Source organism: Bos indicus x Bos taurus, chromosome 4 (genome assembly GCF_003369695.1).
Source record: "Bos indicus x Bos taurus breed Angus x Brahman F1 hybrid chromosome 4, Bos_hybrid_MaternalHap_v2.0, whole genome shotgun sequence".
Lineage (NCBI taxonomy): Eukaryota > Metazoa > Chordata > Mammalia > Artiodactyla > Bovidae > Bos > Bos indicus x Bos taurus.
Genome location: NC_040079.1, coordinates 21,616,046 through 21,688,134, shown reverse-complemented (window position 1 = coordinate 21,688,134; position 72,089 = coordinate 21,616,046). Strand labels below are relative to the sequence as shown.

The 72,089-nt window shown below is 45.2% G+C and overlaps 1 protein-coding gene and 1 long non-coding RNA gene across 3 annotated transcripts; one reads left to right on the top strand and one right to left on the bottom strand.

Moving 5' to 3' along the window:
- Nucleotides 1-18,496: 18,496 nt before the first annotated feature.
- On the bottom strand, nt 18,497-35,351 carry LOC113891189 (aldose reductase). 2 transcript variants are annotated; one of them, XM_027538957.1, is made up of 10 exons: nt 35,209-35,351; nt 26,865-27,032; nt 26,080-26,196; nt 24,889-24,966; nt 24,455-24,577; nt 23,874-23,980; nt 23,470-23,551; nt 22,858-22,941; nt 20,937-21,019; nt 18,497-18,917 (listed from the first exon to the last, which is right to left on the bottom strand). In XM_027538957.1, the coding sequence occupies exons 1-10, from the start codon at nt 35,272-35,274 to the stop codon at nt 18,875-18,877; spliced, it is 951 nt and encodes a 316-aa protein (XP_027394758.1). In that variant the 5' UTR covers nt 35,275-35,351; the 3' UTR covers nt 18,497-18,874. The 2 variants fall into 2 exon arrangements, with proteins under 2 accessions (XP_027394758.1, XP_027394759.1); XM_027538958.1 differs by lacking the exon at nt 35,209-35,351 and adding an exon at nt 34,649-34,731.
- LOC113891190 lies at nt 34,778-45,331 on the top strand. Its single transcript, XR_003510686.1, has 2 exons — nt 34,778-34,979; nt 44,482-45,331. It is a non-coding gene; the product is annotated as an uncharacterized LOC113891190 (long non-coding RNA).
- Nucleotides 45,332-72,089: the final 26,758 nt, after the last annotated feature.

The window sequence follows — 72,089 nt, the reverse complement described above, 5'->3', positions numbered from 1 at the left end:
AATAGCTCAACTGGAATTCCATCACCTCCACTAGCTTTGTTTGTAGTGATGTTTTCTAAGGCCCACTTGACTTCACATTCCAGGATGTCTGGCTCTAGGTGAGTGATCACACCATCACTATTATCTGGGTCGTGAAGATCTTTTTTGTACAGTTCCTCTGTGTAATCTTGCCACCTGTTCTTACTATCTTCTGCTTCTGTTAGGTCACTACCATTTCTGTCCTTTATTGAGCCCATGAAATATTCCATTTGGATCATGTGGCTCAGATCATGAACTCCTTATTGCCAAATTCAGACTGAAATTGAAGAAAGTGGAGAAAACCACTAGACCATTCAGATATGACCTAAATCAAATCCCTTATGACTATACAGTGGAAGTGAGAAATAGATTTAAGGGACTAGGTCTGATAGACAGAGTGCCTGATGAACTATGGATGGAGGTTTGTGACATTGTACAGGAGACAGGAATCAAGACCATCCCCAAGAAAAAGAAATGCAAAAAAGCAAAATGGCTGTCTGAGCAGGCCTTACAAATAGCAGTGAAAAGAAGAGAAGCAAAAAGCAAAGGAGAAAAGGAAAGATATACCCATTTGAATGCAGAGTTCCAAAGAATAGCAAGGAGAGATAAGAAAGCCTTCCTCAGCAATCAATGCAAAGAAATAGAGGAAAACAACAGAATGGGAAAGACTAGAGATCTTTTCAAGAAAATTAGAGATACCAAGGGAATATTTCATGCAAAGATGGGCTCATCCAAGGGGTAGCATGAGTTAAATATCCAATTCCATGGAGGCATCATTAGGTGATAGTAGAAGTTCTGAGAATAATTGGATGTAGCTAAGGATTGTAAATAGAATGGAAACAGTGGGCTGAAGGAACAGAAAAGTGGTTAAAGATATGACAGAGAAATCAGAGAGAGGCTGGAATGCCTAGAAGTATGGGTTATAGGCTGATGATGTTGAACAGTGCAACTCAGTGTTGCAAAAGCAAGGGAGGATGGTCATTCGATCTGACCATCAGGAGATCAAGATGACATTTCAGAGGCCAAGATGAGAGTAGTGATGGGAAAGAAAGGTAAATCACTGGTGTTAAGGAGTGATGAAATGAAAATAGCCGAGTCAGTGTTTCCTTTGAGGGAAACACTTCCTTTGTTAATGGGGTAGGCAAGTAAGAATACATCAGATGGCAATATGAGAGGATAGCGTGAATGGGAGGGAGTAAGAGGACCTGGGTGTGACTATAGGTAGAAAGAGGATACAGTCAATGCAAGAGGATTAAAGATGCTAGAAGAAAAAAACGAGGACACTGGAGTGATGGCTGAGCAGGACATTGTGTGGAGAAGATGAGAAAGGTGATCAGGAAAACAAGATGGAGAGATTGACGAGGTTAAAGAAGCAGGGACCTCTCTCTCCAGGAAGACAAGTGAAGACACAGGTGTTCTCAGATGGAGACGAGGGTTTATTAATACATGAGACATGTCCCCATCTCCATCTCCCTTTACTAACTAAAAAGCAAGGTCATCTGTAGATGAGGCCATCCAACTGGGGAGACATCAGTGACAAAGAAATGGGGGGGACAAGATGCATGGGAAATGCACCTGCCCGCCGGGTGCTTGGGCTTTGGCTTTGGTCCACTTCTCAAGAGGAGGGGCAATGCTGATGAACTGGGTTAAGCTTCTGACAACTGCCAGTGAGAACAGTGGGATCTGAGAAATGGAGGAGCCAAAGGAAGTAGGGGCTTTCCTGAGAAGAATTTCCGAAGCTTTGTCAGCTTCACTCCTTGTTCACATAATTTTTATTAATCATTTTTACTCATTACCCAAATCATATTGCCAAAACAATCACAGGATTTCTCTTAAAGCAGGATTTCATTTTTCCATGTTTCCTCCTAGTCTTTAATCCTAATGGTTTTGTGACTTTTATGTGGTTCTAACCAGATCATAGATTTCAGCAGATTGTATTTTCTGAAGAACAGCCACAGCAGCATTTTGAGTCTTGCATGCTTGTTTGGAAACTGGTCCCTCTCCCATGACAAGGTAGTCTCTTTTCCTTCTCCTTTGAAACCACCAGATGGGACTTTGTGACTGTCTCCATGAATGGAGAAGGAGTTAATGCTGCATCATTACCAAAGCCAGGGCATGTAAGGTGAGTTGACTTCTGCCAGGCTCCCTCTCTGGGGACTGTTCACCCTGGGAGCCCAGATATCATGTTCTGAAAGAGCTCAGGCCACCCGTAGGTATTTCAGCCAAGAGATCCAGCTGAGGCCTCAGCTGATGGCCAGTGTCCATCGCCAGTCATGTGATCGAATGAGCCATCCAGATGTGTCCTGTTTGAATTCCTAATCCATAATAAATGGTTGTTTCATGCCACTAGGTTTCAGGGTAATTTTTTATGCAGTCATAGTAACGGGAACTTTGATAACTTCTGCATTTGTTAGCATGAGCATCTACTCAGGTTGCTTCATAATCATAATTACCATTTTATTGGCTGAAAAATATTTTGCATTGATGCAGAATAGCTAATGTAAATACGGTGCTATTCTTGGCTATTTAGACTGCTTCTCATTTTTTTACTACTTAGGTACTGATATAAAAAGTTGTTGCGTAGAGATTTTTCTTTTTCTTTGAGCTGCTTCACTGGGACAAATTCCCAGAAGTGAAATTACTTTTGGGTACAAACATTTTTATGACTCCACAAATGTACCACCAAATTGCTTCTCAAAACTGCAGCGATAGATTCTACACTCCATTGTATTTGCCAGTTTCAGTACATAAAACCACCTCAAATTCATTTTGAATTAAAGTGGGGTATAAATAACTGCATTAAAGAAAACCCTTTACTCTAACGCCATTAATTTAATCAGTGAAATTGTGTTTTATCACTGCTTTATAATTTGTATATCTTGGGTGAGTACTGAGGCTGAGATTTTGCTCAATTTAAAAATGGTTTTGCCGTATTTTAAAAATTGCAAAGAATTATTTTATACATAAAAAATCTTTGTATATTCTTTACCCAATAATGTATTTATAAGAGCACTTGAGATCACTGTTTCTTCAGCTGCAAGTCACAATTCATTAGTAGATTATGAAACTGATTAAGTGGCTTGTGACCAGCATTAAGGGCTTCCCAGCTGCTATTGGTGAAGAATCTGCCAGCCAATGCAGGAGACACAGGAAACACAGGTTCCATCCCTGGAGTAGGAAATGGCATCCCATTCCAGTATTCTTGCCTAGAAAGTTCTATGGGCAGAGGAGCCTGGCAGCTATAGTCTGGCATGCTGCAGTCCATGGGGTCACAAAGAGTCAGACACAACTTAGCAACTGAACAACAACAAAAAGAATAGAACAGAATAAAAATACAAGAAAATTACATAAAAATAAAAATGCCACTCCACACATGATGAGTTTCCTGTGTGTGAAAATTTTTGTTTTAATGTCCATAGTGGGTTATGATGTAAAATGTTTTTTCTTAGCAGAGGAGGCGACCAAAGTGTTTTTAAAAATCGGCCTTATAAAACCATATTTATTAATCTCTTTTCACATTGACATGAACATTTCCAAAGCTATATCTTCTCTTTTTATTTTGAATTTTCTTCCTTTTTTACCACTTCAATTTTTTACGCACTCAGGCCCAGCAGTCTTCCGTCATTTCTTATTTCAGTTGAAAGCAGAAATTCATCTTGTTTCCACGAAGGTGATAAATGATCCATCCCATTTTTTTTGTCAACTCAATTTATACTGAAGCATTCTCCAGACACCTCCGAACTTAAAAAAATTCATGTCGGCTCAGCAAAACCCGAATGAAATGCTTGGACACAAATGCTATTACGGAGTGGGCAAATCGAGAAGATGTGATAAACTTGAGAACGTGTAGCCCTGGTCTCACTTCCAGCTGTCAGAGTTTTCACTGCATCAGCAACATAAGTTCTGGCACAAATGCTACATTAGCACACGTGCTCACAATCACCCAAAGATAGCTACAGAATGGTGGAAGAAAGATGAAGAGGAAGCAGAGCAGAAGATTCCAGAACACTCAGAAACACTCTGAATAATAGAGAGAGATGAGTTTGGGAACAGAATGGCTAGAGACTAATAAAATGATAATCATAATAATTGCTAGCCTGTATTACATACTGAGAGGCGCTGCTGCTGCTGCTAAGTCGCTTCAGTCGTGTCCGACTCTGTGCGACCCCATAGACGGCAGCCCACCAGGCTCCGCCATCCATGGGATTTTCCAGGCAAGAGCACTGGAATGGGTTGCCATTGCCTTCTCCGCTGAGTGGCGCTAGTGGTAAACAACTCGCTTGCCAATGCAGGAGAGTTAAGAGACTCGAGTTCAATACCTGGGCTTGGAAGATCCCCTGGAGAAGGGGATGGGAACCCACTCCAGTATTCTTGCCTGGAGAATTCCATGGACAGAAAAACCTGGTGGGCTTCATGTCCATAGGGTCTCAAATAGTTGGATACAAGTGAAGTGACTTAGCACACATGAACATCACATATTGACCAGGCTCACTGATTCCTCACCACCACCTATGAGGTTTATCATTATTTCCATTCTTCAGATGAGAAAAGTACAGTCCAGAAAGCTACATAACTTAGCCAGGGCTACGTGACTTAGCCAGGGCTACGTGACTTACCCAAGGCTACTTGGTTTGGTAATCAGTGCCCAAAATTTCAACTTCAAGCCCATGTTCTTGATCCTTGCCTCTCCTACAGGAGCCCTCTGTTGCAATCAAAGGAAAATGGTGAATGCCTGGGGAGAGATCCTTATAATTTAGGAGTCTTAAAGGAGCACGTCTACTGCTCACTATCCAGATTCCTCCTTCTCTGGAGAATGTCTTTCAAATAACTGGATCTTGTCACCTAGAAAAAAGGCTGCTTCTACCTTACACTGCGCTGGAGATAAACAAGACTAATCTGCCATGTTCCATCTGTTATTTTGCCGGTTTCCTTTCAGATAGTGAGATTTCCTAATGTTACAAAGTCTCAAAGTGAAGAACAAGGCTTGGAGCACAGACACAGCAGTCAGTGTACGTGTGGATTTGTGACTCAGCCCCACTTCCTTCTCTCTGTGTGATGCTGGCCAAGTTTTCCTCGTTTATAAGTGAGGATAATAATACCAATTGTTGTTGTTTAGTCATTCAGTCTTGTCCGATTCTTTGCAACCCCATGGTCTGCAGCATGTCAACCTTCCCTGTCCTTCACTATCTCCTAGAATTTGTTCACACTCATGTCTATTGAGTCGGTGATGCCATCCAACCATCTAATCCTCTTGCCATTTCAACCCCTTCTCCTCCTGCCCTCAGTCTTTCTCAACATCAGGGTCAGTCCCTACCAATTAGGACAGACAGTGCTTGGTCCACAGTAAGGGGTACATTTGTATAATTTGTAATATATTTATATATTGTAATTATTTATTTTGAATTCAGTATACTTTATATTCCCTAGAGGAGGAAATGGCAACCCACTCCAGTATTCTTGCCTGGAGAATCCCATGGACAGGGGAGCCTGGTGGGCTATAACCCATAGGGTAACAAAGAGTCAGACATGACTGAGCAAAGGAGCTTGCATGCACGCATACTTTATATTAGTTATATTTTATGTTCTGGTTGGATTTTAGGAGATAATTTAACTTTATCAGCAGCATATTTATAGATAGGGTGAGTTTTTATGTTGATGTAAGTTACATTTAATCACATGGCATTTTCTTATCTAATTCCTTGGTTTCCAGAATGCATGCTATTTGGGTGGGGTGACCTTACATCTCAGTTTGCACTTGTCCGGACATAATTATTAATAGTGCCACCTTTCAACTCAAAAGTTGAAAGTGTCCTGGTTTACAAAATAAGTCACGTGGTCATCCTATTTGGAGAACTGCAGTTGTTCCTATATCTCTGGTCACTGCTATGTTATATGATCTGGGTCAGAAGCCCCAAAGCCTGGCATAAAATCAAGGGCAGCAATCCTAATCATTTTTCATGCCAGGACCCCTTGGCATCCTGCAGAAGCCTTTAGACCCCTGTCTAAGAATTCTTTAATACATAACATTAAATGTACAGGATTACCAAGAAATTCCATAATTTTGAAAGAATGCTAATCAAAATATTGAAAAAACAAATTTGTGATATAGTAACAAATATGTTTTAAAATTAATGATTAAGTAATATCAATAACCTCAGATATACAGATGACACCACCCTTGTGGTAGAAAGCAAAGAGGAACTAAAGAGTCTCTTGATGAAAGTGAAAGAGGAAAATGAAAAAGCCAGCTTAAAACTCAACATTCAAAAAACTAAGATCATGGCATCTGGTCCCACCACTTCATGGAAAATAGATAGGGAAACAATGGAAACATTGAGAGACTTTATTTTCTTGGGCTCCAAAATCATTGTAGATAGTGACTGCAGCCATGAAATTAAAAGACACTTCCTCCTTGGCAGAAAAGCTATGACAAACCTAGACAGCATATTAAAAAGCAGAAATGTTACTTTAACTGACAAAAGTCCGTCTAGTCAAAGCTATGGTTTTTCCAGTAGTCATGAATGGATGTGAGGGTTGAACCATATAGAAAGCTAAAAATCGATGCTTTTGAACTGTGGTGTTGGAGAAGGCTCTTGAGAGTCCTTTGGACTGCAAGGAGATCAAACCAGTCAATCCTAAAGGAAATCAATCCTGAACATTCACTGGAAGGACTGATGCTGAAGCTGAAGCTCCAAATACTTTGGCCACCTGATGGGAAGAACTGACTCATTGAAAAAGACCCTGATGCTGGGAAAGGTTGAAGGCAGGAGGAGAAGGGGACGACAGAGGATGAGATGGTTGGATGGCATCACTGACTTGATGGACATGAGTTTGAGCAAACTCCATGAGATGATGATGGACAGGGAAGCCTGGCATGCTGCAGTCCATGGGGTCCCAAAGAGTTGGACATGACTGAGCAACTGAACTGAACTGAACTAAGTAATAGGATTAATGACAGGTGTAGTAAATATTATAATTTTATTTTGAGACATCTGTAACAATAGTGACATGATATAGAAATGCCTGTGATTTCTGTTGGCAACAAAATCATAGCTACCATTTCTGTTTGTTTTCTATATTCACAGTAGAGTGTAATTTTTTCCCCCATCCAAGTTCACAGACCTCTTGGATTCTATCCAGAGCTCCGTGGGCCCCACCTTAAGAACTCCTGGACTCAGGTGGATGTTTATGGCCAGCAGGAGGGATATAAATTGCACAAAGATCAGGAAGGAAAGAAGAGACTGTAAAAGTTGTGGGTGTGGTGATGGGGCAGAAAGCTGTGTGGGAGGTTGTCAGGATGTGGACAGATGGAATAAAAAGGAATGTGGGTCTATGGCTTGTCATTTTTGACAGAATATGGGAAAGGTGAGCCTATTCAAGATATAGCCTGCTGGAAACAAGAATTTGCAGAATGGCTTGGAATGTGGACTTTGAAGTCTGACACCACTGGCTCTGAATCCAAACCCTGCCATTTAACAGCATGCATTTTGCTTGAGCTATTTATTTGTCCTGTGACTCAGTTTCTCCTCTGTTTAGGAATATTAATATTACTACAATTGATGCTTTTGAACTGTGGTGTTGGAGAAGACTCTTGAGAGTCCCTTGGACTGCAAGGAGATCCAACCAGTCCATTCTAAAGGAGATCAGTCCTGGGTGTTCATTGGAAGGACTGATGCTGAAGCTGAAACTCCAATATTTTGGCCACCTCATGCGAAGAGTTGACTCATTGGAAAAGACCCTGATGCTGGGAGGGATTGGGGGCAGGAGGAGAAGGGGACGACAGAGGATGAGATGGCTGGATGGCATCACTGACTCGATAGACGTGAGTTTGAGTGAACTCCGGGAGTTGGTGATGGACAGAGAGGCCTGGTGTGCTGCGATTCATGGGGTCGCAAAGAGTCAGACACGACTGAGCGACTGAACTGACTGACTGACTGACCTACCTCTCAGAATCACTTTGAGGATTAAATCAGATGATGTATGTAAAAAGCTTAGTATAGTGCCTGATACTCTTTTATAAGTTCCCCACTGACAGTATCGGCCAGAGTACTATGGCTATTGGGCATCCCAGGTGGCGCAGTGGTAAAGAATCTGCCTGCCAATGCAGGAGATGCAAGAAACACAAGTTTGACCCCTGGGTCGGGAAGATCTGCGGGAGGAGGAAATGGCAACCCACCCCAGTATTCTTGCAATTGTTCCTATGAAGGTCTACCGGCCAGCAGTAAACACGGGCTCCCCAGTCACCAGGGGTTATTAATACTAAAACATGTCTTGACTCATGTGTGGCCGTAGGGGGCAGCAAGCATCACACAACAGCCTAAGCTTAGGAAGAAAAGAAAATGCAGTGGGGAGTATGGATGGAGCCTTACCTCTGCTCACAGGCAATGAACTAGAGGAACTAGTTTCCTTCCGAACCACCCACCCAGCTCCGTTTGGCCCACAGTGCCTAGAGGAGTGTCCAATCCTTGTTTTAGGATCAAGCCCACCCAGACCACTGAAGTACTGTCAGGAATGTTCTGGGGGAGGCTGCAGGCCAGCGATTGGGCTGAGAGCAGAGGTTTAGATGTGCCCCCATGCTATCCAAGCAGCATTTTAATATAACTGAGGGACATGGGTGCTGGGTCTGGGGAATTCTGGGTACAACATCAATTCACTCTCACATGAAAGTTGTTCAGTCGACTCCTTGCAACTCCAGGGACTATACAGTCCATGGAATTCTCCAGGCCAGAATACTGGAGCAGGTAGCCTTTCCCTTTGCCAGGCGATCTTCCCAACCCAGGGATCAAACCCAGGTCTCCCACACTGCAGGCGGATTCTTTACCAGCTGAGCCACAAAACTTCCACCTGTCCTCCAGGTAGTCCCAGGGGCATCAACAGGGCTACACAGGCTGTGCCCAACTTAGAACATCCTTCCTTATTTCTCTGTGAGGAAGTTATTGCCTTATGTTACCCTGTACAGGAAATTGCCTGGAAACTTGTGAAATAGAGCTCCCATGCACACATAGAAAAAAGTCATCCCTACTATAGCAGCAGAAAGTTGGCAAGTTGTAGGCGCCAAGGTCTTATCTCTTTACCCTTTGCAACCTTTCTCCAGGATAGCCAAGAAAAGGGATGCAACTAAACAGGATGATGGTAGGAACATGGTATGTGAAATAGGCAAGCTGAAGTATCATTTGAAAATGCTTCCTCAGACTTTGTGGCTCAGTGGTAAAGAACCCGCCTGCCAGTGCAGGTGATTCAAGTTCAGTCCCTGGGTCGGGAAGATCCCCTGGAGAAGGAAATGGCAACCCACTCCAGTATTCTTGCCTGGGAAATCCCACGGACAGAGGAGCCTGGCAGGCAACAGTCCATGGGGGTCACAAAGCACAACTGAGCAACTGAACAAAAACAAAGCATAGAAAACAAACTTATGGTTATCAAAGGGGAAAGGGTGGGGGATAAATTAGGAAATTGGGATTAACAGATACACACTACTATGTACGATGTATATAGGCTTTCCCAGCCTGTAGGCTGCAGTCTATGGGGTCGCGAAGAGTCAGACACTGAGTGACTTCACTTTCACTTTTCACTTTCATGCACTGGAGAAGGAAATGGCAACGCACTCTAGTGTTCTTGCCTGGAGAATCCCAGGGATGGGGGAGCCTGGTGGGCTGCCGTCTATGGGGTCGCACGGAGTCGGACACGACTGAAGCGACTTAGCAGCAGCAGCAGCATACATACAGTAACAGTCCATGGGGTCGCAAAGAGTTGGACGCAACTGAACACCCATGCACTGCACTACTATATATAAAATGAACAAAAAGGACCAACTGTATAGCACAGGGAACTATATTTCAAACTCTAGTAATAACCTACAATGGAAAAGAATCTGAAAAAGAATATATATAACTGAATCACTTTGCTGTACACCTGAAACATTGTAAATCAACTTATACTTCAATAAAAATAGTAATTTTTAAAAAAAGGCTTCCCTCCTCCAAGTGACAGAAATCCGTTGTGGATCTATGCCTTGAGGATGGAGTGATCTCCCTCTCTGTGCCCCTTAGCACGTGCCACAGAGCTGAACATGAAATGAGGAATCTAAGAATTCCTACTGAAAGGTACTAAAATTGGGGAATGAGCAGAGAGACCCCAAGAGATACAATCTGGTTTTCCACAGAATGATTTTTAATCTTTGTGATCTTTTTTCCTAAGGTTCAGAACCCTTCTCCGCACATGAAATCTTACAATTCCAACAAACAAAACAGATAAAAAGGAATTTGCTCCAGTTGAGGCGAGAAGGAGAGAGGAGACCTAGACACCCCTTCCCAACCCTCAGCCCAGGTGCACAAATCCAAACTTCCTCCAAATTCAGTTTGGACCCCTTGGCTTTGCACCCCACTTGGCTTTGCAGTCAGTCTAGCCTCTAGTCCAAATGAGGCCACAGATTGAGAGTTGGGGGTTTCCAAAATGATGTTTTCTGGCTAAGAGAACACCAGTGTAGGTGAGCTAGGGAAAAAAGAACACTGGATGAACAACCAAAGACATGAGTTCTAATCCTGACTGTCCCACCCATTGGCTGGCTTGTCTTGATGGAGTCATTTGGTCCGTTCTGGACAAAGAAGGCTGTGACCATGTGACCTCTGAAAGCCCTAGCAGAGCGGACATGCTTGTCCAAACCTGCTGACTCATGGTGACTGAGAGGGAAGGCCACATAATTCTCCTCGGGTCCCAGGTCCAAGCTGGGGGCCTCTGCTGCCAACCCAGGAGAAGCCCTGCAGCAGGCGTTAAGTCCTCTGCTGTTCCCCCTCCTTGTCCTGCGCTGGGTCTCTGTGCTCTCCCTGCCGTACTGAGCTGGGGGGCCTGCCCCTGTGGTTTGTGTTCCTGTCTCTGCTCCTCCATGACCCTCGGCTCCAATCCACAGAAGCATGTCGACTTCTGTCTTGGGGCCTCAGGCTGACTTGCCCTCCAGGGTCCCAGCTTTAATCCATATACCCTGAGAATTCTCTTCCAAAATCTACTGTCTCTTGCCTGACCGTACCTCACTTTTCAGTACCACTGCAACGATTCCTGAACTGCAACTCTTGCATAGTTTGCTTATCACTAGTGAATGGCTGTGTTATCTACACAGCACAGAAAATCACAAACACGATAGGAGAGAACAGAAATTTCTAAAGGGTAATTCTATTAAAAGAATCTGATATCTTTTGCTCAATAACTGCAGTTTGGTACTCTAGGTTTTCGTGTGTAGAGTTAAGACAGCAACAGAAACAGTCATAAAAATTAGTTTCAGTGAAATTCAGTGGAAAGATCACAGAATGAGAAGGAGGAAACATTGACTAGATATTTGGCACATCAATGAATTTTTTTTGATTTAAGTTCATCTGCAAAATGAGAATTGTGGTGCATGTCTAACAGGTTTGTTGTAAGGATCACATGAGATCATGTGTTGATTCAGCAAACATTTACTTTTATTTGAAGTGCATATCCAAAAAAGTATATAAAATCTGTGTATATCACTTAAAGAAGCAAAATAAGCAAATATGTTCTAGAACCCATGTTAAGAAATCAGTGGTACATTAGAAGCCCTTGGTCTGTTCCTCCCTGATTGCAAAATTCACCCCAAATCCCACCCTTTATTTGGCCATAATTTTAGTTTTCATTTTTCCCCGAGACTGTCTTTTCCCCCCAGCTCTACTGAGATATCATTAATGTATAACTTGGGTTAAGTTTAAGGTGTACAATGTGATGATTCAATGTATGTATACATTGAGAAATACCTACCACAATAAGGTTAGCTAACACATCCTTCGCCTCATGTAATTACCATTTTGTTGTTGTTATGGTGAGAACATTAAAGCTCTATTTTCTCTTTCAAGTATACAATACAGAATCATTAACTAGAGTCACCGTACTGTACATTATGTCCCCAGAACTAAAGGAAGTTTGTACCCTTCGACCAGTGTCTTCCCATCTCCCTCACCCCCGGTAACCACCACTCTACTCTCTGTGTCTACGAGTTCATTGTTTCCTGATTCCACATTAAGCAGACCATCTTCCTTTGTCTGACTTACTTCACTTGGCCTAATGCCCTCGAGGTCCATCCATGTTGTTCTAAATGTCAGGGTTTCCTTCTTTCTCATAGCTGAATAGTATTCCATTAATGTATATTAATCTGGAGGAGGAAATGGCAATCCACTCCAGTATTCTTGCCTGGAAAATTCCATGGACAGAGGAGCCTGATGGGCTGCATGGGATTGCAAAGAGTTGGACATGACTTAGCAACTGAGCCCAATGAACAGTGTATATTAACATATTGTTGAATCTGCCAGCCAATGCAGGAGATGTGGGTTCGATCCCTATATGGGAAGATCCCCTGGAGAAGGAAAATGGCAATCCACTCCAGTATTCTTGCCTAGAAAATCCCACGGACAGAGGAGCCTGGCAGATTACTATCCATGGGGTCGCAAAGAGTCAGACATGACTTAGTGACTAAATAACAACAATAATTGATACATGAATATATTTAAATAATATATCAATAATCAATATCAATAAATATATTACTTTTTCCATTCAACCATTGGCTTTCCCTGGTGGCTCAGATGGTAAAGCGTCTGCCTACAATGCAGGAGACCCAGGTTTGATCCCTGGGTCAGAAAGATCCTCTGGAGAAGGAAATGGCAACCCACTCCTACAATGCAGGAGACCCAGGTTTGATCCCTGGAGAAGGAAATGGCAACCCACTCTTGCCTGGAAAATCCCATGGATGGAAGAGCCTGGTAGGCTACAGTCCATGCGGTCATGAAGATTCGGACACAACCGAGCGACTCTACTTCTTCAACCATTGGTAGACACTTAGGCTGTTTCCATGTCTTGGCCATTAGGAATAAAGCTACAATGGACTTGAGTTAGCAGATATCTTTTTGAAATAGTGATTTCATTTCCTTCAGGAAGTATACCAGAAACTAATAAAACATTATAAATCAACTGTATTTCAATAAATTTTTTAAAACTTGCATTGTGAGCTTTGACTGGTCTCTTCACCTCTCTGATCCTCAGAGATTTTTGTTGTTGTAAAACCAAAAGTTTGCTTGGCTGGAAATGCCAATCTGATCATATATTCTTTTGAAATATGTGCATGTTTGTTGTTACTTCTGAGGGCTTCCCTGGTTCTACACAAGATGCAGTTCTAGGTTTGTAACTTGTGGGAGCCAGCCTCCATGGTGTCATTGGGGTTGACTTTTGGTGGAAATGATGGTGTCTGACTTCTGAGTTTAGATAGTGAAGACCTGTGGCTTCCCCTTTGTGCCCTCTTGGGTCACTCACATCAGGGAGAGTCAGCCACCATGTCATGAACGCAGATTTATGGAAAGGGGCATGTGGGGAGAAACTAAGGCCTCCTGCCAATAGCCAGTACTGACTTGCCAGTGGTTGAGTGCACCATCTTGGAACTAGACCCTCCAGCCTCAAGCCTTAGCATGATGAGTCACAGCTGTTGTATTCACTGAGTGATTCCTCCATCCAAAACCACCCAGCTAAGCCCCTCTGAAATTCCTGGACTCTAGCAACTAACTGTGTGAAATAAATGTTAAACGTGAGGTTGCTCAGTTGTGTCCAACTCTTTGAGACCACATGGACTGTAGCCTACCACACTCCTCCGTACATGGGATTTTCCAGGCAAGAGTATTTGAGTGGGTTGCCATTTCCTTCTCCAGAGGGTCTTCCCGACCCAGGGATAGAACCCAGTTCTCCCTCATTGTAGGCAGAGGCTTTACCGTCTGAGCCACCAGGGAAGTCAAGTGAAAGTTGTTCCATCTTGTCTGACTCTTTGCGACCCCATGGACTGTATAGTTCAATGGAATTCTCCAGGCCAGAATACTGGAGTGGGTAGCCTTTCCCTTCTCCAGGGGATCTATCTTCCCAACCCAGGGATCGAACCCAGGTCTCCCGCATTGCAGGCGGATTCTTTACCGGCTGAGCCACAGGGAAGCCCAAGAATACTGGAGTGGGTAGCCTATCCCTTCTCCAGAGGATCTTCCCGATCCAGGAATCAAACCAGGGTCTCCTGCATTGTAGGCGGATTCTTTACCGACGGAGCTAGAAATAAATATAGTTTGTTGTTTAAAACACACATACACAGAGTTGAATCCCAAGGCTTAGAAACTGTGTTCCAGGGCCCTCACGGCTGGGGCTGTGTGTAGGGGGGTAATAACTGATTTGGTTCCCAGACTCCTCCCTCATTTAAACCACAGCAGCTCTCTTCTTATCTAGTGTATATATTGAGGATAGAGAGAGGGTTTATTTTAGAGAAAGGAGCCTACTGCCAAAAACAGGTTGGAAAACCCTGGGTTATTTGATCTCCAATGCTCTGTGATTCCATCAGTACAGGGAAAAAAAAAAACTTCTTAAAACACATGGGCAGCGTTTTCTTCAGGGCTCACTCTTCTTGCCAGGAAGCACAGTCCTTGAGGCTGGAAGCAGAAGTTCACAGTGTGCTGCTCACAGATAAAGGTACTAGGAGTGGCCCTTTCTGTACCTGAAGCTGGACTGAGTCCAGGCAGTGGAGAAAGAACTAGTCGTGCAGAGCAAACAGCCTCACTCTGGACACAGCTCCAACCCCTGGGGCACCATCCACAAACTGGGGAGGTGGGGTGCCGGGGGCTTGCTTCTGTTGCAAAATATAGTTACAGTAATAATAATGATATTAACAACATCATGTTAACATTAATTAACATGCTAAAGCTGAAACTCCAACATTTTGGCCACCTGATTAGAACTGACTCCTTGGAAAAGACCCTGATGCTGGGAAAGATTGAAGGTAGGAGGAGAAGTGGGCAACAGAGGATGAGATGGTTGGATGGCATCACCGACTCGATGGACATGAGTTTGAGCAAGCTCCAGGAGTTGGTGATGGACAGGGAAGCCTGGCGTGCTGCAGTCCATGGGGTCCCAAAGAGTTGGACATGACTGAGCGACTGAACTGAACAACATCAACGATGATGACTAGCATGTATCAAGGGCTGTGTGCAAAGCCTGGGAGGTAAATTTCACATTCACAGTCTTAATCCTCCTGACTGCTAGGAGGGCAGCACTTGTATGAATAGAGGTGAGTCACGGATTAGGAAGGACAGAGCTGCAGTGAAGTCTCGGCACATCCAGGACTTCCTTGGTGGTCTGGTGGTAAAGAATCTGCCTGCCAATGCAGGGGACACAGGCTCCATCCCTGGTCTGGGAAGATCCCACGAGCTGCGGGGGAACTAAGCCCATGCACCACAACTCCTGAGCCTGCGCTCTAAGGCCTGTGAGCTGCAACTGGAGAACAGCCCCTGCCTGCCACAACTAGCGAAAACCCACGTGCAGCGACAAAGACTCAATGCAACCAAAAATGATAAAATAAATTTTAAAAATAATAAAGCCAACCTTATTTAAAAAATACAAAGACACTGTCTATATTTATACAACTCTGCTACCTCTCATGTGTTTTGGGCCACTAGTCAGAACTAAGCAGCCCCTCTTTGGTCTAAAATACACTGATTTCACTCTAGGTTTTCACTGCTAGTTGTTATAAGCTCTTCATGTGTTAACTCACTTGCACACACAGCTGCCGTCACCAAGTGCCCACTCTGTGCCCAGGCACGGTTCTAGGCACTGCGGACAGGAGGGCAAGGGAAACCAACACTGGTGCTCCCTTGGGCTTAGCTGGGAGTTGGGCTGGAGGACCTGAGAAGCCAAACTCTGGGGAGGAAAAGAAAAGAGGCTCCCCTTGGGGATCCTGAGGCCCACGTCTTCCTTGCAGCACAGCTGGAAAATGCCATCAAGGGTCAGAAAGACTAAGCGTGACCCAGAGCTGGACCCTAGGAGCCATGAACCCCCAGAGACAGCCCCTCGCCAAAGCCTTGCCGGGCTGAGCCCAACTTATTTCTCCTGGAGGGGGAACCCCCAGGACTCTGCCAGACGCTGCACTGAAACAGCTCATTTGGGAAGGATGTTGTGTTGAGAAACGTGAAATCCTAGACCTTCAACTATGCGGTCTGCATTCAACCTGCGCCACTATTGTTCAGGGCAGGTTTTCAAGCACGTCTTAATCACCCATGCGATTCAAATTCTGTTCCATCTTTCAGCTGGCCTCATTATCTGAACAATACTACTCTTTGCCTGGAACTTTGTTTTGGTCCAACTCTAAACCTGTGAATATATTTCAGGGCCCCAACAGAGCTCCACAAAGCAAAGACCTGCACCATTGTTCTGTAACTGCCACTAACTTGGCCTCTGAAGTGTCACTGCATTTGGGACCAGGGGTTTACCTGAGTCCTGAGGCTGGGCTGCAACCCGCCTGGGGATGGGTGAGAGGAGGGAGGTGGGGCGAGAAGCAGCATCTCTATCCATAGAGACCCTCTGGTGTCTCTCAGCTTGGGTCTTATGCTGCAAATACTCTATTTCATCTTCAACATGCAGACCCAGCTGTTCATGATAGGTTTTGATCCCCCTCATCTGATCCCCCTCCTCAACCTCCACACCAGCCAAGTGAGAGTTCTTAGATACAATTGGAAAAGAAAAAAAAAAAAGTGAAGTTGCTCACTCCTGTCCAACTCTTTGCGACCCCATGGACTGTAGCCTGCCAGGCTCCTCCACCCGTGGAATTTTCCAGGCTAGAGTACTGGAGTGGGTTGCCATTTCCTTCTCTTGGGGATCTTCCCAGCCCAGGGATCGAACCCAGGTCTCCCACATTGCTGGCAGACTCTTTACCATCCGAGCCACCAGGGAAACCAGATACAAGTCAAGGTAGGTTAGAAAGTGGGAGGGGGACCAGCAGAGGGAATTTTATCTGGTTTGTGCTCCTGGCTGGCTTCTAAATGGTCTTGTTTTGAACGTGTTTTTAAGCAGGGACCTAGAAGGCAGGCATCTGATTTTAAATCTTACTAGCGATGACCCCAAAGCTTTCCCAGAGAGCACTTAAGCCAGCTCTTGCTACCTGGAGAAACAGGGTTTGCGAACTAGTTCTCAGAGGACTTGCCATAACCGTTTATAAAATGATAGTCTGCTCTTGGTGGCTGGGAAGATCCCTTGGAGGGCATGCGCACCCGCTTCAGTATTCTTGCCCAGAAAATTCCATGGACAAAGGAGCCTGGTGGGCTACAGTCCATGGGGTCACAAGAGTTGGACATGGCTGAGCGACACACACACAGTTCTTGGTGATTGGAGGGTGACGCAAGAGGTTTGCAGTTCAACTTGGGATAAGGTGGGACCTGCCTACCAAGCAGAGGGAACACAGTGACGGGTAGGTTTCAGTAAGTGAGGGATCCAGGCGCAGGGCTGCCAGCTGGTGAGCTGGTGGGCCCCCCACCTGGATCCACCCCAGCCACTCAGGGACCGGACTGTTCTCCTGCATCCCTGAGTGAGACCCAGCAACGAACGCTGCTGAACTAAATACTATCCATCTGACACATGGATCATCTGCAAAGCAGCTCTCACCGAATGAAAGTGGCTAGTCATCCAATTAACAGAGCCAGGAGCAAAGCAAAGCAACTTGTCTTTTTAAACTTGAAGTCAACACTTGTCTATCCAATCTCCTTCCTGGCCTTTGTTATTTTGATCAGTTAAGTTAGTGTTAGTCGCTCAGCCGGGTCTCCCCCTTTGTGACCCCCTGGATTGCAGCACTCCAGGCTTCCCTGTCCTTCGCTATCTCCTGCAGTTTGCTCAAATTCATGTCCATTTAGTCAATGATGCCATCCAACCATCTCATCCTCTGTTGTCCCCTTCTCCTCCTGCCTTAAATCTTTCCCAGCATCAGGGTCTTTTCCAATGAGTTGGCTCTCCTGAAAGCTTTCTTTCATTTCTATCACGGGAAGATATAGTGAGAAGGTAGCCATCTACTTGCCATAGAGGGCCCTCATAAGAACTCAACCACGCTGGCACCCTGATTTCTGACTTCAGACCTCTAGAACTGTGAGAAATACATTAAACCACCCAGTCTCTGGTTTTTTGTTATAGTGGCCCCAGCTACCAATTATTGCTGCTTTTCTTCCCTCTGCCCCAGACAAGGAGCTTCCTGAGAGCAGTCTCTCATGAATGGTGCTGTTTAGTAACCACAGGACTTTGGCCTTCACAAGTAGGAGAAAAAACCAAGTAAATCTGTGAAATTACAAACGGGTTTGTGTCCTGGTGTGGTCCTAGAGCTTTGGCTCTCAGCTTGGCTGCACAAGGGTCACCTTGGGGTCCTGCAAACTCCTGATGTCCTGGCTACACCTGCACCAATCAGATAAGTTTCCAGGGATGAGGACCAGCATGCTCGCGTTCAAAGCCCCCCGGGTGTCTGATGTGCAGTCAGATGTCCAGCCCCCTAAAGCCAAGTGGATGTGGTACTGAGGTCCTAAGTGCTAAGATGCCAAGTCTTTCCTCCTGTTGTGGAGCTGAGCTGTATGGTATCTGGGGAGGAAGGTCGAGGGGCACAGAAGGCAGTGTACTGTTTCAACAAACGGAAACAAAACAGACAACATCAAACTCATAAGAGCACTTTTTATTTGAGGCAAAGAAAAGCCTAGCTGAAAGGATTACAGTTCCAAGCAATCAAAACCCCACTGTTAGAGGCACTATTCTGATTTTGTGAATTCAATTTAGAAAAGAGTATTTGGGTTGCATGTTCCCCAGATCCCCAGACTAGAAGGGCAAAGGAAAACTGAAGAGACTTCTACTAATCTACTGATTCTGCTCTTTGGACCCGACACCAAGCTGGCCGAGCCCTCGCGGGTTTGTCTAGAAGTTGCTGACCCACCACTGAGGGACACGGGCCAAATTACGCTACACACAAGAAGAGTGAGGTGGGAGACGGCGGGTCACCTGGGCAAGGGCAGGCGCCCGCAGCTTCAGAACGCCTTCAGAACTCCTCGTGGAAGGGGTAATCCCTGTGGGAGGCACAGCTGTCAGGAGGAAACAGGAACACATTAGCCTTTCCTGGCTGAGACTGCTACCGTAACCAATTTCAAATAGAAATGATGTCTTGAGTGTTGTACATTAATGCGTATACATGGAATCTAGAAAAACGGAACTGATGAACCTGGTAGAACATGGATTTGTGGGTACAGCGGAGGAAAGTGAGGGTGGAACGAACGGAGAAAGTAGCACTGACATATATATATATACTATCATGTGTATAACAAAAAGTCAGTAGGAAGTTGCTAAATAATACAGGGAGCCCAGCCTGGCGCTCTGTGATGACCTGGAGAGGTGGGGTTGGGGGAGGGCAGGGAGCCTCGAGGGAAGGGATATATATATACACACAAAACTATGACTGATTCTTACTGGTGTACTGCACAAACCAACACAAAATTGTAAAACGATTTTCCACCAATTAAAAAACAAAGCAGACTCACAGATACACAGAACACACATAACACAGCAAGTGCTTGGAACACAGGGGGCAAGAGGCCACTGTCATCTCCAGAAGTCTCCCAGGGCCAGTGGGAGCTGAAGAGAACAACTAAAGATTTGCTATAGGAAACACAGGGAGAGGGGACAGGCTGGACGTTGAGCTGGGGGTGGAAAGATACAAGAGTTGTTTGCCAAGGTTCACAGTCTTATGGCCTGTGTTGGAGGTATATAGTGTTGGAAAGCCTGGCTGGGAGGAGTGTGAAAGGCCTCAGGGTGAACCCTGCTTGGGGAAAACAGCTCTTTCCTAATCCATTACACATCAGTGGCCTCCAGCAGCTGCCCTGCCACATGCTGTGTCAGCAGCTGGAAGGAGAAAGGAAACTGAATGATGAGCGGTTCTCAAAGGAGAACAAGGATGGAACCTGGTGACTGATTCACTTCTCTTGTCTCTCTCCTTTGCCCACTAGATCAAACAAGACTTTAATGTCTAAAGGGTCAGTGCCATTAACACATACAGGGACCTCAGAGAGGGCCAGTGGTAAACTCGCCTGTGGCCACAGCGTGGCAGGCGCACGCTCACAGGCGAGAGTTGTTAATCAAGAAGCAAACCTGGGGACACCTGCCGGAGGAGTAGGGGGACCACCAGGGGTGCCAGCTAGGAGCTGGAGGGAGAGAAAGGGCTGGAAAGACAGCTAGCACCCGGGCTGGCCTGAGGGAACGCTCAAACTCTGCTTAGGATGGTAACTACCAGAGGGGACAGAGAAGAACGGTGAGGTCGGACAATACAAACAGGGACAGGGCAAGTTCCTAGTCTCCATGTAAAATGGGGAGAGTCTCCTTGAAAGCAGGAAATGTGTTTTAAACTTTCCTGAGTTAATGTAGTGGAACGAAAAGGAAAAAGAAAATAAAACCAAACCCTACTTCCTTGTCATCTCCTTCCAAACTACAAATCAGAGGGAATACAAGGAACCAGCTCATGTCTACTGGAGGCGTCTAGTGGCTCCAGTGTCAGAGCTGGGGTGCTGGTGGGCCCTGAGCACACAGTCTTCCGACCAAAACCCTCTCATGAGTCCTTATGGATAAAGAGTCACGGGGAAATTCTTCCAGGAAGGTGGGGCAGGAGCCACCTGGAATCATCTGGTTTCATATGAGCCACTTAATTTTGAAAAGGAAAAGTTAATATATCTAGATGGGTGGGACAGGGTAGGAGGGAGGGGATCTATATAGACATAGCTGATTTACTTCCTTGTACAGCAGAAACTAATGTAATATTATGAAGCAACTATACCCCAGCTTAAAAAAAAAAAAAAAGGAGCTGTTTGGCCCCCAGGTTACTGCAGGTTAGGCCAACAGTGCACAGGGTGAGGAGAGACTAGGGCAGGGCGCCGGGCATTTCCCCGGAGCTGAGTGCAGCTCAGCTGACATGCTGTAAATGCTCCCTGCTGCACACGGAGAAGGCCAGGTAACATGAACAAGCCAAAGCTGCTGCATGAGCAGGACCTGGGTGGTAAGGCCTCTGGCAGTTATTCTTTCGTCTGCATCCCTCCAGGGGCTCTCCCGGCACTCACCTCACCAAGGCACAGGCCCTCCAGTCCCTGTTGTAGCTCAGCAAGGTGTTCATATCCTCCTTGTCCAGTTCAAAGTCAAAGACCTAAAAAGAAAACAAAACAGAAACCACAATCCGGTAAAGCTCTGTAAATAGCTATCCAACACAGGTAAGGGCTTCCCTGGTGACTCAGTGGCAAAGAATCTGCCTGCCCATGCAGGAGACTCAGGTTCGATCCCTGGGTCGGAAAGATCCCCGGGAGAAGGAAATGGCAACCCACTCCAGTATTCTTGCTTGGAGAATCCCATGGACAAAGGAGCCTGGGGGGCTACAGACCATGGGGTCGCAAAACAGTCAGACATGACTTAGCATCAACAAAATCCAACACAGAATATGAAAGCATATGATCAGCTCCAGGCAGGACCACTGGTGAGATGTTGCCTGCTATGCAGAGGAGCAGGAAGGTAGACTAAACTCAGAGAAAGTTTATTACATGGCCACTCAGAATGCACATGTTTTGTCTGGGTATGATACGAACGATGAAAACAGACCTTTACCTTCCAGATCCTCCAGGCAAAATGATACTTCTTTTTTTTCCTATTTAGTTCACTTCAAAACCTCTGCCCAGGGAATTCCCTGGCAGGCCAGTGGTTAAGACTCTGTGCTTCCACTGCAGGGGGCGAGGGTTTGATCCCTAGTCAGGAAGCTAAGATCCCACATGCCATGTGGCCTGGAAGCTTAAAAATGAGGGAGGGGGATGTATGTACACCTATGACTGATGTGTGGCAGAGACCAACACAATATTGTAAAGCAAGTATCCTCCAACTGGGCTTCCCTGATGGCTCAGATGGTAAAGAATCTGCTTGCAGTGTGGGAGACCAAGTATCGATCCCTGGGTCGGGAAGATCCCCTGGAGAAGGGCGTGGCTACCCACTCCAGTATTCTTGCCTGGAAAATCCTATGGACAGAGGAATGTAGGAGGCTACTGTTCATTGGGTCGCAAAGGGTCAGAAAGGGTCGGACACGGCTGAGCAACTAACACATCCTCCAATTAAAAGTAAATAGGTTTGAAAAATAACAAAAGTGGGTCTTTAAAAAAAATTTTTAATGAAAATTTTTCCAACGCTTTGAAAAAATAAAACAGGAAACAAAAAAATCCATCTCTAGCAGAATATGTGGTTCTCATGCTGTTTTATCACTTTATCTATCTCCTCCACCCTGCCCAGGCCCCAGGCGGACAGCAGCTGGTGTTACAGCCGCAGCCTCCGACCAGTGGAACAGGAGTGATCAGTCGCTCTCCCTGGAAACAGAGTCACAGGAACCAGGGCTTGGGTGAAGACTGAGAGCTGCTTGCCTCAGGGTGAGCAGAGGCTCAGGGGGCACTGGCACTGGGACCCTCCTGGTGAGCTCGTCTCCTGGCCCGGCCCCCGACACTGGTGTGGGAGGCAGGCAGGTGGGCAGGAGGGGCTGTGGAGTCAGAAGGCCTCCTCGGCTCTGGCAGGTGCCCAGAGGACCGCACAGGACACCTCACTGGAGCCCTGCAAGGTCTCTGCAGGCCACGGAGCTGTCAGCACGGCAGTGTTTCCTGAGTGCACCAGGTGCTGTGTGCATCTTGTTTCATCTTCGTGATAACCCTTGAAATAGGTTATCAATTTTACAGATGGGGAAACTGAGCCCTGATGCAAATCCGGGCAGCATCACTCAAGAGCAACATTTCTCAGGCAAATGACAAGTCCCAGCACAGGTGTGTGTGCGTACAACGAGGCCCAGGGCCCACCCTGGCACAGCACTGCCACCCACGAGGAACCAGTGTCCTGTGTCTACAGTGGGCTCCCTGTCTGAGCGGAGACGGCGGGGGGCCCACACTTGACCATCCAGAGGCCTGGTAAAAAGCTGGCCCCTCCTCCACCGAGGGGGCCCCGGGGCGACCAACCAGGGCTTACCTGGAAGTTCTCAGCAATGCGTTCAGGTGTCACTGACTTGGGGATCACGATCAGGTTCCTCTGTATGGGGAATCGGATCAGCACCTGTGCAAAGAGATGTCAAGGGCGTACGTCCATCAGGAGCTCTGCACTTTCCACTCGCCCAATCTGACCCCCAGCCTGGCCCACACCCTAAGAGAGAAACCCCAGAACTTCACAGTGAGGAGTCCAGCTCAGGGGTGATGCCTCACACCCTGCAAGGAGGAAGGGAGGCGCTCAGTCCCCCAGCCCAGCTCTCAGCCTCCGTGTCTCTCTGTATGTTACTCCCTGTCTAGGAGCTCCTGCTAGCCTTTGGGAGCACACAGCTGAGCCCTTCTGCAAGCAAAGATGGGCTTTCCCGAACAAGGGCGAGTGTGGACCCTCAAAGTAGCCTTCAGAGGTAGCGGGGCAGGTCTGATCATCCCCAGCCCCATATGGTCTTCTAACGGTCCTCTGTGCCCTTTCTACCACGCTTCAGGACCCAAGCCATACGTCTGGGGAGGGCTGACTGGGCTTGCTCCTCCAGGCTAACGGGAACCACCACAAATGCAGGAAGTTCTGGGAACAGTCACGAGAGCCTGGAAACGGCCGCACCTGGGCTGTGGTTTTATTGTACTTGTCTGCAATCGCTTTGATCCTGGGGTCCTCCAGTATGGAAGGGTCCTCCGGCTTGGCCCTGGAGATAGACAGCAAGATGGTCTGCGTGAGCGACCACCGTCACCACTGCTCAAGGCAGCCATGACCCTAATCCTAAGGCCCATTGACCTCAGAGGGCAGCCCACCAGTCTTCTCCTCAGAGCTCAGTTATAAACTCACAACCCTTTGAGGAAAAAAGGAGGCATCCTGCTACTAAAAATGCCAACCAGGAAACCCAACAGGAGGCTCCCAGGAGATCTGCTGATCACCTCGGAAGCACTCTCCTTGATGCTGAATTTCCTTTTTCAGCCATTTCTAATCTCTGCGAACAGATAAGAGAACATGACCCCATGGAGACTCACCAGGGCCTGTCAGGAGAGCCGAGGGGACTATAGGCAGTCACCACAATGCCTTTGGAGTTGCAGTACTGGATTAACTTCTCCTGAGTGAGGTATGGGTGGCACTCGATCTGCAGATACACACAGGAGGGTTGATGCTGCCCATGGGCACGGGCCACACCGGAAGTCCTCCCTGGCTAAGACCCCTCCCTCCAGACAGAAAGTTATGGGCAACCCACGTCCCATCTCCTGGCTGGGTGGTGACAACTCTTGCTTCCCAGCTAGTGTTCTTGACATTAAGGATCCTAGTCTTGTTACCATGGCCATGGGCCTCGAGGTTTTTTTCTGGCTTTGGCCATTTATCAACTGTGACATGTCTGAGGATGTCAATGTCTGCACACAGCTCGTCTCAAGACTCTGAGTCATCACAAGCCAGGCTCAAAACCCTTTCTCTCCTGCAAGTTTCAATCAGATGTGGCACCGTCTTTTCTGAGCCATAACTCAGGGTGTTATCCACACCAGGTGGTGTGGATAACAAGGAAGTGCTAGCATCAGAGTGTCACAAAACAGTCTCCCATGCACACCAGCTCCCCTGCTGACATTACCTGGTTAACCGCCGGCTTGTATTTTAAGCCAGGTTTGTTTAAGATCTTCTCCACTTGGAGATGGTTGAAGTTGGAGACTCCAATAGCTTTCACCAGCCCTTCGTCCACCAGCTCTTCCATGGCCTAGAAACCAAAGAGGGTCTGCTTGCTGCTGACATGTGCCCAGAAGGACAAGGACCAGAAGCACCTTTTGTACCAGCCAGCTTAACAGGTCATGCCCTTATTATTCAGTGCCAGCAAGTCAGATCTTTGGGAAGACAAGAGGCATCAAGACAAAAGCCAGGATGGCTTTAATGAGGCAGGAAGAGCCACAGCAGTGACAGAATAACAATCATGGTGAAAGAAATGGTGGAGCAGATCATTCACGCCTGGTCCCTTACGAGGAGGCCGGGGAGCCAGCAAGAAAGGGGAGGCCAAGCCAGGGGCCGCCTTACCGTCCAGGTATCCACGAAATCTTTCTCACTGGGAATCACGTTGCCGTCCTCATCCAATGGGAAGAAGTCCTTCCCAGGCTGCAGTAACAATCAAAAACAATCACAGACCTGCAGAGATCTGCTGGGGCAGACGCACTGTGGAAAGCAAAGTTCTAAAACAATTACTCTAAGCTGTAACAGCTGTCTGTTTGCAGAGGATAATCAAGGGCAAATTCATATCATTGGGAAAAAGAAATAGCAGACAGCTCCTGAAGCCTCTAGACCCCTTTTCTATCAGATGGGTGGGCACTGACCATTGTGTGGAGATGGACAATTCTTGGTCAGTGAGATGAAGCCTGCCATGGATGGGGGTGTGTGGATAGCAGGGGACCCAGGGCCCATGTTCTGGTTAGACCCAAGCCTACAAAACCACCACCTCGCTGAGCCTTGCCAGCTTATTGTGAAAAAAACAAAGGATGTAAGTCAGGCCCAGATACACCACAGTGCAATAAAATAAGAGCTTCAGGGTAAAACCCACATGCTTTCACACTGGTTGATGAAGCAGAAAACTGAGCCTGTGGCTAGAATGGAGGCTAAGGATGGAATAACTCTAGAGTTCTTTTGTGTCAAGAGGTAGGTTGCCGAGGTTTATCAAGCTTCCACAGGATGTCATGTGTATGGAATACGGGAAAACGCATGCATTAAATGCAGGGTGCAGGCGTGTGTATATATATGTGTGTGTATGTATGTGTGTGTGTGTATATATATGTGTGTGCGTGTGTATATGTGTGCGTGTGTGTATGTGTGTGTGTGTGTGTATATATGTGTGTGCGTGTGTATATATGTGTGTGTGTGTGTATGTGAAGGTGCCTGAAGTGGTGGGGAGTGGTGGCAGCTGATGACGCTGCCTTATGGGCAGGAGTGTCACCTCAGCTGTGTTCACTGTTGCAAAGGTTGAAATTACCCAATTACCAAATAACAAAGAGTGGTGCTCCTCCAACTCTGAAACGTGCACGTGAGCCACCCTTGGTTTGGGTCAGAGGGCTGGGTGGGGCCCGAGGCGGACTTCTAACAAGCTCCAAGGCGAGGCCACTGCTGCTGGTCTAGGGACCGCACCTCAAGTGCAGCGGCAGGGACACACACAGAGGGTCTACCCGCTCGCGACCTGCTAACAGCAGAGGGCGATGCCACTGGAGACCGCTGAGCCCCTACCTTGAAGCCTGTGGGCCAGTGGATGAGGTAGAGGTCCAGGTAGTCCAGCTTCAGGTCGCTGAGCGTCTTCTGGCAGGCACCTTTCACCAGGTCCTTGTCGTGATACGTGCACCACAGCTGAAGCCGGGGAGGGAACACGTCTTAGCCCGCAGGCCGGAAGCCAGATGGCTCGGGGACAGGGGACTCGCTTTCCGCACCCACAACCCACAGACTTCACCGTGATGCTGTCAACGGTGGGGACAGAGATTCTATTGCACACGTGAATCCTACCTTCCCAAAGGAAGGGAGGATAATCAGGTCAAGAAACCCTTTCAGGAGGACCAAACTGAAGGCACAAAATGGAATGGGCAGGTTGGCAAGCCAGCCCCAGGCCCTGAACATAGTTCCCACCAGGCTGGTCTTCGTGGGGCCAGCCTCACCCTCCCACCCGGTATCTCTTGGATACCACCAAGAGAGCTCGATCTGCAGAGGGGAACCAAGTCCTGTCCTCCGAGATAACCCTCTGGAAAGGGGATGCTAACCCATAGCCTCAGCCTCATCAGCAAGGGGCTCCAGCCAATGGGTCCCAGTGGAATGACCAACCAACAGACAGGCGAGCCCTGGAGCCCACATGGCCTTGGGTGTGGCCTTGAGTCAACACCTTTGCCCAGGAAGAACCGCCTGCTGGGTGATAACCCTAGCCATGTTCAGAGACCCCAGAGTGTGGTCTTGGCCCCTAAACGGATGCTGCCCTAGATGAACATGGACGAGAACCCTCCCTTAGGCTCCCCGGCAGGGTGGGGTACCTTGCTGACGATGAAGAGGTCCTCACGCTTCACCACTTTCTCCTGCAGCTTTGCCTGGAGGGCCAAACCCACCTCGTTCTCATTCTGGTACACGTGGGCACAGTCAATGTGACGGTACCCAAGGTCGATTGCCACCTTCACAGCCTCTGTCACTTTGCCTGGAGGGGACTGAAAGAAACAGGAAATGGAAGACAAGGGGATAAGACCAAAAATGAAACAAAACACAGTCTGCACAGAAGCCAGGAGGAAGGGAACCCAGGCTTCTCAGCGGCTCTTGTTCCTTCAAGGCCCCCGCAAAGCCAGGCCACCCGAGGTGAGATGCCACAGTGCTTCACTTTAGGAAAATCTGACCACCCTTTACTAGCAGCACAGATCACCTTAACTAGATGGGCCAAAGCCCCTCGCTTCCTTGTTTGTTCAGCATCTGTTGATTAACAAATCACTGTGGTGGTAGAGAAGACTCTTGAGAGTCCCTTGGACTGCAAGGAGATCCAACCAGTCCATCCTAAAGGAAATCAGTCCTGAATATTCATTGGAAGGACTGATGCTAAAGCTGAAGCTCCAATACTTTGACCACCTGATGCAAAGAACTGACTCACTGGAAAAGATCCTGATGCTGGTAAAGATTGAAGGCGGGAGGAGAAGGGGACAACAGAGGATGAAATGCTTGGATGGCATCACCAACTTGATGGACATGAGTTTAAGCAAGCTCTGGGAGTTGGTGATGGACAGGAAAGCCTGGAGTGCTGCAGTCCATGGAGTCGTAAAGAGTCGGACATGACTGAGCGACTAAAGTGAACTGTATAAACAAAAGCCCCCACTATCTCAATCTATTAGGTTCCTAAGATAATGAGGGAAACCACTGCTTTCAAACAACTCAAAATACTTCAAAATCACTGTTAAATATTCATTCCAATTACTGTTTGGTTCACGAGTTTCGTCAATGAATGCCTATGACTTATTTTATCCTTTTACAAGTGGATTCTGGTATTGGTCATCACTTGTTTTTATGCAGTTTGGGGAGTACCAAAGTCAAAAATGACTGCTGCAGGTTCAAAGGCTTGTGCTCAAATCTCACTGTGCAGGAATCTGCTTTAAGAGGTGGAGGCGGGAGGTGGCCGCTCAAAGGCACTTAGCGGACAGAAAGGAGTTGACAGGAGGGGGAAATGGGATTCATGGAAGACCACCATATGGTTTGTGGTCAGAGCTGCATAAAGACTGAACGCTGCCCCTGCTTGGACCATGTGCGCATCTGGGTGAGCAGGAAGGCACAGAAGCACCCCGCCATCCAGCACCCAGCCTGACTGCGCACACACCATCCGCACGACACTCCTGTTTGGACCAGAGAGGTGGAAAACAAACACATGCATGGGACTGTTGGGTGAATAGGGCGCGTTCCTCCGGAGAGCTGGGGTAGAAAAGAATGAGCAGGGAACTCCCCGGGGGCCATGAGCAGCTGCAGACATCTGCTGTTTTGATATCAGCTGTTGCGAACAGAGGAAGGCGGAGGAATGCAAGACCGAGCCATGAGCTCGCTCGCCACCATGGAGGGAGCAGGGTGGGCAGACAGGCAATGCTGACCTCGGGTGTGACATCAGACATCTTCAGACGACTTGGCCATCGCCTAGGTCCCCGAAGGACCCAAGCTGTTCCTGCAGTCTTCCCCGCCCTTCACGGTGAGAAGAACAGGGCAGGGAACCTCAGCATAGCCAGAAATGCCACAGCGTCCCTGGGGCCCCCTGTCGCTGATGAGAGCAGGGCACACCCCTTCCCAGGAGAGAGAGCCAGGTGGAATGTGGAGACCCAGGAAGGGGACTCCAGCATGCCATCAACTTTCTTCAGGCTTGAAGGTACCCTGGCTGGACTTTCTCTGTGGGGCCCTGTACTGTGCTGGCCTAGCAGCTCACTGCCCTCAACCCCGGGCAGAGGGCAGGCACCTTTCCGAGGCCTGGCCACGCACTGCATCTGCCACAGTGACTGGTACAGGGCCCGAGATGTAATCCCAGCAGGCCCACAAGATTCCACCTTTGGACTTCAGCTGGCACTCTCAGGACACGGTTTCATTCTGCTGGCGACTCTGTGCGGGGAGCACGTGTGCCAGGAGGTGCTAGACGGAAGTGGGGTTTGAGGGGCAGATGAAGAGTGGAGGAGAGATAGCTCCTGGTCACGTGCTTCATAGCCCTGGATCTGGTACTCCTGACATCCTCTAAGTCAGTGACTCCCCACCCCCAACACATTTTCTTTCCTGCTTAAGATTAAATTGGTTATTTGGTTCCTTGGGACCAAAAGGGTGCCGAGTAGGATAATCAAGGCTGCTGAACAATTGACCCAAAACTGGGAAAAAAAAAAAAGTTCTTATGATGCTTGTGTAGATGAGCCAAGGACAGAAATGACCTACAAGAGGTCACCAAGAAGCTGTGGCTCCCTGACCCTTGCCCGGACAGAGAAGACTGATTAGTTGGGAAGCATGTGCTGAGAAGCTGAGTCCAAACTGCTTTCAAAGGACAATGAGGAGCAGAAGCAAGGACTGTTGGGCATTTACAAATTCAATACGTACAAGCTGTGGCAATCCATAAGAGGACTACAGCAAACGGATACTACATGCTGGCTTCCCCTCTCCAGAGACACCTTCGCAGTAATGGGAGGGAAGGCTGTGTGGGGCCTCCAGCCCTGTGTGCAGTGGGGACAACGGCTCTCACCTGTGCTGGGCAGGCCAGGGCCAGCCCGGGGACAGGCATGAGGTTACTAGAAGGCTTGTGCCAGGGCAGGTCCTATCACAAATGGAACCTGACCCACGTGGTGTGCAGCGCACAATGGCTCGGAGAGAAAATAACAACAGCTCCCACTTATTATGGATCAGTCTTCACTAGTTTTTAGTATATCACTGAATTGCATCTCCACCACAACCCTGGTTATCTGTGATCTCTGGATTAGGGAACGAAGGTGTGGAGTTTACGAAACTGGCCCGTGATTAAGCAGTGAGAAAGAGATGTCGGGGTTTGAACCCTGGCACCAGGACCTGAGGGCCAGCCTTGGCTCAGAGGTCTGTCCTTGGAGGAAGGGAGACACTGGTCAGGGAGAGGACAAGTCACCCGGGCTTGGAAAACCATCCTCTGAGATGAAAATGTACTGGAATCCACAAACTACGTTCAGTACTAATTACCCAGAACCCTCCCCCGAAGGAGGCTAAACTAACTTTCCTCATCACTAATGAAGCAGCCACTTTAAGATCTGGTGGCGGTGGGGGGGAAGGCTCAATAAACTTGGGAATGCCAACACATGATGACACCATCTTCTCACCCCCTGGCCACACTGAAAACTGCAAACACAAGTCAGGGGTCCAGACTGAGACTTTGAAAAGAGGATAAGTCATGAAAATATGTTTCTATACATCTAACAGGAAATCCACAGAAAACCAGTAGAGGAAACACCCAAGTTATAAGTAACCAAATTATACAAATCATATAGGCGAAATCATGTTTGAAACTCACTTCTGCCACCAATCTGTCCTGTGACTTGGGCACATCTGCCCATGCCCATCCCCTCAGAACTTAGAGCTCTGAGCTTGAGCAGCAACTGGACAACATTCTAGCTGATGGTACCAAGTGACATCGCTGACACGTCTCTACCCGAGACCCCCCAGTCAGTTCCACAAACTGGGCCTATTTCCTTTTCATGTAACACACCAGGCCAGGCAGTCCCAATTCGAATAATTACTATCCGTGTCTCTCTCTCTCCTCTCCTCTTAAAACCCAATCATCTTCCGCTCTGCATGGAGCTCGTGCTGCTAATTACCTTAATATCCTTCCCTCTGTTCCCTCTGCAAGTCAGAAACAAACAAACAAACAACAAAAATACTCCAGCTCCAAACTTGGAGAAGGGAATGGCAATCCATTCCAGTATTCTTGCCTGGAGAATTCCATGGACAAAGGAACCTGGCAGGCTACAAAGTCCATCTAAAACAGTATCTCAGACATTGACTCCTTTGTAGTTTTAACATGCAGATGTCTGGAAAGAGAGGACTGTGTTCTTTCTGACTTTTTTAAAATATTTTCTTCAGTTAGCAGGTATCACTTTTGTAATGAAGAGGGGGGATAGGAATAAAGGAAATTTTACTTTGAGGGGAAAAAAACCTGGGTAAGAAGTTTAACAGTGTGCCAATGATAAACTTGGATCAAAAAATAGGTAACCATAACTTCTGATGTAAACTGATAAAGAAACAGGGCATCAACCTCTAAGGCCTTGAAAAGTAACACATCGGAAAAACGTTGTCACTGAAAAGCATTGTTTAACCTCTTCTGATTAAACCAGCTTCACTTCAGAGAAGCTCAACCTACATTAAAAAAAAACTAACCTTACTTTTTATCGGTTTTGTTCAAAATATTAGTGATGTCATGATATGATTTTCTGCTTCTCATTGTATATAAAGCATTTCAACTACATGTATGCTAAACAGACATTTGTGACCTAATTTCTCAAAATGTATTCCAACTTCCAGTTAATTTATTTAGAATCTTCTGGAAAAGAAATTTGCAAACTTTTTCTGTTAAGTGGCCAGACAGAAAATATTTTAGGCCTTGTGGGCCAAACAGTCTCATCACACCTGTTCAACTCTGCTGCTGCAAAAACAATATGTAAAGGAGTGAGATGTGTTCTAATAAAACTTTGCTTATAAAAATGTGCTGCGGTTTACTAACTCCTGGGGGTTGCTGGAAAAGCACACAAAGTAATGGGCATTAGGCAACAGTCCCTGTCTTGATTTGTCCTATTTACAAATAACATTCTCGTTTGCAATTCAGCACCTTAATAACCAAAAGGTGAGACTTCCTTGAGATTCAGTGGTTAAGACTCTGCTCTTCCAATAAAGGGGCACTGGTTCGATCCCTGGTCAGGGAACTAAGATCCCACATGTCATGTGATACAGCCCAAAAGCAGACAAACAGAAACCCTCCCAAAACAAAACAAAATAAAGGTATCCTGATATTGAACGTAAAGATATTCTGGAGACTGAAAGGGTTTATACCCTGCTCCAGTTTAATCAATGGACAATAAGGTCCGGGGAAACCTGAGCAAGCTGGGCCAGCTTGCCTGCCCTGTGCTTACACATGATGCCCGTATCCATCGATTTTGTACCAAGAAGTCTTCAAGTCTGCCACACTCATAAGACTCCAATAGAATACGCATCTGGGAGAATCCAGAGAATGACAAAGTCTTTCACCTCAACAGAGGTGTTTTTATTGCTTGGTGCAGATAAGCCAACCTCATTTGGCTCATGTTCAATTACGCCCAAATCTACAGTTTAATAATGTAAAACATAATTTCATATGATAAAGAGCAGACTGCCGAAGAAGGATCTTTTTCATTGCCTTATCACATGAAAACAGTCCATTTTGGCTATTTTTTTTACACCAAAGCTCACAACCAGGTCTGGCCACAAACACAAACCAACAAGAAAACTGAGATTAACTTTCTCTCCAGCTGTCCTAAATTACACCACTGTCTCCACTTGGTTGTAATGGGGGTGGCCCAGGGCTGGCCCTGCGCAGGCAGGACTTATTTAAGTATCTTTGCTCTTGAAGAGCTGCAGGTGGAGGCCTGCAGGGAGATGAAGCAGGTGAACAGAAAGACAAGCTACTGGTTTAGCTCCGACTTTTCTAGCCCAGGATCCCAGGCCGGCAAGAGCTTGGCCTGAGTTCTTTCTCAGCATTTTCTCCTAAAGGAAGTGTTCATCAACCTCAAAGAGGCAAAAACCGGTGTGTTGGGGGCAAAAACAAAAACACTTAGCTTATAAAATGTTCTGTGGCCTGTCAGAGGGTCACAGGACACACACAGATGTACTGTCTATCTGTGATGTTGAATTTTCATTGGGTGGGGGACATTTAGGGGGAAGTGTCTCAAAGGCTCGTGGGTGTGGGCAGAAGACGATGGAAAAGCAGCGGAGAAAACTGTCCTCTACTCCTAGGCTTGGAGTATGTAGGTAAGTTACAATGGCCATTTACCATCAAAAAGTTTCCAGCTAGTTCCACACATTTATCAGCAACAGGACACTGGTCAGCATCAGAAGTAATCTGTTTTAGCCGCTTCCTGGGAATACAATACCCGTGGCTTATTTATTGTCCACTGGGGAAGGCAAGCCTGCCAAGGGGAAATGGCCTCTAAGCCACATGGGCTTGGAGGCATAGGTGTTCTTCCAGTGGACTGAAACCGTCACCTCCAAGGAGAGGAAGGGGGAGTCTGAGGACCTTCAAAGTAACTGACTGGAGACTCCCAGAGCCCTGCCAAGGGTCCGAAGGATACAACAGAGCCACCATGATACGGAAGATGCATGGGAACCAAGAACTGCCCTCACTCCCAGGGCTTCCCCCAGTTCTCACAAAGATAAGCAAATGGTATTTGGGTCACCCCATTTTTGTCCGGCATCTGTGAAAATATATATTTTACACATACAGGGGAAAGGTATCAAACACTATTCATATACTTCTCCTTATAAAGAAGGAACTCTACTCCAAGCCCATACTTAAACCATTTATCTCCCTGTCACCTCCCCTACCATGCCTCTACAAGGTTCCAAACAACTTCAACTCCTCACCCACTGCCCCACATCTGAAATTATCTTACTTCTTCATATTAATTCAACATGTTATCCTCAGGATACCTACCATTTCCAGGCTCTGTGAGCAGTTCTGTAAATAGTTTGTGACCAAGTCAGTCGCTACCCTTACACTCAACGAACTTACTGGAGTGAATGATCTAAACACACCAATTTATAGAGCTATCTTAACTAAATATACATCCTTGGGAGTAGGTTTTAAGAGCTCAAGCAAATGATAAAGCCCTAGTTTTAAATCAACTTTTACTCCTTATTTAACCCGAGAGTACTGATTTTGAAACAATGGACCTAAGGTCCCAGTTTTTGAAACCACAAACTTATAAGGCTCAGAGAGGTGGTGGTTTTGTTCCAGAGACACGTGTCTGTCTGTGTGCTGCCTCAGAAATTGTAATTTGCCACTGCCAAGAAAGTGTCTGTTCACATCCATTCCAAGAGAATAACCTGCGACAGACCGAATTTTACTTGGTACAATGGTCATAATTCAATTACACCCTTAGAGCCACCACTGGATTTTTGGAAGGAAACACAAGGCACATATAACTGATTCCTTTGTCCAAGAAATACTTTTCCTGGGAGGCAACTCCAGGACAGTGAACGTTTACAAGATTTCAGCTGCTGATTTTAGGGTACAGATAAATACCATCTTCTGTCTCTTTCAGACCATTTCAAGGTGCCTTTAATCTCTATAGTCTTTTCTTTCCTTAGTGTGCAAATGGCTAATGCCCAGTCCTATATTTAAAATTCCTGGAAAACCCGAATCATAGCCGTGGAATGTAATGTACAAAATACCCCAAGCTAACTTATAAGCGGTTTAAAATTTGGGGGTTTTGCTTCGGCTTCCGTAACATCACTCGGTGCTCCCCAACTGTCAGATACTCAAGACTACCATTTTTACTCGTAACCTTTTCCTGGGGACGCTGTGAAGAGGTTCCAGAGGTGCCGAGGTTTCAGGAGGCAGTTTTAACTACCGATGCCAGCCCTCAGTTTTGCATGGGCGGGAACCTCCCCTCACCACCCGCACCCGCGCAGATTCCTTCGTCCAGCACAGGACACTCCGAGGGGCACGCCGGCCTCCGGGAGTTCAGCGACCAGCGCGTTTGGAGACAGTGTAAATAAAAAGGTCCTAGGCACACTCATGCCGCCGAATTCAATTACCTGCAGACTCCAGGCTTACCTTGGGATCCTTATTCCTGAGGGAGCAAAGCCGGAAACGGTTAAGGATCAACTATTGCGAAGAAAGAAGACGCGGGGGCCCGCAGGTGCGGTTAGGCAGGGACGCCGGCGCCCCACGCCCCACGCCTCTTTTTTGCTCCATCTCTGGGAACGCCCCTCCTAGACCTTCATCCACCGAGCCACAGCGACGGAGACATGGGAAAATTTCCCTTCGATCGGCGCCCCCTAGTTGCCTTTCCAGCTGAGATCGGATTCCAGCGGATCGCATGCATGAGGAGTTATGGGGTCGGCCACCCGCGAGCCGTTCTCAAGCACCCCTTCCCCACCCCACCGTAAGTCCCCCGGCCCGAGACCGAGGCGAGCGCCCCGCCCGCTTCAGCGCCCGGGCTCCCGAACCTCAGGCCCAGATCCTGCCGGTACCCGACCAGCCCAAGCGTGACTCCCTCGAGGCCTGGTGTTCTCCGCGGGGGGCACTGCTCAGGGTCACTCTCGGTCTCTTCCCGCCCCAGGCCGCGCCGAGCACTTAAGCGAGCCCCGGAGCACGGTCGCCAGAGTACTTACCTTCCAGGTGCCCAGCCCCAAGATGGGCATCTTGGCGCCGGTGTAGAGCACGATGTGGTTGGCCATGACTGCTTGAGCTCTGCTGACCGGTATCAGAGAACCGTGCCGAGGAGGCTCAGCGCGGTTCTTTAAATAGCGGGTGAGGCAGGCCGAAGGGGCGGGTATGATGGGTGTCTGGCTCGGCAAGCGCAGCTTCTGATTGGCCGCCCCGGCATTCAGGATGCCGCACGTCTGTTAGCCCGGGGGGCTCTGCGAGGACGTGCCTCCTGCTAGGTCCTAGCGTCTCCGGATTCCTTTTGAGTAGGCGGTTTACCCATGCCCCCACGCCCCGCAGCGAGCTCCGCCAGCAGCTGTGGCGCGTGGAAACGCGAATGCGTTAGCAAAAGTAACAGAATTCCCATAAATAATAGCCTGGGAAGGAGTTTTGGTTTTTCTCTCTCCTTTTTTTTTTTTTGAGAGCGCAAAAGGATAAGTTTATTGTTCAAGCCTATTAGCATGGTTTTTTGGGAATTTGACCAAAGCCAGGACTTTAATTTGTAGGAACACACTGGTGAGATGGTTGGCTGGCATCACCGACTCAATGGACATGAGTTTGAGTAAACTCCAGGAGTTGGCGATGGACAGGGAGGCCTGGCGTGCTGCAGTCCATGGGTCGCCAAGAGTCAGACACGACTGAACTACTGAACTGAACTGACTACTACTTCTGGAGTTTAGCGCCCTTTGCTCTTAGTAAGGTGCACCCCAGAGAAATGGTTTGTATCTTGTTGCAGAACATCAGCTTGAGATTTAGGTGAGCCTGAGTGAACTCCGGGAGTCGGTGATGGACAGGGAGGCCTGCCGTGCTGTGATTCATGGGGTCGTAAAGACTCGGACACGACTGAGCAACTGAACTGAACTGAACTGAGCCTGTAGAAGGAGGTAGCAACCCACTCCAGTCTTCTTGCCTGGAGAATCCCAGGGACGGAGGAGCCTGGTGGGCTGCCGTCTATGGGGTCACACAGAGTCAGACACGACTGAAGTGATTTAGCAGCAGCAGCAGCAGCAGCCTGTATGTAGCCTCCTAGGGCTATCTTCACACTCCGCCTTAGATGTAAGCTGTTTGTACATAATGTAATTCAGCAACCCTTTCTCCTAAAGCCAGCCTCTCTTGAGGTTAGGAGTCCCTGATGAGCTTAATCTAAAACACGCAGAGGACATTGAATCTTTAGAAAGTAAGGCTCTATGGAAGCAGCACATTTCATACACAGTAACTTAGCAAAGCTCTCTAGATGAATAAGACAGAAACCCACAAAAGAAAAGATAACTTTAATATTGTAGCTTCAAGTATGCCAAATTAGGAGGAGTTAGATGAATTGGGCTTCCCAGGTGGCGCTAGTGGTAAAGAACTTTCCGGCAAAGCAGGAGACAAAAAAGATGTGGGTTCAGTCCCTGAGTGGGAAAGATCCCCTGGAGGAGGTCATGGCAACCCACTGCAATATTCTTGCCTGGAGAATCCCATGGACAGAGGAGCCTAGTAGGCTATATAGTCCATAGGGTCGCAAAGAGTTGGACATGACTGAAGGGACTTAGCAGCAGCAGGTAATGAGTTAATCAATCCTAATTGGCAGTCCTAACACATTCTTTCCCAGGATAACCAAAGGAAAGTTGCTGAAAGAGTTTTGTGGACAATTTTAGTTTCTTTTAAACAACCCCTTTCCATTATACCATACTCTACCTCAACCTTGCTCTTTCTGCTCTATCTCCCTTTAATATTTCCCCTAATTATGTGAGATCGGGAACTACATTTGCCTGGGGATGACTCAGAACCCAGACCTTTCTGAATTCCATTCTGGTAATTTTCCTTTCAGTGCCTTTTAAAAAGTGCCCTGCCCCACCACCCCCACCCCCACCCCCAGGAAAAAAATGTGTACAAAACAGACTGGGCCAGAGATTTTTCCATTTACTTTTACAGAAACTGTTGTGGGTAGGCAAATTCTGATACTATTTGTCCCCCAATAATAGCAATTTCATTTGAGCCCTACAGCTAGGAACCTGGTTTGTGATAAAATAGCAGTAGTCATACCACTCTTCATGCATGACTCTGTTGGCAAGAGGCTGCTGTCCTAAGGGCTAGTCTCATAGAGAAATTATACACCTGGAGTGAGCAGGTTGGTATACACAGAAGGGTCATCTGCTAGGGACATACATTCAATATGAATGGCTTGTTGTGGTTACTTTGATGATTGAGTTTAACAGTTGACTGCATGAAGGCATAACTGGCTAAAAATGGAGTACTCTGACTGGGCTAACACATGTAAAAAGTCAGACCTGTGGATCTTCTATAGCAATGGCTGTACTATAGTGGGGACATACTGTTGTCATAATCACTTTACTGCTCTGTTACGTCTGTAATCTTTGTAAAATGCTGTGGTGCACATATCAAAATTATGTTTTAAAAAAACCGTCAATGGAATTCTTCTAAGAAACCTTCTAGTAATCCCTAGCAAGAGCAATAAGAACTTTAAAGGACTCTAAACCAATAATCCTGTCATGAGAACCAGTAATCTCATTCTGAGGGAATAATTTAGAAGGAAAACACGCATACCTGCACACAGACACCTCGCTATAAGTGTAGGGCTGGGACTGGGCAAGTGAGGCACTTAGGTGAAAAATTGCAGCCTGAATGTGGATACTTCCTTAATTTTTATACCCTTGGCATTTCACTTGAATCACCCTAGTCCACACACACACATGTATGTTTGAAAAACAGTTCTATACACACAATGGAAAACTATAAATGTCCAACAACAGCAAGAGACACGGTGTAGCTTAAGGGAAGACAGGGGTTTCCTGGTAGCTCAGTGGTAAAGAATCCACCTTGCAATGCAGTGACACTGGTTCAGGGCCTGGTCTGGGAAGATTCCACATGCCTCGGAGCAATTAAGCCCTAACGTGTGCGCCACAACTGCTGAGCCTGTGCTCTGGAGTTGGAGAGCCGCAAATGCTGAGCCTGAGAGCCGCAGCTACGGAAGCCCACACACCCAGAGCCTGTGCTCTGCACCAAGAGAAGCCACTGCAATGAGAAGCCCATGCGTGGCAACAAAGAGTAGCCCCTGCTGTCTGCAACTAGAGAAAGCCCACGTGCAGCAACGAAGACCCACCACAGCCAAACAATAAAATTAACAAATCTTTAGAATGAAGACAATCTAGATATAGAGAAAAATATATACGAAATAACCCTAATGTTACCACAGAAAACAAAGTCATAGATAGGACATGGTTACAAACATGAAAAAAATAATGTGACATATGGATAAAATTAGGAAGAAGCCGAAAGTAAGGGTAATACTGTTTGTCAGATTATTTAATTAGTAAACATTTTTTTTATGCAATTAAAAGAATTTCCTATTAACTCTCCAATTTCTGTAGGATAAAACTGAAACTCTTTAGCTTGGCATTCAAGGTCCTGTGAAATCTGGTATAACTCTGTAAATATATGAGAAACTACCAAATTGTACACTTAAAATGGTGAATGTTATGGCATGTGAATTATATCTACGTAAAGCTGTGATCATCAAGCACACGGAAGTTACATGCGACCTGTCTGCACAGGTTAGTTGAGGTGAATGGAGGCAGTGGGCTCTAGTCACACAATCCCTCAAGGACCCAGGCTAGAGCTTCCACCACCTCATTCACAGATTGCCCCAACCCAAGTCTTCAGGGTTTGCCTCAGGAGAGTCAAAGAGCACCGAACAATCACAAATGAGCGATGAATTGTTTAGGCCTGGAAGTGGCACACGTCCCTTCCATCTACAATCTTGGCCAGACCTAGTTGCAAGGTCCTATTTGTCTTCACTGAGATGGGCAAGCGTCATCTTCTCGTGTGCAGAGGAGAACAGAATACAGTAGAATACAGTGATAAACAAAGTGTATTCCACGAGGACAAATAACTATTGAGCCCATATCATGTCTCAGGCACTGCTTCAGTCACTTTGTGAGTGCATACTTGTGTGCTAAGTCGCTTCAGTCGTGTCTGACTCTTTGTGACCCTATGAACTGCAGCCCGCCAGGCTCCTCTGTCCATGGGATTCACCAGGCCAGGGTACTAAAGTGGGTTGCCATGCCCTCCCCCAGGGGCTCTTCCCGACCCAGGGTTCATACATTATATGCAGGTGCTGCTGCTGACAGGAATAATATAATAGCTCATTTCTGTGCCTGGCACTATTCTACAAACATTGTATGCATTAAATCATTTAATCTTCACAACTATCTTCGCAGTGGATTTTACACATGAGGAAACTGAGGCATAGAGAAGGGGGGAAATATTGCTAAGGTCTCATAGCAAGTTGAGGGCTTCACAGGTGGTACTAGTGGTAAAGAATCTGCCTGCCAGTGCAGGAGACACTAGAGACAAGGGTTTGGTCCCTGGGTCTGGAAGATCCCCTGGAGGAGGAAACGGCAACCCATTCCAATATTCCTGCCTGAAAATTCCCATGGACAGAGAGGCCTGAAGGGCTTCAGTCCACGGACTCACAAAGAGTCTGGCATGACTAAGCATGAACGTGTAATAAGTGGCATGGTCAAGATTTAAACCCAAAGAGTTTGACTATAGCACCTGAACTCTTCACTGATACACAGGTGGCTTTCAAGTCATTTTACTGTGACTCACAGTAAGGAATAGATTGCATTTGTTGACTGAAAAAAAAAATGTACAACCTAAAAGTTGAGAATTATGTTTTATTTGGCAGACTTCCTAAGGATTTATGCCTGAGAGTCAGCCTCTTAGATTGCCCTGAGGGACTGCTCCTAAGGAAGAAGCTAGCATACTAGGAGTTTTTGCAACAAAGATCAGATGGAGAGATCAGTAAAAGACTACTGTTAATTAAAGGAAAGCAGGTATCTCAAGCTAAGGAATTTAGCGATTTTCTTTGTATGGGAAGATGCAAGGCTCCGGCTCATTGAAATCATTCCTTTGATATGCACCTCAGCTATCTTTGGTCAGTATCCTGGTTTTTTTCCATCCTGAATCCCTTCAAGGTACACCGTTGAGGGGTGGCTGCAGGGGCTGATGGCTTGCTGGCCACAAATTCTTTTTTTTTTTTATCGATATGGCAGGTGAAAAAGCTGGCATATGTGTATATATAACAGAAACAAAAGACCTACAAAAAATTTCGTCCTTATTATGTGTGGCATACTCTGATAGTGCATATTGTTTTATTTTTCTAGTATTGATTGCAACCATGATTCACTCCCAGTTCCGTGATGAATGATTTTGTGATCCACTCTTGGGTCATGGTCTCCAGTTTGGAAAACTCTGCCCTCCATCCACACCGTGGCCTCACCACGACTCCTCATTTCAGGTAGCAGGAGAACTGTGATAACCAGACTCTGAACACCTGACCAGAGCAGCACCCAGAGAAATCCACAGTGTGCGCATCCCCAACAGGCCAGCAAAGGTGTCTTTTATCCTTCGGTACCCTTGGAGGAGCAATCATCATTTTGGAATGAGAACACCTGAGACTGGCCCTCTAGAAATGGGAAGCAAGGAAAGGCAAAAGAGAAAGTGTGGAGGTCACAGGAAAAAGACAGAGACTTCAGCCCATGTCAGGGAATGGGCTGGACGTAAGAGACTCAGGGAACTTGTCTGATGGAGGGCTCCTGTCAATACTTAATTGTGTTTGTTTGCAAATGAGGTTTAGATGGTAAACAACATTGGAAGAACTGTCACTATTAATCTTCCTCATAGATATTGCAGGATAGCAAAAAAAAAGAGAGAGAGACAAACATCATGTCACCCTTAGCACAGTTCAATAAATTCTTGTGAATAGTAATATCCATGTGAGAAGTGAAGGTGTTAGTTGCTCACTTGTGTCCAACTCTTGGCGACCCCAGGGACTGTAGCCCACCAGGCTCCTCTGTCCATGGAATTTCCCAGGCAAGAATACTGGAGTTTGTAGCCATTCCCTTCTCCAGGGGATCTTCTCCCCAACCCAGGGATCGAGCCCAGGTCTCCTGTACGGCAGGCAAATTCGTTACCATCTGAGCCACCAGGAAAGCCCAGTAATATCCATGGGTGCCTCCTGTGTATCAGGTGCTTCAAATTCATTTTCTGATTTGATCCGTATGGCCTCCTGGCCAAGACAACTGACTATATTCCTTTCTCATTTGGGGCATCAAAGAAACTTGAGGTTTGGTAATATTAATTTTGCAAGACCAACAAGTTAGTAAGTGGCCTTCTTTTAAAATTTTGATATTTTTGTTCATCATGGATTTTTTTGGCATTAATATAGATTTTTAAAAATATTGCATTAAAATATAATCTATCTCGGTTACTAAAATTTTTGGTGCTCTCCTCCCCTTAAATTCTGTGTAGAGGCAAATTTCCCCCTCACCTCACATTGCCTAAGAGCATCCAAATAGGAAGGAACCAACTCCCAGAGGTGGGGTTACTGGCACAGAGCATTCATTATCCTCCCCGTGAGCATTCATGCTGTCTACACTCTTACAGTGCATGTGTGAGAGCACGTGAGGGCCTGTGCGGCCTTCAGCACAATTTCCCGTCCCTGCAGCTGTGACGCCACCCTTTTTCTTCGCCTCAAAAAGCCTAAGACAAAGGAGACGAGTGAGGGAAGCACTGTAAGAAATGCCTAAGACATTAAAGAATTCTTTATCCTGGGGTGTGGTGGCTCTGTGGCTGAGAACCTCTGCTGCCCAGGGCTTCTCTTTTCTGAGTGAGAGGACTCAGGATGCTTGTGGCAAAAGGAGAGACTTAACTCATACATCATTGCCAGCTGAGGGAATGAATGGGCCTCGTATGCAAATAAATGTCTCCTGCACTCGATTTAGGAATGGATTACTAGTGAGATTGACGGGTCTCCTGAGGTGGGGATGGAGGGTATCAGGTCAGTGATTCTACAGAATTGATAACACAGGTGTTGGTATCTTCAGGAAGCGTGTCATTCCCCATGAGCATGGATTTGGATGAGGTGATTGATAACTTCCTGGCTGCCTGCCCCTGTTTCATCCTCAGTGCATACTTTTGCTCAGAAAATCTTCTAGAAGAAAAGATTTCTGTGCACAGATAAAGCACATGCAGTATTAGCAAGTTTGGCATCTTTATGGGAGAGGTATATTCAGTCAAAACTTCATTCACTTATACTGTAGGTATTTACTGAATATTTACTGTCAACCCACTCCAGGATTCTTTGCCTGGGAAATCCCATGGATAGAGGAGCCTGGCAGGCTACAGTCCATGGATTAGCAGAGAGTTGGACACAACTGAGTGACTAACACTTTCACTTCACTTTCTATGCCAATAAGTTCTGTTTTAGGTTCTGTGATTACAAAGATAAACAGGACAGTCTCTGGTCATATGCAGCTTCCTCTCTAGCCTGGAAGAGATAGTAAACATACCTAAAAGCAAGCTAATGTAATATCCAGCTGCTGCTGCTAAGTCGCTTCAGTCGTGTCCAACTCTGCGCGACCCCATGGATGGCAGCCCACCAGGCCCCTCCGTCCACGGGATTTTCCAGGCAAGAGTACTGGAGTGGGTTGCCATTGCCTTCTCCAATATCCAGCTAGATAAGGATAAGCCATGTGATAAAAATAAAGGAGGTGATCAGGATAAAGAAGAGGGCTAGGTTGACAGTCTGGACAAGGAGGATGGAAAGTGAGGTGAGCCATGTGCATACTTAGAGAGACACATTCCAGCAGGTGAGAAGAAGCCTCCATGGACCTGAGAGTGGTTGAGTTGTTTTGTGTATATGAGGAGTGGCAGAGAAGCAAGGAAAGATGGTGACTCTTCTTATTTGCTGAAGAAGACACCCCAAATACCTAGGCAGCAGTAGGAGCTTATCATTTAATGACACTCCTGCTATGTCTTCTGTACCTTTGTTTTGATGGTTTCAAGATGCTATAATTTGTGCTTTCCTTTACTTTGGTGGGGGCTTCCCAGGTGGCGCTAGTGGTAAAGAACCCGCCTGCCAACATGGGTTCAATGCCTGGGTTGGGAAGATCCCCTGGAGGTGGGCACGGCAACCCACTCCAGTATTCTTGCCTGCAAAATCCCATGGACAGTGGAAGGCTATAGTCCATGGGTTGCAAAGAGTTGGACGTGACTAAAGCCACACACATGCACATTACTTGGGTGGGCTGTTCCAGAATGTGCCGACCACCAGACCCCTAAAAAATTTGTTGATGTGGCATGCGTCCTGAGTCTTGGTGGGGTTTATTTCCCACCCTCTGGAGGACATGCTTCATTCTAAGGTCTCCAATGTACTAACCATTTCTTGCTGGGACAGTCCAATTACTGTGCTGTGGTTGGTATAGTGAATCCATGTGGGATGTCCTGAGGTCCAGATATCTTTGGACTATGACAGAAGACAAAACAATTAACTTAATCCCGGGGAAAACCTGTAAATGCATACTATTGTCCGTTCTGTCTAAATGGAAAAAGCCTTTGATTCTCCTTATTGGTGGGAACAGAAAAACTCTTATTTGCCAGGTAAACATAAATGCAACAATTATTGCGATAGACCATGGAATCTAAGCTGGATAAAGAGGGAATCAAGGATGAAGGGATGTTGACTGTCTAGTGAAGGTGGAGGTGAGGGACAGAGAAATGAGATAAGATTAGTCAGTCAGAGGTCTTAATGGTGCCAAAGAATTGATGAAATATGAGTGTGAGAGCAAATAAATGGGATAAGAAGTATTGGTCAGGATTTGATGCTTAAATTTGAGATTTAATGGTAATAGGTTTATTGGTAAGTAACAGTTGGAGAAGGCAATGGCACCCCACTCCAGTACTCTTGCCTGGAAAATCCCATGGATGGAGGAGCCTGGTGGGCTGCAGTCCATGGGGTCTCGAAGAGTCGGACACGACTGAGCAACTTCTCTTTCACTTTTCACTTTCATGCATTGGAGAAGGAAATGGCAACCCACTCCACTGTTCTTGCCTGGAGAATCCCAGGGACGGGGGAGCCTGGTGGGCTGCCGTCTATGGGGTCGCACAGAGTCGGACATGACTGAAGCAACTTAGCAGCAACGGTAAAGAAGGGGAAATTTCATAACAATTGAAGGCGGTCAACTAACTGAGATATTAGAATTATGTGGATATTGAAGATTACCTAGAATAGTTACAGAAGCCCTAGAGAAATGTGGAAAAGTGACCCTGAGGTCAGTAGAAGGGATCATGGAGCTTACAATTTGATGCCATGTGCTGCACAGTATATGAGATGTTGAGAGAGGAAAAGAACTAAAAGCTGCAATATGCCAGGAGTGTATTTTCAATTTTAGGCTCAGTGGAATGAAGATTGGCAGAGGAAAAACGGCCCCCTCTTAAGAGAGCTCCGGGAGTTTGTGATGGACAGGGAAACCCCGGCCTGCAGCAGTCCATGAGTTCGCAAAGAATCGGAGGCGACTGAGCGACTGAACTGAACTGAACTGAACTGAAATTATCCCCACTGAACTGAACTGAACTGAAATTCTCCCCACTCCACACCGTCCCACCTCTTTCAAACTGCCTCAACCTCCAGGGCCAAGATCAGGGTGAGCTCAGGGAGGCATTCGCCTCAGGCTCGACGTTTCTCGCAGCGCCAAAAAAAAAAAAAAAAAAAACCTCAGTAATCACGATGCATACCATTTTAACACTTGAAAAAAAAAAAAAAAAAGGAATAAATTCATTAACCAAATGGATATGATGATTTCATAGACAGATCACAAGGTTGAAAGAGTTAGAATGACGGGTAGGGAGTGCCTGGGGGTGGGGGAGGGCCCCACATTTCATTGTAATTTTTGAGGACTCTGCGAAAATCCTGAAAGAACTCTTGTCTGCTGCTGCAGGCATCATCAGTTTCATCAGAATCAGGGCTTTGAATGCCTGTTTGAATCACAAGATTTTGTTGAGAAATGGGAACACAGTCCCAAGAAACTCACGGACTTTGCAGAGGCAGCACATGCTGAAACTTGAGGCAGTTTTTTTTTTCTTTTGTTAAAAGAAAAGGAAATCCCATTGTCAACACAATTCACCAAGCTTCCACATTTATGAGAGTGAATGAGTTATAAATCTTTGTACATGTTAAAATGTTATTTCTGAGAAAGAAGTACATTTTTAATGCAATAAAAAACCATTATATATGTACAATTAGGAGAATATATTTTTGTGTGCATCTTTTCAGGGAAGGCTTCCAAGCTTCTTTTTTTTTTTTTTTTTCCAAGCTTCTTTTAAGATCCTCATATAGTCTAGTCAAAGCTATGGGTTTTAGTCATGTATGGATGCGAGAGTTGGACTATAAAGAAAGCTGAGGGCCAAACTGCAGGGAGATCCAACCAGTCCATCCTAAAGGAAGTCAGTCTTGAATATTCATTGGAAGGACTGATGCTGAAACTGAAACTCCAATAGTTTGGCCACCTGATGCGAAGAACTGACTCAGTTGAAAAGACCTTGATGCTGGGAAAGATTGAAGGCGGGAGGAGAAGGGGACGATAGAGAATGAGTTGGTTGGATGGCATCACCAACTCAATGGACATGAGTTTGAGTAAACTCCAGGACTTGGTGATGGACAGGGAGGCCTGGTGTGCTGCAGTCCATGGGGTCCCAAAGAGTTGGACACGACTGAGTGACTGAACTGAACTGATGGATTTCTAACTTCCTCAAAAGTTAACAGAGGGCTTGTTGTTGTTCAGTCACTAAGTCATGTCCCACTCTTTTGTGACTCCTTGGAATGTAGCCTGCTAGGCTTCTCTGTCCATGGGATTTCCCAGGCAAGAACACTGGAGTGGGTTGTCATGCCCTCCTCCAGGGGATCTTCCCAGCACAAGGATCAAACCCGTGTCTCCTGCATTGGCAGGTGGATTCTTTACCACTGAGCCACGTGGGAAGTGCCCTTATAGAGGGCACTGTCCATAAAATGTAAAATGACTGATATTTACACTATAAATCCATTGACTGCAGCTTGTCTATACATACATGCAACTTGTTTCATATATATACATATGTACATGAAACTTCTTAAGGAAAAATGTTTTCTGAAATTCTGAGATTTGTTTCAATTATGAATGTAGAAAAATCACCAGCAGGTGTCACGTAACCAGGAAGGGTTAATTTTGAATTCACACTGGATCCTCTCTGTGACTTTAACCCTCATCTTGCTGCTTTTGTTATTATAGGCATACAGAATAGCCTGCTTCAGGGAGATAAACTGACCCTGCCCACCTGTGAAGGACTGTGACATTCTTAATTCTTTGTGCGGTAAATGGCGCAGAGCCCCTAGTCTGCTGCTTACCAGCGTGGCCTAGAAATTCACTTTTGGGGAGGCCAGCATCAAAGATAGATGTGGCATCTTTGTTTGTTGATATGACAGGAGATATTCCATTTCACACCACCCATGAAAATGACTGTTAAGGAAGTGAAACTAAGACATCCCCCTGCATGAAGCTCGCCATTCTAGGGACATTTGCAAGGACTGAATAGTCTTCTTACTTTGTTTCCTCACCTTCCTCCATCTCTTATCCATCAAAGAACCTAGCATCTAGGTCCCAACAAGATGGTTGTTTTGAGGTGCTAGCCTGCCATCTTCTTGGTCATTCGGCTCCTGAATAAAGTCCCTTCCTTGTCTTAACACCCCATCTTGGATTTATTGGCCTGTTGCACATCGAGCAGAGCAAGCTTGAACTTGGTAACACAGGTTTTATAGGAAGTAAAATTATAGTTGAGAAAAGGTTCTAATTCCATGCCAATCAAGCGAAGGGAATTGAGTTTTCTAAGAGAACATTTGGTAAACCTAACAACTAAGTAAATTGTTAAGGGTATACCTTTCCTTCTTTTCCTTTCTGTAGCCTGGAATGTAGATATATGAGACTGGAGCTCAAGCAGCCAGCTGGAATCATGAGACAGCCTGGATAAAGCAGCAGGAGAGAAGGAGCCTAGGTTCTTTTAATGGTGCAGCTGTCATGTCCGTCCTGGACTGTCTTCCTTCAGTCTTCTCTTTTGGGACTTCGCTGGGGGTCCAGTGATCAAGACACTGCATTTGCACTGCAGGGGCACGGGTCCCATCACTGCCTGGGGAACTAAGATCCCACCTGCCCTACAGGGTGGTCAAAACAATAGGAAAAAAATCTTTTTCATGATAGAAAGATATCATGCTTATTTATGCTCCTGTTTGCCACAAACTCTGCACAGATGTTCTTACTTATGCGTCATACTCACCAAGAGGTGAGTATTGTTAAACCAGTTTTATAGATGAGGAAACGAAGACCTACAGAGGTTGAGTAGGTGGCAGGTTGAGTTATGCAGTCTGGTCCCAGAACCAGTGTTCTTACTCTGTGCCAGGCATCATTACAAGCCTATTAATATAAGTAATCCCCACAGGAAACTCAGAAGACAGTTACTATTAATAATAATTCCCTCAATTTGTGAAAGAAGAAATTGAGGCATGGGAAGGTTAAAAGGTACCATAGATCACAGCGAGGAAGATGGAACCTGGTAGAAGGCAGGTATCTGACTCTGGGATTCGTGGCCAACAGTCTGCAATACAGCCTTCCTTAGAGGGCTGCTTCTGTCCAGCGAACGAATATCAGTCATCTGGTCACCTGATTTACGGCCATGTACCCAGAGTTGACCCTGACTTAACTCTGGTATTGAAGAAGCATCAGCTTTGTAGCACTGCCAATGCCAAAACTACATATAGGCATTGATTTTTAAAAGGCTGAAACAAAAGTCAATATTTGCAAAAAAAAAAGAAAAAAACTTTCTTCAGTAGTCATTTAAAAAAATCTCAAAGAGAGTTACCTTTGTAACAAAACCTAGAAAGATATTTACCCGGGGACTTCTCTTGGCAGTCAAGTAGAGTGGGTTTGATCTTGGTCAGGGAACTAAGATCCTGTTTGCTGCACAGTGTAGCCAAAACAGAAAAAAAAAAAAAGAGAGAGAGAGAGATTTACTCCAACCATAATCTGATTTAATGCACCCAAACACAAAAGTTGGATTTATCTATTATAAAAGTATCAGAACTTGCTTGACAATCACTTATCTGACATTCAGAAAAAAATGGCATATTGCATGTTCCTAGCATGGAAATGCCTGTGCAATCAAAAGTCAAAGTAATCGTCAACATGTATTCATCACATTCTATTGGAGTCTGAGGGTGACTGCTTTTCACTTCATGGGGTGAGAATAAATTGAGCCAGAGCTACAAGAATCAGATACATGGAACCCAAATATCAGCTTTGTTTCTGACAAGGCTGAGCTGGAGAACAGGGTTTGAACTTTGCAACCAGGCTCCACCATGTGCCCTCCCCTGAACTTCTGATTAAATGTTCCTACCAGAGCCATGCAAACCGGGACCGCTGTGTCCAGAGGTTGGTCATTTACCTGGTGGAAAATGCATACAATCCAAAGACAGGTTTTCTCTGAGACACAAAGGGAGAGATAGAAGATCTGGAAAAGGCTGCCCCAAACAGGCACAATTCAAATTCAGGAAAAGTCCTGGATTCACTGAAGAAGTCACTCCACCACCCACAAGGAAGAGTAAGTGAAGCTGGAGGAGGTGAAAGGGAACGAATGGTGTCTTGTCCTCTAAAAAAGTTCCCAGAGAGCAGGTTGTCCTACTTTATGGGGGCAGGGTAGAACCTAGAGAAATACAACAAACAGGTCCTGCTAAGATGACTCAAGTGAAAGGCAGTGTGTTAAGAGTTTTACACGACAAGGTGACGGGAAGCGAACTGGTCTGACTCTGGCTGCAGAAGCCCATATTGCAGTGCATGGAGAGCAGTCACCAGGGTCCATCTCATCGAAGGAATGTCCCACGTGCGTCATTGTTCAATCACATTCTCTCTACCCTTAAAGTGGCTATCTGGGCAAAGATGTTCAAAAATGAAGGAGGAGTGTGTGAAGTCACCTTCTCTGTGCAGCTATTGACACCCAGATTTTACTAATCCAGCCTGCAGGTGGGTATTAACGCTACCTTACAGGTGAGGTCTTTAAGGCTCAGAGGGGTTAAGGGACCTGCCCCTGACCATATAAAGCTAAATGGAGGGTGGAACCCAGATGGAATACTTTAGAAAGTCCCTTTACTTTCTCTCTTATCTCACTGCCAAGGAGAAAATGATCTACGAAGAGCTTGAACCAGGTTGAGGAGTAGAACATGAATGATCTGTACCTTAAGACTTTTCAGGAAGAGTGTTTATAAGATCTATAAATAGAGAAGGCTCATGGTGAGGGATCTATGAATATGTAATAAGTTTATTAATAGAACTTCTTCCTTTTTCTAGCTGATTTAAGTGTTCAGAGCAGAAATTGCTTTCTCTTTCTTATGAAATCTTCAGAAAGAAAGCTCGTAACTATGTAATAGTCTTGAATACCAGGTAACTGGGAGAATGCGTATCTGTCAGCTGTGCATCTCGACAACTTTTTCTTGTGGTTAAAGGCTGGGGGCCTTGTGTTTCACAGTTACAAGTTCACAATGGGCCAAGAAGGGTTTAGGACAAGAAGTTTTGTGGAGCTGGAAGAGGTGATAATGACGGGTGACAGTGAAAGATGCAGGTAGACATCATTTGTCAGAACTTGAGTGGGGGCAGTTCTTTGATTTTTCTTTATTTAAAAATACACACTTCGAGTAACATTTAAATAATGATGGTTTATTAATTTAAGAAAGAGTTATGCTTTTGCAGGAAGCACATGCATTGCCATGGTTTTTGCTAGAGGCAGTTCATACTTTATCCTCTTTAATCCTTACAAGAAGCAGCAAAAGTACGTTGCAATCTTTTTATTGTTTAGTACATGAAGATCCTTAGGCTCAAGAGATTAACTAAACTAAGTACTCAAGTCCAAAACCCAAACTCCTTTCAACGTAAAAGAATACATTCCAACAACTAATATTCTTAAAATGCTATTGAGTTACAATGAGCAATTCACATATATTGTCCTCTTGAAAGTCTTTCCCAGACCCCTCTGAGCCAGGCTTTGTTATGCTCACTTTGCAGGTGAAAAAGCCAGAGCTCAGAAAAAGTTACTTCTTACTGACAGTAAATACCAGAGTTGGAATTCAAATGCAGGTCTTCTGACACACCATCTCAATTTCTTCCCAGGACAATGCCACTGAGATCAGAGACACATTCCTTTTCACCCACAGGGAGCCTTTCTGTTTGAGTCATGACCTCACAGACAGAACAAAGCTGGCTGCCTAAAGACAGACTGGGGGATTCTAATGCTTAGACTTTGAAAATCTAAATCTAAAAGTGATGAATAACACCATTATCTTAAAAAAAAAACACACACACCTTATGAACAATTATGGGTGGCAGCTCCAGAGTGCATCTAAAGGGAACTAGAAGCTTTGGCAACCATCTCTGTATGAGTCAGTGTTCTAGTACAGAACCAATAGTGTGTATATATTTCTCCCAATAGATACATGCATACATATATACATACATATACAGACATGCATTCTTTCTCTGTCTCTCTCTGTCCTGCTGTCTCTGTTTCTCTCTGTCTGTCTGTCTGTCTCTCTCTCTATATATATATGTACACACACATAGTCTTTCTTTTCCTCTTTCTATACACATCATATATATATATCATCTCTTTTAATCCTCACAAGAACCTGTAAAACTAGGCTATAATGTCCCTATATCTCTCTTTTTGCTCATTAGCAGGATGCTTTAGCAGGATCCATAGAGAGAATTTATATAGAGAGATCTCATTTAATCCTCACAAGGGTATCTATACATCAAATATTTATATCTACATTTACCTAGATATAGATGTCCATGCATGGCTAAGTTGTTTTAATCATGTCCAGCTCTTTGTGACCCTATGGACGGTAGCCCACCAGGTTCCTCTGTCCATAGAATTCTCCAGGCAAGAATACTGGAGTGGGTTGTCATGCCCTCCTCCAGGCGATCTTCCAGACCCAGGGATCAAACCCAGGTCTCTTATGTCTTGTGCATTGGCAGGCAGGTTCTTTACCACTCATGCCACCTGGGAAGCCCTAAAAGTAGATGAGAGGGGTTTATTATAAGGAATTGGCTTATGTGATTATGGAGACTGCATGGAAGTCCCAAGATCTGCAGTCTGAAAGCTGGAGACTTGGGAGAACTGGTGCTGTAGATTCCAGGCAGAGGACAAGACTGGCATCCCAGGTCCAGCATTCAGGTAGGTAGAATTCTTTCTTACTCTGCCCTTTTTTATTTTTCTACTCAGGTCTTTAACTGATTGGATGCAGCCCACCCTCATTTGGGAGGGCAATCTGCTTTACTCAGTCCACCAATTCAAATGTAATCTCTGGATGAGATTACCCAAAATAATGTTGATCAAATATCTGGGCACCCCATGGCCTAGTCAAGTTAAAATTGAATATAAAATTAATGATCGTGTTACCTAACCAATGACATTGACATTAAGAAAGAGAAGTGACATCTACCACATATAGCTCATGGCTCTTATGAGAGGCAGGCTGACTGGACAATCATTATATTTATAAAATCTAGACATTTGCACCAAGCCCATAAGTTCTTTTTCTCTCCCACTCTTACTCTTTGTTCTTTTCACACATCTCCTGTATTAAGCTGCCCCATAGTTCCACTTGGCAGCACTTGTCTGTCAACTGAATAAAAGGCACACAAAGTAAGAATTGTGAGTTAAGTTTGATTTGGTGTCCTTACTGACAACGAAGGGCTTCCCAGGTGGCGCTAGTGGTAAAGAACCCATCTGCCAATGCAGGAGACACAAGAGATGCGGGTTCAATCCCTGGGTGGGGAAGATCCCCTGGAGGAAGGCATGACAACCCACTCCAGTATTCCTGCTTGGAGAATCCCATGGACAGAGGAGCCTGGTGGGCTATACAGTCCATGGGATCGCCAACAGTCAAACACCACTGAAGTGACTTAACACGCACGCACAGAGGACTGTAGTCCAGAGACAGCCTCTTAGATAGCCCTGAGGAACAGCTCTGAAGAATTAAGGGTGAAGCCAAGATAAATAGCAATTTTTTTCTTTTTTGCTGGGAAAAAACATGTAGCCAAACATCAAAAAGACTACTGTTAATTACAAAGAATAGGCATCACAAGTTAATGATTTTAGTGCTTTTTTATGTAAAGGGAAGATGTAAGAACCTAGGGTCATTTGACATTTTCCCTAGATACGCATCTTAACCATCTGGGGGCTGGTATATCCAAAGCACAGAATGCTTCCTGTTTTTCTCCATTCTGAATTCCTTTCAGGGCAACTGCAGTGGCTAATGGCTTGAACCTTGTAGAACTGGAATGGTAGGCAATGTTTTTTTCTTTACCTGTCCAACTAAAAACAAGTTTTACTGACAGCAACAGTTTGAAAAGTAAGGAAGTACTAGGGGCTGGGACCCAGAAGGCTTGAGTTTGGATTCTAGGTTTGCATCTTACTAGCTAAAATAAGATAGAACCGTAGTAATGTATAAATATTCAGCTTTTTTAAATACAGAAATGTCATGTGAGTCAGAGAGAAAAAGGAACAAAATTATGCTATTTGCAGAGTTGTGGATGGACCTATAGTCTGTCATACAGCGTGAAGTAAGTCAGAAAGAGAAAAACAAATATTGTCTATTAACACATGTAGGTGGAATCTAGAAAAATGGTACAGATGAACCTATTTGCAAAGCAGAAATATAGACACAGGCACAGAGAACAAACGTATGACACCAAGGAGGGAAAGGGGGTGGGATAGATGGGGACACTGGGGGGTTGACAAATACATATTACTATGTTTAAAATAGATAACTATTGAGAACGGATTGTATAGAACAGGAAACTCTACTCAGTGCTCTGTGGTGACCTTACTAGGAAGGAAATCCAAAGAAGAGGGCTCTATATGTATACATGTGGCTGATCCCCTTTGCTGCATAGCAGAAACTAATACAACATTGTAAAGCAACTATACACCAGTCAAAAAATAAACACAATACAAAAATGTCAAGCTCATGTGGTTTAATGTAATAATGATAGAGGAAGGGAGCGACACCTACTATCCCATGTAGCTCTTCCAAAGCCCACATTCTACTGATGAAGAGACAGAAGTTCGGAGAGTGTGACCAAGGCCACAAAGCTGTTGTGTGACTGAACTGAGATTTCTAAACAGGTTCTCCTTGTTTCCAGAGCCAACACTCTTCCAGGCTTCCCTTGCCCTTTATGTGTATCACTTAAGCATAGTAGGCCTCAGGCATTATCTTTTTATTTATCCTATGCAAGAAGAAACTCAGGGTTTTCTTTTTGTCCATCAGTATTAACAAAAGAGGAAAACCATACCAATTATCAGAATTCATAAGTAATGAAATAAAGGTTCAAGTAGGTCAGGCAGGCAATGAAAAGAGTAAAATCTGGCTGCATGCAAGAATCAGAAAGTATTACTTGTGAAAGTAATAATGATGAATATGAATGTGTGATGCCATCTGTACTTGAGTCATTGCATGCATGCTAATTTGCTTCAGTCGTGTCTGACTCTGTGCAACCCTATGGACTGTAGCCTGCCAGGCTCCTCTCTCCATGGAATTTTCCAGGCAAGAATACTGGAGTGGGTTGCCATGGCCTCCTCCAGGAGATCTTCCTGACCCAGGGATTGAACCCATCTCTTAGGTCTCTTGTATTGGCAGGCGGGTTCTTTACCACTAGAGCCACCTGGGAAGCCCAACTGAAGTTACTGAAAATAAGGGTGTCATTTTCAATGACTACAGTCTATAAATTGTTATAAACAATATAGAGGAATATTGGATTCCTTTCTAGGTTGTTATTTAGCTCTGTGTTTCACTCAGATTACAGCTTTCTTGTCTATATAGAAAATGGAGCTGAAGACCAATCTTCCCCCTCTCACTCGCTAGAAGAAGGAATTTTGCAAAGCAATGAGTGTAACATGAGAGGGAGACCTGACCTTCAGCCTCAATGGCTGGGACTGTATCCTTCCTGGAATTCAAGGCTTGGGGAATCCCAATGAAGGCCTGCCTCTGCCTTGGCCAGTCTATGGGTCCTTCCACTTGGGGTTGGCAGGGCAGTAAGGAGCCCTCTTCCCAATCCCATGTCTGCCCCAGCTGAGACAAAGCACCATAAAAAATGTATGTCTCCTCCCCTTGTACTCCCTAGACCCTCTTCCAAGGCTGCCCACATGGCAGCTACACTAAGCAGATGATACATAGCAGTTAGGGGCTCTGGAGGTTATGGATTCACAAGTACTAGAGACAGAACCCAGAACCCAGGAAGGCTGGCAGGGGTTTCCAGAGATGATGGTGGAAATGAGAGACATGGGAAAACCTTTTTTTTCTTCCATAATAAGAAACATCATGATCAACCTGGGAATGCCTTTCTTGCCTGACATGCCTCCCCAGCCTCAGGTAACTCTATGGAGGGAAAGAGCAGGGGGCCATTCATGGATCTCAGATCACATAAAATGGAGTCTACTCTCTGTCCTTGGATCGAGTCTTCTTTTTTTTACAAAAAAGATCTCCCGGACTTTATTGGACATTGTCAACAAATCTTTTTTTCCAAAAAAATTAAAAAAGTGCTACCAAATGGAAGGTTGAAAGAAATCATTTAGTCTAGAACCAGGACTCCTGGTAATGAAGCGTGGGTCCATTGTTCTGCCTGTGAAGATACACTTCCTTATAATTAACATAGGACTTGTCTTGTTTACCTGAATTCTTCCCGTTTGATACCCAGCGGGTGACTCCTTTACAATACTGGTCTAATTTTAACATTTTAAATGACTTCTTTCTTGGATCGATTCTTAACATCCAAAATCAATTGTCTATAGGAGGGAGATGTTTATTATACTTTAGGTGGAAAAAACAGAGTAATATTTCAAATATCTATTTTAAAATAAGATTCTATTTGTCTCCTGCCTGGAAACCAGAAGCAAGAGAAATACAGCTTGGACAGGGAGTTGCTCTCATGACACTTAAAATTTAAACTGATTGGATGTTTTCCATTTCTCTCATGCATCTGCTTAGTCTGTAATGCAACAAGGAAACCACCACAGGGGTTGAAAACACAGTAAAACTATAGAGGTGTGTGTAGTGGCAGGCTTATGTCAAGCTAAATGAAACCAAACCAGTTCAACCAACATGAGTTGAACTGTGTACCAGCCACCTGCTTAAAGCAAAGGTACAGAACTGTGACATGACGGGGGAAGGGCAGGAAGAATGCAGAGGAGGGGGGATGGGAAAGTTTTCACAGAGTGGGTCTTATTTGGAGTAGGTTTTGAAGTTGAGCAACATCCCCAATGGCTCAGCAGGTAAAGTACCTGCTTGTAATGCAGGAGGCATGGGTTCAATCTCTGGGTTGGGAAGACCCTTTGGAGGAGGACATGGCAAACCACTCCAGTATTCTTGCTGGGAAAATCCCATGGACAGAGAAGCCTGGTAGGCTATGGCGTATGGGGTTGCAAAGAGTCAGACATTACTGAAGCAACTGAGCACACAGCATCATACAGAGAGTTTAGGAAGGACATTCTAAGAAATGGTTACCTTGACATGAATGAGGATGCTGAATCCAAAAAATGGCAAGTATCTTGGCATTGATAGTTGGGGAGGCATTGGGGAAAGAAAAGAGATGAGAATGTGGCCAGAAATGTAGACTGATCCAGACCATGAACATCTTGTTGTTCAGTCACTCAGTCTTGTCTCTTTGCAACCCCATGGACTCTAGCAAACCAGGCTTCCCTGTCCTTCACAGTCTCCCAGGACTTGTTCAAACTCATGTCCATTCAGTTGGTGATGCCATCCAACCATCTTATCCTCTGTCATCCCTTCTCCTCCTGCCTTCAATCTTTCCCAGCATCAGGGTCTTTTCCAGTGAGTTGGCTCTTTGAATCAGGTGGCCAAAATATTGGAGCTTCAGCTTCAGCATCAGTCCTTCCAACAAATATTCAGGATTGGTTTCCTTAAGGATCGACTGGTTTGATCTCCTTGCAGTCCAAGGACTCTCGAGTCTTCTCCAACACCACAATTCAAAAGCATCGATTCTTTGGTGCTCAGCTTTCTTTATAGTCCAACTCTCACATCCATACATGACTACTGGAAAAACCATAGCTTTGACTAGATGGACCTTTGTAGGTAAAGTAATATCTCTGCTTTTTAATATGCTTTCTACATTGGTTATCAGACCACCTGATCGGCCTCTTGAGAAACCTATATGCAGGTCAGGAAGCAACAATTAGAACTGGACATGGAACAACAGACTGGTTCCAAATAGGAAAAGGAGTACATCAAGGCTGTATATTGTCACCCTGCTTATTTAACTTATATGCAGTGTACATCATGAGAAACGCTGGGCTGGAAGACGCACAAGCTGGAATCAAGATTGCTGGGAGAAATATCAATAACCTCAGATATGCAGATGACACCACCCTTATGGCAGAAAGTGAGGAGGAACTCAAAAGCCTCTTGATGAAAGTGAAAGAGGAGAGTGGAAAAGTTGGCTTAAAGCTCAACATTCAGAAAACTAAGATCATGGCATCTGGTCCCATCACTTCATAGCAAATAGATGGGGAAACAGTGGAAATAGTGTCAGACTTTATTTTTGGGGGCTCCAAAATCACTACAGATGGTGACTGCAGCCATTAAATCAAAAGATGCTTACTCCTTGGAAGGAACGTTATGACCAACCTAGATAGCATATTCAAAAGCAGAGACATTACTTTGCCAACAAAGGTCTGTCTAGTCAAGGCTGTGGTTTTTCCAGTGTTCATGTATGGATGTGAGAGTTGGACTGTGAAGAAAGCTGAGCGCCAAAGAATTGATGCTTTTGAACTGTGGTGTTGGAGAAGACTCTTGAGAGTCCCTTGGACTGCAAGGAGATCCAACTAGTTAAAGGAGATCAGCCCTGGGTGTTTTTTGGAAGGAGTGATGCGAAAGCTGAAACTCCAGTACTTTGGCCACCTCATGTGAAGAGTTGACTCATTGGAAAAGACTCTGATGCTGGGAGGGATTGGGGACAGGAGGAGAAGGGGACGACAGAGGATGAGATGGCTGGATGGCATCACCGACTCAATGGACGTGAGTTTGAGTGAACTCTGGGAGTTGGTGATGGACAGGGAGGCCTGGCGTGCAGCGATTCATGGGGTCACAAACTGTCGGACACGACTGAGCACTGAACTGAACTGAACATTGGTTATAGGTTTTCTTCCAAGGAGCAAATATCTTTTAATTTCATGCCTGCAGTTACCATCTGCAGTGATTTTGGAGCCCAGGAAAATAGTCTGTCACTGTTTCCATTGTTTCCCCTTCTATTTGCCATGAAATGATGGGACTGGATGCCATGATCTTGGTTTTTTGAATGCTGGGTTTTAAGCCAGCTTTTAACACTCTTCTCTTTCACCTTCATCAAGAAGCTCTTTAGTTCCTCTTCACTTTGTGCCATAAGTGTGGTGTCATCTGTGTATCTGAATTTATTGATATTTCTCCCGACAATCTTAATTCTGGCTTGTGCTTCATCCAGTCCAGCATTTCTCATGATGTACTCTGCATATAAGTTAAATAAGCAGGGTGACAATATACAGCCTTGATGTACTCCTTTCCCAATTTGGAACCAGTCTGTTGTTCCATGTCCAGTTTTTTCTTAACCTGCACACAGATTTCTCAGGAGGCAAGTAAGGTGGTCTGGTATTCCCATTGCCTGACGAGTTTGTCAAGGGCTTCAGTGTAGTCAATGAAGCGGAAGTAGATGTTTTTCTGGAACTCTCGTGCTTCTTCTATGATCCAACAGATGTTGGCAATTTGACCTTTGGTTCCTGTACCTTTTCTAAATCCAGCTTAAACATCTGGAAGCTCTTGGTTCACATACTGTTGAAGCCTGGCTTGGAGAATTTTGAGCATTACTTTGCTAGCAAGTGAAATGAGTGCAACTGTGCGGTAGTTTGTTTTATCCTCAAGATCTTGACCTTGCTGGATCCACCAGTCCTAGTCTGTTATCTCCTAATTCTTCCCTAATTCTAATCAAGCTCCACCTCTGCCTGCTTCTCCTTTAAGAGACCAGACATCAAGAGTCTCAATAAATATTCCAGTTTTGCCTGCCCCCCCGAGATGCTAATGAGACTCCCCAGAGGTAGCATTCTCCCTTACTTCTGTCCGGTCAGCATTCTCTTATCAGCAGATTGTTTTGGTATTATCTGGGGGACTAGCATTCCAAAGAAGAGTTTCCCTTAAATTAGTAGAAATATGAAGGTTTGAGCTGGAAAAGTTTATGTGGGAAGAACTTTTAAACAATTGAATTAATGGATGGGCAGCCTCACCAAGGAATTAGACCACAATAGTAGGAAAAAAATCAGATGACTAGGTAAAAAAAGAAAGTGAGAGATACATGGAAACAGGAATTTGCTAGCAACAAATGAGAAAAAGCAAATGAGTTTAGGAAGTTAGATCTTTTTGAGAAATGATTAGTCAACTTCATCTTTTACTAAACAAATATCGCAGTTATTATCTAATTACTAAGAATAAGCTGTGGGCTGGGCAATAAATTTGGCTTATTTTGAGAATAAAATGAATATTAAAGCAGTACTAAAAATTCCTGGTGGCTCAATGGTAAGAATCCACCTGCCAATGCAGGAGACACAGGTTCAATCCCTGGGCTGGGAAAATCCCCTGGAGAAGGAAATGGAAGTGTACTCCAGTGTTTTTGCTTGGGAAGTCCCATGGAAAGAGGAGCCTGGTGGGCTACAGTCCGTGGGGTCGCAAAAGAGTTGGACGTGATTCAGCAATAAACAACAACAATGATTGAAAATTAGAGCAATGAATTTTGTTTGGCTATTGTGGAGAAGGCAATGGCACCCCACTCCAGTACTCTTGCCTGGAAAATCCCATGGATGGAGGAGCCTGGTGGGCTGCAGTCCATGGGGTCGCTAGGAGTCGGACACAACTGAGCGACTTCACTTTGACTTTTCACTTACATGCATTGAAGTAGGAAATGGCAGCCCACTCCAGTGTTCTTGCCTGGAGAATCCCATGGACAGGGGAGCCTGGTGGGCTGCTGTCTATGGGGTCGCACAGAGTCGGACACGACTGAAGCAACTTAGCAGCAGCAGCATTGTGGCTTTGTAATATGGTACCACAAAAGCAAATATTTAGACTGATTGATTTAATAGGGTCAGTGGGATAAGCTTTTATTGTTTATAAATTGGCACAGTATTTTACTCTCAATCTGCCAGAAGTTTAACACATAGTGTGTAAGTACATGTTTTTGCAAATTTATAAAAATAGAAATGTTGCTTTGCATAAGAAAATGCATTCTCATAAATATGATCTGAAAATTTTTAGTGTTATGAAAACGTGTAAGTGTAAATTTAGTTTAAAAAAACATAGTGCAAGCTGGAGTGTTCTTATTTAATTACAATTTTGACTTTGTATCTATCTCAACAGGTTTGAAGCATAGTTGTTATAAAGCTCATGTGGAACTGAAAAAAGTAGGGAAATTACTCAGAAATTAAAAATTCACTTTGCTATTAGATTTAGGAATCAAAAAATTACTCTTTGGACAACGTCAAATTTAAATTTCCTCATAACTGTGTCAACTTTGACATGACACAGTTGTGAATTTTTTTTTAGATAGATTCTTTGCAGACGAATCATTTGAGTTTTTAATAACCAACGATATGATGCTGTCAAGAGGATTGAACTTCTCCTGGTTGAAGATTGATAGATCTTGACTAGGGGGGAAAAATGAACAGTCCTTTTGTATTTTGATGAATTCACCCGTGGATACTTTCTTCCAATCCACTCAGTCCTAAGTGAAAGAGGAGCATCTGGCTTATTCGTGTAGTATTAGTTCAATAAATTGGGTTGATGTTATTAGACAATAAAAGGGTTAAAGTGTGACTAGCATTGTGCAAGATGTTTCTAAGGGGTTCATGAGGCCAAAACTATTTCAATAATACTTCCAAGATAGCACTTTCCTTTTTTGACTGTCATTTTCTTATAAGCATATGGTGGAGTTGCCAGAGGCTATGTGACATGCAGCATTGCAACAGAGTGAATGCCCAAGATATGAGAATTCAACTGTCTTCTCTTAAAACATACATTACAGAGGTGGTAAAATAAAAAATAATGTTGCTCTTCTCTTTTGTATTGCAAAAGAGCCATTTTCACATAAAATATATGTATAATATGTAATGAGTTTACTATTGTTATTATTATAATTATCTCTGGCCAAATCCCGTGGCTTTTGGAATTCTAGTTCCCCCACCAGGGATTGAATCTGGGGCCAGGACTGTGAGAGCACTGAGTCCTAACCACTGAGCCACCAGGGAATTCCATATTATTGTTATTTTTTAATGAACTAATATATTAATATTTCTTAACTCTCTCAGTTCTAATTTTTAATATAGCAAAGATGAGTTAATATAGCCCACATTAAACTAGAGCTCTTCAGGGTCCTCAATAATTTTTAACAGTACAAAGGGGTCCTGAAACCAAACAGTTGGAGGACTCCTGCCACAGAGTTTTACTTCTACTCAGCATTCAATGAGGAATCATTTTCAGCAACCCTAATCGTTAGTCACCCAACCCGGGAAAAGATGCTGAATTCAGAGATTTGGGAGGCAGCTTGCCAATGTGCCAGACAATGGTATTGTCTTCACGTCTGTTTTGCACCCCATAGAACTCCTGGCAGCATCTTCTTTTTGGTCTTTGTGCTTGCAGCCTTGAAAGTTCCATATGACAGTTCTTCAAGTTCTGAAGACAGTACCATCTCTTGTACAGTTTGTCTCCAAGCGTATTCCTAGTCCTATCTCTTTTGCGTGTTCTCTGTCTGACTTGATTTCTAATCTGCTCGACAGCACACTTTGGTTTGTCCTGGTCTTAGCACACATAGGAAGAAAAGAGAACTTCTCTGGAAAGGATCTTGCCAGAGCCAAGTGCAATGAGGCAATAGCTTTCTTGATTGGTCATTCTATTGTTTCATACAACTTTTTTTTCTTACTGAACTGCTGGAAGCAAACCATTTTTTAAATTATGAATTTCTCCAAGAATTAGGTACCTCCTATGCTGTATTTGGAGAAGGCAATGGCAACCCACTCCAGTACTCTTGCCTGGCAAATCCCATGAATGGAGGAGCCTGGTGGGCTGCCATCTATGGGGTCGCTAGAAAACACGACTGAGCGACTTCCCTTTCACTTTTCACTTTCATGCATTGGAGAAGGAAATGGCAACCCACTCCAGTGTTCTTGCCTGGAGAATCCCAGGGACGGAGGAGCCTGGTGGGCTGCCATCTATGGGGTCGCACAGAGTCGGACACAACTGAAGCGACTTAGCAGCAGCAGCAGCAGCAGCATGCTGTGTTTGACCAACAGAGCCCTTAAACCCTAACCCTCATTCAGACATCATTGGATTTGGTCTCAAATTTTAGCATAGCATATGTTTTATCTTCCCTTAGATGAAAAGTGGCAAAACTTTATTCCACTAGTATTACTTTCTTCCATTTTTGAAATAAGGAATTGAAATATGAAATTTTATTCTGTTTATTTTTTTATAAAACATTTTTATTGAAATATGGTTAATTTACAATATTGTGTTAATTTCGGCTGTACAGCAAAGTGTTCAGTTATATATACATATATGTATATGTATTCTTTTTAATATTATTTTCCATTACGGTCTATTAACAGGATATTGAATATAGTTCCCTGTGCTACACAGTAGGACCTTATTGCTTGTCCATGCTATATTTGATAGTTTGTATCTGCTAATCCCATACTTCCAATCTATCCCTCCCCAGCCCCCTCTGCCTGGGCAACCACAAATCTGTTACCTGTGTCTGTGAGTCTGTTTCTCTGTCATGGATTAGTTCATTTGTGACATATTTTGGATTCTCCATATAAGGATATCATATGGTATTTGATTTTTTCTGACCTACTTCACTTTGTATGATAATCTCCAGGTCCATCTATGTGGTTGCAAATGGCATTGTTTCATTCTCTTTATGGCTGAGTAGTATTCCATTGTGTTTCTGGGTCACATCTTTTTTATCCATTCATCTGTCAATGGGCATTTAGGTTGCTTCCATGTCTTGGCTATTGTAAATACTACTGCACTGAACCTTGAAGTACATGTATGTATAGCTTTTTTCGGGATATATGCCCAGAAATGGGACTGCTGGGTCATATGGCAACTCTAGTGTTAGTTTTTTGAGGAACCTCCACACTGTGTTCCATTGCAGCTGCACCAAATACATTCCCACCAGCAGTACAAAAGAGTTCCTTCTCCTTGGGGAGAATGCTTTAGTGAAAAAGATTGAGATGAGCATGGGAATCCATTAAAAGCAGTCCAGTGTGTGACAGTCTCCGGCTGGCAAGGGCTGCTTGGAATACTTATGCAAATTACACTTGATTTCTGGGATATGGGTTCTGCTGCTGCTGCTGCTAATTCGAGTCAGTAGTGTCCGACTCTGTGCGACCCCGTAGACGGCAGCCCACCAGGCTCCCCTGTCCCTGGGATTCTCCAGGCAAGAACACTGGAGTGGGTTGCCATTTCCTTCTCCAATGCAGGAAAGTGAAAAGTGAAAGGGAAGTCGCTCAGTGTCTGACTCTTTGCAACCCCATGGGTTGCAGCCTACCAGACACCTCCGCCCATGGGATTTTCCAGGCAAGAGTACTGGAGTGGGGTGCCATGGCCTTCTTCTGGGACATGGGTTCAGGAAGCTTTTTATCTGATCTAATGAATTCTTGTTTTCACAGAAAAAATCTAGAAATACTTGTGTGAGCATGGCCAAGGACTTTTTTAGTTCCTTTTGGTAACTCTTCTGGGTTTTCTCACAGGGACATCCAGGACTGTCTGTTGGGACATGACTAAAATAAACTGAATGATCCCAACTCATAGCAAGCGCCTATATATACCATTACTTCCCAAGTGACAGTAGTAGTAACGAATCTGCCTGTCAATGCAAGAGACTTAAGAGATGAGAGTTTGATCCTTGGGTCGGGAAGATTCCCTGGAGTAGGAAATGGCAACCCACTCCAGTATTCTTGCCTGGAAAATTCCATGGACAGAGGAGTCTGGCAGGTTACAGTCCACGGAGTTGCAAAGAGACAGACAAGACTGAGCACGCACACACACATATATACCATGGTATATGAATCATTCATTTAATTTTCACAGTAAACCTATAGATTAAATATGACTATCCCCTCCTCACAGTTAACAGAGAAGGACATTTGGAGAAAGTCACACAGTAAGGTACAGCTAGGACTCTGAAGTCTTCATACTCAGCCACTCTGCTTTCAGTGTTTAAAGTACTTGATGTAAAGTATTCCTGTTTCTGAGATATGTGATTTTTAAACTTATTAAAGAATATAACAGTTGAAGATTTAGAGAGGAATCCAAAATGGATCCTATTAGGCAGTCTGCCAAAAACAAAATTAAACATAACATTTTTTTTTAATCATTTATTTATTTATGGCTGCACTGGCTCCCCATTGCTGCATGCAGGCTTTCCCTAGCTGCAGCGAGCAGGGGCTACTCTCTAGATGTAGTGCTCCGGCTTCTCATTTCAGTGGCTTCTCTTGTTGCAGAGTGCAGGCTCTAGGGCGAATGTGGGTTCAGTAGTTGTAGCACATGGGCTTAGTTGCTCTGCGGCATGTGGAATCCTCCTGGACCAGGGATCTAACCCATGTCCCCTGCGTTGGCAGATGGATTCTTAACCACTGGACTACCAGGGAAGTCTAGGAATTGGATATGAATTTTAAAGCAAGTAAACCAGCCAAAAATTGAAGTTATATTAAAAAGAAAGTGAAAGTGAAAGTTGCTCAGTTGTGTCCGACTCTTTGAGACCCCATGGACTATACAGTCTATGGAATTCTCCCGGCCAGAATACTGGAGTGGGTAGCCTTTCCCTTCTCCAGAGGATCTTCCCAACCCAGGGATCAAACCCAGGTCTCCTGCATTGCAGGTGGATTCTTTACCAGCTGAGCCACCAGGGAAGCCCATATTAAAAAATAGAAAAGTTAAATAATAATGATAATTATGACCTACCTATTCAGTGCTTTTGGAAAGGGTAAAATCTGGAGTGGGAAGCAGTTTCACATATTTTCAGAATTATCTGAAATAATCTTCTTTTTAGGCAAATTGCCTGAAATGACTGTACCAGGAAAAAGTCTGTTATTGGCTTTTATCCCTGAAGAGAAAAATCTGTTATTGCCTCTATCTCCAAAGAGAATGCTAAACAAAGCATCTTACTTCACCCTCCTTCCCTGTTTTAATGTTAAGCACTGAATGTACTGTATAAGTATAGTTATCTTGACCCCTGGATGAATTTATCTCACAGGAATTATTAAATTAACCTTTTGGTCTCACTGGCTTTGTTGTAGGGCAAGTGAAAGTTATTTGGTGCAATCACCTGTCAAAGACAAAGTGTACAAACTCTTCAAAGTATCTCACAAGGGCCAGGTAGCAGAGGATAACCCTGTCTGTCCACTGAGTGGTGAAACTCAATAACTCAAGCTTTTAGATTGAAACTCCAGACTATATATACATGTATGTGTGTGGGCTGCCCAGGTGGCTCAGTGGTAAAGAATCCACTTGCTAGTGCAGGAGACCCAGGTACAAACCCTGGGTTGAGAAAGCCCCCTGGAGAAGGAAGTAGCAACACCCCACTCCAGTACTCTTGCCTGGAAAATCCCATGGATGGAGGAGCCTGGTGGGCTGCAGTCCATGGGGTTGCAAAGAGTCAGACATGACTGAGCAACTTCCCTTTCACTTTTCACTTTCATGCATTGGAGAAGGAAATGGCAACCCACTCCACTGTTCTTGCCTGGAGAATCCCAGGGACGGGGGATCCTGGTGGGCTGCCGTCTATGGGGTCACACAGAGTCGGACACGACTGAAGTGACTTAGCAGCAGCCAGTATTCTTGCCTGGGGAATCCCACGGAGAGAGGAGTCTGATGGGCTACAGTCCATGGGGTTGCAAAGAGTCAGACATGACTGAGTGACTAAACAACAACATGTATGTGCGCATGGTGTCAAAGAAAAATGCCCACCATGAGAGTTATGAGTTTAAGTTTTACTCAGGGACTTATTGAGGGCTATAGCCCAGGCGACAGCTTCTAGTAGCTATGAGGGAATTGCTCCAAAGAGGTAAAGAGAGAAGTCAATTTACATATGAGTGCTTTTTTGGGCCAGGAAATACATGTAGTCAAGTATTTTGTTGTTGTTTAGTTGCTAAGTCGTGTCCAACTCTTTGAGACCCCATGGACTGTAGCCTACCAGGCTCCTCTGTCTGTGGGATTTCCCAGACAAGAATACTGGAGTGGATTGTCATTCCCTTCTCCAGAGGATCTTCCCAACCCAGGGACTGAAAGTGTCTCCTGCATTGCAGGTGGATTCTTTACTGCTGTGCCACCAGAGAAGCTCACAGTAGGATATACATCTTGGTAAAAGATTATCGCTAATCACAAAGAACAGATACCTCAAGTCAAGGATTTTAGTGCTTTTCTATGTATAGGAAGATGCAAGAATCTAGAGTCATTGAAATTCTTCCTGACATACATTTAGCTATCTAAGCGCCTGTTTTTCCAGAGCACAGAGGGTCTGAGCCACTGTTTCTTCCTCTCAGGGTGCGCAGTCTGGCGATTGCTGTGAACCTGACCCTTGTAGAAATGGAGTGTGAGTAAAAAGTAAACGCTCTTTGCTTTTCTATGTTCACAATAGCAGCTTTTGAAAAAAGTCTAGCTAGTGTGCTATATACTCTGCACATTTGGATAAATTACTCTGAAGAATAATCTCACACTAAAACTACAGTTGGTAATGTTTTAGTGAACCTGAAACTTTTTTCAAAAGTTGCACTGAGACTATGATAGATTCAAAATGTATACTTTAAACCCTAACGCTACCACTAAAAAAATATAACTTAGAGTTTCAGCTTACAATCTCATGAAGGAGATAGAATTCATAAAAGTCACTCAGTTCACCTAAAAGATGCAGGAAAAAAAAAAAAAAAGAGAACAAAAACCATGAGACAAACAGAGAACAAACAGCAATCTAACTTCACCTCAATAGTTACATTAAATGAAGATGGTCTAAACATCCCTGTTAAACGGCAAAGATCATTAGATTGGATAAAAAAGCATAATGCAACTATATGCTGTTTATAAGAAGCATGCTAATTATAAGGAAGCAACTGAAAAAGGATGAGAATTATATTCCATGCTAACACAAATCAAAAGAAAGTATGAAGGGCTTTATTAACCAAACAAACTTGCCATCAGAGCAGATGATATTTCATGAATAAAGAAGGTTATTTCATAATAACAAACTATCAATTAGGAAGATATAACAACACTGAACATTTATGTGCCCAATAATAGACTTAAAATATGTGCAGCAAAAACTAATAGAACTGAAAAGTAAACAAATCTGTAATATAAGAGATTTCAATAGTTCTTTAGTAATAATTGTTAGCACAAGTAGAAAATCAGTAAGGATATATAAAACTCAAACAACACAATCAGTCAACTTGATCAAATAAACATTTATATAATATTCCATCCAACAACAGCAGATATATATTCTTTTAAAATGCATATGGAATATTTACCAAGATAAACAGCAACCTTGTCCATAAAACAGGTCTCAATAAATTTAGGATTCACATCATACAAAGTATGATACACAACTTGATGTCGTGTATGTATGATACACGACAAAGTATGATACAAAGTGAAGTGAAGTCACTCAGTCGTGTCCGACTCTTTGCGACCCCACGGACTGTAGCCTACCAGGCTCCTCCCTCCATGGGATTCTCCAGACAAGAGTACTGGAGTGGGTTGCCATTTCCTTCTCCAGGGGATCTTCCCGATCCAGGGATTGAACCCGGGTCTCCTGCATTCCAGGCAGACGCTTTAACCTCTGAGCCACCAGGGAAGCCCATAGTATGATACAAATACACGACTGAGCGACTAAGCACCCACACTACAAGGACGGGCTTCCCGGGCAGCTCAGTAGGTAAAGCACCCACCTGCAGTGCAGATGTGGGTTCCATCCCGCATCTGGAAGATCCCCCAGAGGAGGACATGGCAACCCACCCCAGTATTCCTGCCTGGAGAATTCACGGACAGAGGAGCCTGGTGGGCTACAATCCACAGGGTTATAAAGAATCAGACGCAGCTGAAATGACCGAGCACACATGCACACACTACAAGGATAAAGCGTTTTCTACCCAAAGCCCTAATCTAGTTTTGCTCATGCAATTTATGTGTGTGAACGCTCAGTCGCTTCAGGCATGTCTGACCCTTTGTGACCCTGTGGATGGTAGCCTACCAGACTCCTCTGTCCAAGGCATTCTCCAGAGAGCAATACTGAAGTGGGTTGCTATGCTCTCTTCCAAGAGATCTTCCTGACCCAGGGATGGAACCCAAGTCTCCTGTATCTCAGGCAGATCCTTTACCACTAGGGGAAGCTCCATAATTAATGTGTGAAAAAAGTGTAAGTGTTAGTTACTCAGTTGTGTCCAGATCTTTGCAACCCATGGACTGTAGCCCACCAGGCTCCTCTGTCCATGGAATTCACCAGGCAAGAATGCTGTAGGTAGCCATTCACTTCTCAGGGGATCTTCCTGACCCAGGGATCGAACCTGGGTCTCCTGCAATACAGTCAGATTCTTTGCGGTCTGAGATGCCAAGGAAGCCCATAATGTATGTGATTATATGCTAAAGAGAGATGTTAGAATTACAGAAACTCCCTGCACTGATTATTTGCTTACTTGTCTAAGACAGCAGGGATGAGCTGCTTCTTTATTCTGTAGTAAACACGGGACTGTCTTCATTTCTTGACTCTTCTGTTAATCTCTGTCAGTTTTTGGATCATAGGAAACTATGTTCAGGCCTCTGAGACTGGGCCCACCCCGACCCAAGGAGCAGCTTGGTGGGCTGCAGAGGACATGATGGAGGCGCTCACTTCCTCTTTCCTGTGCCCTAATCACTCAAACATAGAAGCTTTGAGCCTTTATTCTACACCACAAACAATCCCCCATAAATTAAAACACATCACTTTCTTTGTGGACAGTGTCTCTTGAGTCTGGGCCAGTCTTCCCCAGGACGGGGGGGATACCCACACTTCTAGGGGTGTCCTGAGGTTTCTATCAGAAAGGCCTGCTCAGCATCTTGGATGATCTTAGCTTTCTGAATGTTGAGCTTTAAGCTAACTTTTTCACTCTCCTCTTTCACTTTCATCAAGAGGCTCTTTAGTTCCTTTTCACTTTCTGCCATAAGGGTGGTGTCATCTGCATATCTGAGGTTATCGGTATTTCTCCCAGCAATCTTGATTTCAGCTTGTGCTTCATCCAGTCCAGCATTTCGCATGATGTACTCTGCATAGAAGTTAAATAAGCAGGGTGACAATATACAGCTTTGATGTACTCCTTTCCAGATTTGCAACCAGTCTGTTGTTCCATGTCCAATTCTAACTGTTGCTTTTTGACCTGCATACAGATTTCTGAGGAGGCAGGTCAGGTGGTCTGGTATTCCCATCTCTTTAAGAATTTTCCACAGTTTGTTGTGATACACACAAAGGCTTTGGCGTAGTCATTAAAGCAAAAGTAGATGTTTTTCTGGAACTCTCTTGCTTTTTTGATGATCCAGCAGAACTTTTGATGATCCAGTGGATGTTGGCTGCAGGTAATTGCCCCTCCGATAAGAACTCTTTTCACCCACCCAACACTTAGTACCCCAGTGAAAAGCCACCAGGGAATCCCAGGTGGCTCAGTGGTAAAGAATCTGCTTGCCAGTGTAGGAGTTGCCAGAGATGTGGGTTGGATCCCTGTGTTAAGAAGATTCCCTGGAGAAGGAAATGGCAACGCACTGCAGTATTCTGGCCTGGGAAATCCCGTGGACAGAGGAGCCTGGTGGGGTAACAGTCCATGGAGTCGCAAGAGTTGGGCACGACTGAGCACGCATGCAAAAAACCTCTCCAGACATCCAGGAGAGGTCTGGCTCTAAGTCAGCCCCTAGCCACCGGTTACTCTGTATTTCTTTGAAGAACCGATAACCGACAACATCTACTTGGACCCAGGTGCTGGCAGATGAAGCAGAGCCATCTTATACATAATGTGCTGTGCTTGCCAGTGAAAATGACTTTGAATGTGGTGTACCAGGTCTGACTCATAAGAGAATGAGATAAAAATCAGAGTCAGTAGGACAGCCATGGAGATGCGGAACAGAAATTCAGAGCCAACCTGTGTCCATAAAGGGGCCCAGAGTTTTTATGTAAAAGCATGGGTGGTATATATTAACCTCAAGCATGTCCGCTGTTGAAGAAGGATCAGTTAACTGCCTTGCCAGCATCTTCCCAGCTTCCTTCTGTAAAGCCTTTAAAGATCACCTGGAAAGATCTCTGGTCTCTTTCCCACTTGAGCTTGTCATGGAAACTGTACCATTCATTGCTTCACTTGTTGATTTACTCATGAGATAAAATGGACCGATTTCATGGTAGGCGGAGCTGAGTTGGGAGAATGGAACTGTACATGGTTCCTGCTCCTAGGAAGCTTCTGGCTAACAGCTTTTACCATGGCATGGGTGGTTTCATAATGCTATGAAAGCACAAAGTGTTTTCCACAAAGAACTCTGGGCTCATTCATTCCCCAAGGGCTGTACTTACTGTACTTGAGGTCCTGTCCCAGGCCCTCTGGGGGAGCAAAGAACACAAGGTCCTAGGTCTGTGCAAAAGAGCTTACAGTTGTGTTAGGGGCCACACAAAGGTGTCAGTGGGAGGCACAGAAGCAAAGGCGGTGGGTTTGTCATGGGTGTGTGGGGCTTTCCACGTGTCATGGCACACAGACCCTAAAACTACCTTTATTAACTTTTCTCTGATTTTCTTCCAGAAATTAGACTTGTTTCCAAGTCATGTGTTTACCCCAACAAATCTTAGGCTCAGAGAGCCAGTGTCTAGGGTTGCTGTGCAGATGGCAGTGAAAAGTGTCAATGACCATCCATCTCTGCGTGCATGCGTGCTCAGTTGCATCCACCTGTTTGTGACCCCAGGGACTGTAGCCCACCAGGCTCCTCTGTCCATGGTGTTTTCCCGGCAAGAATACAGGATTTGGTTGCCATTGCCTTCTCAAATCCATCTCTGATCAATAATTCAGTGTTCACAGTGTCAGTGGTTTCCAATGTCAATATTTACCCAAGAACGCATCATCACCACTGTGACTAGAGTTTTGTGGCCCCTATATATTCCATTTTCTTTTTTGTTTGTAATATCGTCTGAGTGCTTACCCCAGGTCCAGACCTTTTCCAGGTGGGAACATTCAAAAGCAGGGGCCATAGGAAGAAGCAAGTACCCTTGAGATGAGTGACGAACTCAGGACCATATATACTCCCTTGGAATCCAACCTTCCCTGCAAATGGAGTAACAGATCCGAGTTACTTCTCAGACCTTCTTTAGCAATTCACTCTTCAAGAATTCAGCTCCGCTTCAGGCTTTTAAATGCAAATCGCCCAGAAGAACTTAGCTCCAGGACCCAAGGAGCATTTGTGACTCAGTGTGAATACATTTTCAACAGGTTTGATTGAAGAAAGGAGCAGAGCATCCATGGGGGCTAAGCTTGAGAGACCCAGAACGTGCAGGGAGGAACATGTAGGGAGGAGGGACTGGGAAACGATGCGTGAAGGTGGATCCTGCTGGAATCATGAGTTCATGTTATAATTGCTTCTTACTGTACAGGAAAGAAGGAAGTGTGCTGTGTTGAGGGCGCAGGGACACAGAGGGGGAGGGAAGAAGGGAAGGAAGATGTAAGGCAGGAAATAAGGAAGGAAGGGAGGTGGGAAGGAAGGAGGGGAAAAGGAAAAGAGGAAGGGAGGAGGGAAGAGGGGAAGGAAGGAAAGAGAGAGGAAGGAAGGAAGGAAGGAAGGGTTCCTATCTCACAGACACTCCAAGTCTGGACCTGGAGCAGGCTTGTTACCTGGGGCTTCCCTGGTAGCTCAGATGGTAAAGAATCTGCCTGCAGTGCAGGAGACCTGGGTTCGATCCCTGGGTTGGGAAGATCCCCTGGAGAAGGAAATGGCAACCCACTCCAGTATTTGCGCCTAAAAAATCCCATGGACAGAGGAGCCTGGTGGGCTCTACAGTCCATGGGTCTCAAGGGTCAGACACGACTTAGTGACTAAACCACACCCCTTCTCCAGCATGTACCCCCTTAAGGAGGGGAATTAGGGAATTCAAATGGTGGCTTTCTTCCTGTCCTGTGCTCTGTTTCTCCACCCCCCCCCCCGCCCCCACCTCCTCTACCTCCCACCAAGGAAGAGGAAGGTTAGGTGATTAAGAGGAAAGTAAGGCAGGGCTGAGAGGTCTCTCAGAGAGACAGCAGTGAGGGATCCTGAAGAGAGATCTTAGTTTCCCACCCAAAGCTTCCCTAACAGCTCAGAGGGTAAAGAATCCGCCTGCCAATGCAGGAGACACAGGTTCGATCCCTGGGTTGGGAAGCCCCCCAGAGAAGGGAACGGCTACCCACTCCCAGTATTCTCGCCTGAAAAATCCCACGGACAGAGGAGTCTGGCGGACTACAGTCCAAATGGTCTTAAAGAGTTGGACATGACTGAGTGACTGAACATACACACAGCCTGGATGAAAACCAGGAATCCTGGCCACTAGAGCATCAGGGGCCAGAGGCTAGAAGCAAAGTGATCCTGGCTCTTTCCCCCATTTGAAAGCAAGAATGTTTCAAGGAGTCAAAAACTGTAAAAATGGATACAAAGTTTATTATTAGAGACATAGTACAACCTATGGGAGAACATGCATAAAAGTGGTTTGTTTATTTAAGACAGAAGCTATGAGTGTCCTGAGTGATGGGTGTCCTGAATGAGGACACAGGAAAGAGGGGATTTAAATGGCTTATGTAGGACAGTTCTTTGACTCTTTGTTTGCGTGTGTGTGTACTAGGTCACTTCAGTCGTGTCAGACTCTTTGAGACC

Coding starts and splice junctions, on each gene's coding strand:
- LOC113891189 (XM_027538957.1), bottom strand. CDS start 35,274: ATGGCCAACCACATCGTGCTCTACACCGGCGCCAAGATGCCCATCTTG. Junction 26,197..26,864: donor ACCTCTTCATCGTCAGCAAG/GTACCCCACCCT, acceptor CCCCGGCTTCAG/CTGTGGTGCACGTATCACGA. Junction 23,552..23,873: donor GGCTCTCCTGACAGGCCCTG/GTGAGTCTCCAT, acceptor GTCTATCTCCAG/GGCCAAGCCGGAGGACCCTT.